The 72089-nt window shown below is 42.7% G+C and overlaps 1 protein-coding gene and 3 long non-coding RNA genes across 5 annotated transcripts; 1 reads left to right on the forward strand and 3 right to left on the reverse strand.

Moving 5' to 3' along the window:
* Window positions 1-17447: 17447 nt before the first annotated feature.
* Window positions 17448-19909, reverse strand: LOC119914921 (uncharacterized protein DDB_G0271670-like; the record flags this gene model as incomplete). Its single annotated transcript, XM_038734464.1, has 2 exons — window positions 17448-18386; window positions 19344-19909. Coding segments are annotated over 2 exons (1182 nt in total), but the record flags the coding sequence as incomplete, so codon positions are not given.
* Window positions 19910-21012: 1103 nt separating this feature from the next.
* Window positions 21013-33871, reverse strand: LOC119914018. The gene is made up of 2 exons (XR_005446702.1): window positions 33827-33871; window positions 21013-21191 (listed from the first exon to the last, which is right to left on the reverse strand). It is a non-coding gene; the product is annotated as an uncharacterized LOC119914018 (long non-coding RNA).
* Window positions 33872-33885: 14 nt separating this feature from the next.
* LOC119914019 lies at window positions 33886-51375 on the reverse strand. The gene is made up of 4 exons (XR_005446703.1): window positions 50853-51375; window positions 47721-47779; window positions 37107-37210; window positions 33886-33920 (listed from the first exon to the last, which is right to left on the reverse strand). It is a non-coding gene; the product is annotated as an uncharacterized LOC119914019 (long non-coding RNA).
* Window positions 51376-52113: 738 nt separating this feature from the next.
* Window positions 52114-56409, forward strand: LOC119914024. 2 transcript variants are annotated; one of them, XR_005446705.1, is made up of 9 exons: window positions 52114-52573; window positions 53533-53634; window positions 53797-53851; window positions 54244-54810; window positions 55075-55179; window positions 55268-55467; window positions 55562-55726; window positions 55886-56130; window positions 56240-56409. It is a non-coding gene; the product is annotated as an uncharacterized LOC119914024 (long non-coding RNA). The 2 variants fall into 2 exon arrangements; XR_005446704.1 differs by having other exon boundaries at window positions 54244-55179.
* Window positions 56410-72089: the final 15680 nt, after the last annotated feature.

Raw genomic sequence — 72089 nt, forward strand, 5'->3', positions numbered from 1 at the left:
GCTATTGTAACCAAACTCGATGCGTCTGTTCAGATGCTCGGCCCCAGCTTCGCTGAGCAGCCCTGGGATATTCTTCCACTAGGGGGCGCTACACTTGCAAAAAGTTTATACCTCGTAATTCGCTGGATGAATTTGTACGAAATTCGGTTTGTACAATCTCGGGTCCCTACTCAGCTGATGTATAAAATTTGGAAATGATTGCTCAAAGTGGGCGTGGCTTATTACAAGAAATGTAAATTTCTAGACATTTCTCATTCCAAACTTCAAAAAATCTAAGAAATCATCCGTACGTCCTTGAGAACTGAAATTTTTCAGCACATCCACTGAAGTGTGACTCACGTTTGCTTCACTGCAACCTGTGGTCAATTCAGAAGTCAGTCAATCTGTATTTTTCAGAATATGCTAATTCAATTAACATCTGTATCTCCACACGTCTTTCTTCAAACGCTACCAAACTCGACAGAATCATTCTCCAGATGGCCGATATCAAGTGTGTCAAAGGGTTTTCAGATCGGTCAAACGATGACTCTGCAGTGATATTCAGTATCTTGCTGTAACTTCTACAGTAAGAACAACATTTTCTTTTTAATCAAATGCCACCAAAAGAATTTTCTCACCAACATCTTGACAGTTGTAAGCGTTTGAAGTTTAAACTGACAAAACTATCCGGCTCTGGCACATGTGATGTCACCAGCATCTCAGTCACCAGTGGCTCAGTCAGAAAGTCACCTGCTCTGGAGATCTGCAAATCCCCGGGTGAGCCAGTCAGACGTGCTGACAACAGGAGTGTTCAGATCATAGTGAAGTGCAATTTATACTTCTGCATCAGCCCCCCAAAAATGTACCTGCGACGTGAGGCAACCATAAGCTCTGTGATTGGTCGACTGGAAGTGCCCGTGATTTGAAGTAACTTTTACTAGCGGCCAAACACGGTGAATCAATATATTTGACCTTCACAATCCGAGCAAAATTACTGGTTTCACTATCAGACTGTGATCCACTCGGTCGAGAACATTTGAAAAGGCTACACCAGCCACTAAACCGGATGCTGTAGCGCTACTGCCGACTAGCGTTTGGGGGTGTAATTGCAGAATGACGGAGACACCGTCGCACAAGTATAAATGCCCGGCTACGTGCGTAGCTCCGCATGTAGACACAACGCAGGAGTATAAATGGGCCATGAGTCTAAGGTCTCTATTTTATTTGGATCCCTAGCAGTTTGTTTTAATTTTTCTCTGTTAAAAATTGTTTTTTAATCTTGGAAACACAAAATGTCGCAGGTGGGTTGAACATTTCACCCAGTAGTCATGTACATATAATGACGCTCTCTGATCTCAAGGCGATGCTTTTTTATATCCAGTATGCGTTTCCCCACTATCTCAAAGTCTAAATTCTTTCATCACTTTAATCTCCGAAGTCGTCTGCATCTGTTCTCTCGTTTTTCACGACTGGCTTGGATCCCGATCATCGCAGCTCGCGGCTAAATGTTGTGCAGCATGTGGAGGCTGTAAAGTAATCACCTGTTTGATAAGGAACAATTAACAATATATTTATTGCAGCAATACATTTATTGTCTCCATAAATAATTGCACATACATTTGAATATTTCTATATTTCAGTGGCCCTGAAGTGCAAAACACATCTACAAATCTCCACAACATGACTGCATTGTTGAGACTGAAGTGGAAAGCGTAGGTACGTATCGGACTCTGATCCTGGTCCTGATTGGTTGCACATCTCAATTGCAAAGCATCTGTTTCTGTTAATCTATTGCAGTGTTGCAGATTTATTTTTAACGAATATGGACCGAAACAGTGAAATAATTCAGGATTATTTCAATGCAGGCCACACATACCAGGTCATACTTGATCTGCTCTCAACTTTACACAACATTAGGATGAGTATGCGCCAGAGACGGGGACTCGAGTTAGAGACTCGGAAGTCTGAAGTCGCACACACGGTGACTTCAGACTCGACCTGAGACTCGTCCTCAAAAGACTTCAGACTTGACTCAGACTCGAGGTGCGGCACTCGTGAACAATGTTTATTTATAGGAAGCGTCTGATGAGCGTGCCGTTATTCCTCCCTGCGTTACCTAGAACCTTCCTACGTAACACGTAGCATCAGCTGCGCGCGGCAGCACGTGAGAGAGGACAACAAACAGCTGCAGCTGCTGAGCCGTTCATCATAAACTTTGGCTTTAAAACGCCTCCCTTTCCTCTTCGCTGCTGAGGGACAAACTGCAGACGTTCATTATGCTTTGTAAATGACAGAGTCTGCAACCAATCAGGACCAGGATCAGAGTCCGATACGTACCTACCCTTTCTGTTTCAGTCTCACCGATGTCTGGCGACTGGCTGTCGTGTTTTGCACTTCAGGGCCACCGTAGCTATTGCGTGATACATTAAATTAACTGATTTTACTTACTGACTTTTTGACATTTTATTCATCCTCCACATGATCACACCATCCTTCCATATAACATTAGGTTAGGTTAACTTCTGCTTGGAACACAGCGCAGAGTTGCTTCATGAAAACATCACAAAGACATGGACAAGAACCTGAGAAGCATCGACACGTCGCACTTCACAAGAGGAAAATATCAACACAGAAGGAAAAGGTCACTGTTGACAACACAGTTCCATGGATTAAAGTGCAAGTGTGGTGGTTGCACATTGCTCCACTGAACTGAAGTTTGTGTTAAGGTGCTAGTATGTTGATGGAACGTGCGCTGTTGCACCAGGATCACAAGTAAAGTGATGAAGGGCTCACATTTTTATTGCACACAGCACTATTTTACATTGTTCAGCAGCTTCATTGAGGCTGGCTCAATGATCAGTTTAGGTAACGTGTACCTGCTGCTGGTCAACTACCCATTATTTAAAGGTCCGACCTGCCCATTGCAAATCTTTCTTTGTAAGAACTACAACTGACAGCAAACACAAACATCTTTGTAACTTGTAACTCATTTTTATCAGGACGCCTTCAGCACCAACATAAACATGGGCTGTTCTCACTGGGGTCCATTCTGTTCTGTTCTGGTTAGTGACTTGTTACAAATAACGTCATTTACAAAATAAATAAAATAAAAAAGTAACTGGCACCTTTTCACGTTCCTTTTTTAAAACTGTAGCCTACTTTTACTCTTCACTCCAGTATTTTCTGTGGGCCAGTAATCTACTTTTAATTTCGCTACATTTTCCATTCATACCTTCATAATTTCACCAGTGTGTGATCTGCATTAGGCTTCATTAACCGAACGAGCTGTCAGCCAGGCTGTGCAGAAGAACGCCAGGTCTCCTCTGTGGTACAGAGACGGGCGCTTATCGCAGAGATGAATGAGCTGGGCAGATCAAACATTTAGAAAATCAGGCAGATACCTTTTCAGTTTAAGGCTTTATTGTTCTACTGAAACAACTGAAACCCAGTGAGCCACACCATGGACCTGCTGGCCTGTTGGAAATCAGCCTGCGTCGCTCTTTAACAAACCGGCTGGCGCATAAAAGCATCTTTGGTCTCTGCAGAGAAAATGTAAACTTCACACTGTAAGATCCAAGTCTGATGATCACTAGACTGATTCTGATAAATTAACAGTATCGTGTTGTTGAAAAGAGCATCGCTTTCCTTTGATAGATATCAGCCTGTTTTTTTCAAAGCCTACTGTTTAATAGCGATGTGTGTCCTGTTTACTCTGGGGGGCGTCCGACAGCTGGATTTAGCTGTTGGAGTGGTGAGGGTCTGGTTTCAGAGAGGCCCAAACCACTGTGACGGGGGGGCTCTAAATGTTTGTAACCTTAAAACGCACTTGGATTTCCCTCTTTGCGGTTACATTTTACTACTTGCAGACTTATTGTACTTATAAGGGGACAAACTGTGTCAGCTCTACAGTTTCTTTGGCTCAGACCCAAAGAAATGCAGCAGGCTTCCAGGAATTGTCCACAGGAACAGAACAGCTGCCATCAGCCTCCTGTTTCCACTTTTTAAATCTCTTTAACTTTGTTGGTTCCAAAGAAACCAAACTCTCCCAGCAAACCTCCTGAAAACCAAAGAGCAGCAGCGTGCTGGTCATCAAACCTTCAGCCTGTAAGAAGTGAAATGCAGCCAGAGGGATCAGAGCAGTCCTGCTCAGACCGCTTCAGACCTCTGCTCGGTCTTACCTGGAGGAGCTGCGTGGGGCGCGAGGCAAACCGCTTTCTCTCAGTCCACTGATCAGAGACAAAAACCCGCAGCTGGACACACAATCCGGAGAGGACGGGTCATCTGCACGGACCAATGAACGATCGGCTGCTGGGGAGGTGGGCGGGGCTTAGCGGCGGCTCGTCCGGGTCAGTAAGTGTATGAACTGTTTCTGAGGTCCAGGACCGGAACCTGGATCCAGATTAGACCTGCCTGGTTTCACACTTTGCTGGGAGAGACGGTGTAGCCTTCAAAATAAAAGCTGGCGTCTGCGCCGCTCTGACTGCGTTTCAAAATAAAAGCCTTGGCAGTGAAACAGTAAAAATGGAAGAAGAGAAGAAAGAAAGAAAACCCCTCAGTTTAAATTCAATAGACAAGCTTGGTGATTCTGTGAGAACAAGATAAAAAGAATAAAACAGGTTAAAGAGTAGATTGAAAGTGCAGCAGCAGCACATTGGAAGATATGAAGCTCAGAGCAAGTTCAACCGGAAAGACTATGGGATGGATTTAAAACGCTCTACTACACTAGCAGGCCAGCTGATTTGGCCTAAATGATAATAATGAGCGCATGTTACCGTGACAACGGCCGCACACAAAGGCAGACTGGGTGAAATGACCAGATGACTTCAGTTCTGAATCCTTTTAAATCAATGATCAGGTTTCTATCAGGGAGACTGGAGCTGATTATTGGCTACATGTTGGAGAAATCAGCAATTTAGCGGTTGGTTTCCTACCATTATTATGGAAACCATGACAACCAGTGGAATAACATCTTCTTCCCTCCATGATATATGACTGTAATATAAAGGAAGCTGCGAGCCTGAAGCCACAGCTGAAAGTTCAGCAGAAGCTTCAGCAGAGTCCAAAAGCTGCTGCTGATCCAGTGAAGACACTCTGAGCAAACTGATTTCATGAAGCTCACAGGAAGCTGCAGCACTCAGGATGCTTTCATGTAACTAAAGCTCAACATAAAGGATCAACATGTTTCCACATGAAATATCTGAACTAGTCATTCAGAGCACGAAGACACAGGAAGAAAGCAGCGTAGAAATCCATCAGAGGACATCAGCTTTCAGGACTCTTCACAAACACAGCAGCAGCTTTCTGTCTGACTTCTCTTCTGGAACGTCCTCTGTGCACACTGACAACATGAGAAACTGCTTTCTATGGAGATTTCTATTCTACATGTCAGTGAGGAGTTTACTGTCAACATCAGAGTCAGCAGGAATCAGCAGCCTTGGACTGACTGAGAGGAGCATTAGAGGAACCTTCAGAAAAAGGCCTTTCTCCTAAAATGTACATTTGATTCAATTCAAATTCATTTCTCAACTCTAGGTATTTCTTTTACTTTATATTATTTTACCCTGAGCATGGCCGTCTCCAAGATACAAAAAACCCCAATAAAACTCTTAAAAATAGTAGCTTCATGCTGAAATGTAGAGGGGAAAAAACACATTCCACAGGCTGTCCAACAGGAAATTGTAAATGACCTAAACTTTTTATTTTGTTTCTTTAAAGACCGTTAAAATACTTTTATTACTTACCATCTTCAAGAAAATGGGTTCAATATTTTGGAATGTCCTGAACTGAGAGAGGTGATACAGTCTAGTGATTTTTAAAAGTTAGATCTCCATACATGTTGAAAGAACATGAATTTAACGAGGACGATTTTGAGAAGCACAAAGGCACATGAGTATCATCTGACATGTATTGAAAACCCTGAGCACAAAGTGACATATGGAGTGAAATGGAAATATGTCCTTTTTTTATTCTTTGCAAAGGGTCAGACAGACATACAGAGTGCAACCAGTCTGCAGAGTGTAAGACAAAGAGCCAGAGGAGAAGCAGGTGACTTTATACTGTAAGGGTATTACGCAGCTATCCAAGGGAGGAAGGGAGTCGGGACCAGCTGTCCTGAGATGAAGGCCTATCAAGGACAGTCTGATAAGAAAACTCTCTAACGAGCATCTTTCCCATGAAAACTTCACCCAGCTGTAACATGATAAAATAATAAAATACCACACAGTGAAACACAGGTCTGTTCTGATGAAGCATGCGGGGTGAAACAGTAAACACCCCTACTTGACTGTTGACATCCTGTTGTAACTAACCTTGGGATCAAAATAGACAGTGATTTTAAAATTTGACAAATAAATGCGGTTGTGAAATCTAGTTTTTATCATCTTCGCCTTTTAGCTAAAGTCAAGTCACAAATCTCTGAGCAAGAGTCTGTGGTGGGAATTGCGTGTTTAAATAAACAGCTCAGGGAAACACTCGTCTTTCTGTGAATTTTATTCAAGTCTTCTGCAGAAGGACTCACAGCAAAACACATACGCTGTGTACATGTATGCTAGAATGAGTGAGGAGAGCTCTCTGAGCCTGTTATTTAACCAGCTTTAGGGTCAATCTTATCATCCCACAGAGACACATTGTCCTTGAAGTCTGGATACCACAGAGAACAGAGATATTTGGACTGTTACGTTTACACAGATTCAGAGCCACATCACAGATGAGTCTCCCTGAGTCACATGCAATATGTTTGGAATTCCCATTACAAGTCCAAGTCAAGTCTCAAGTCTTTGAGCTAGAGTCCAAGTCAAGTCTCAAGTCTTTGAGCTAGAGTCCAAGTCAAGTCTCAAGTCTTTGAGCTAGAGTCCAAGTCAAGTCTCAAGTCTTTCAGCTAGAGTCCAAGTCAAGTCTCAAGTCTTTCAGCTAGAGTCCAAGTCAAGTCTTAAGTCTCTCGTGGATATTTCGAATGCTGTATCACCTGTTGCTTTCAATCCAGGTTGCTTATAAAACTGCAGAGCTATAAGGAATTCTGTAACGTAACCTGTTTTGCATTTATAGAGCACAACCATGTAATTTACAATGAAATTATTGATGGCTTATTAAATACTGTAAGTCAACACACTCCGCAGACTCTTAAACCCAGTGTAACGTTAACTAAATAAAACTTTGACGTTGCATAATCAACAATAAACCTGTAACCTGTTTTTAACTTATAGAGCACAACCATGTAGCCTAATGTGCAATGTGTCTACAATTAATGACAGCTTATAACTACTGGAAGTCAACAAACCTGTTGACTCTCAAACCCAGTGTAAAGTTAACTAAATAAAACTGTAAGGTTACCTGATCAACAATAAACCTGTAACCTGTTTTTAACTTACAGAGCACAACCTGTGCAATGCAATCACTGACAGCTTAAACTACTGTAAGTCAACACACCACCAGACTCTCAAACCAGTGTAACGTTATAACTAAATAAAACTGTAAGGTTACCTGATCAACAATAAACCTGTAACCTCTTTCTAGCCAACGGTAATAATTAACATGATGGCAGCCAGCGGGATGTAAATAATTACTTTTATCAACCACCACAAGTTTGGCAATCGCTAATTCATCTTTTCATAACGAACGAAAGTCGGAGTTAACCTCTCGTAGATCGTAAGCAAGAAGCAAGCTAACGGGGGGACCGGTGTTTGCCCTGTATTCGGCGTGCCGCTGCTGCGGGGTGGGTAGCCACTCTGCTTGGGTGTCGCGCGGTTGTTGGTATCGGTGCGCGGGTGGTGATTTTTACTCGCGCGCTGTGCGGATGTGGTGGCGCTCGGTGCTTGGCTGCCTCTCTGTGTGTCCTGTGTGTGGGTCCGGGTTGGGGGGAGGGGCGGGCGGCGGGCATGGCGGTGGAGGTTGGTGGGGGGGGATGCTTGTGGTGGGTTTCGGTCCGGTGGTGAACGTGCAGTGTGGGTCACGGTGTAGCCGTGGGTGGGGTCTGTGGTCTCTCTGGCTGCGGGGGGGATGGGGCTGGCAGCGCATTACTTGGCTGTTGTGTGCCGCTAGTTAGATTTTTAGCGGGGTAGTGTTGATTGGCTCATCTGTAGGTCATTATTGGCTTGCGTGCTTGTCGGGGGTTGGGGGCATCGGGTGCGGGCCTGGACTGGGCTGGTGTGCGGCTCTGTCCTGTGTGCATGCTGTGCATCCTGATAATTGCGTTTCGGTTCTCTGAGGGGTCTGGCGACTGGTTGTTGGAGGGGTGGGGGACCGGGAAGAAGGGGTTGACGGGGTGGGTTGGGGGTGCGGGCTGGTCCTTTTTGAGCTTGTTGGGGGGTGTCTCCTCTGGATTTTAGTGCCCGGACTGGATGCTTGGTGGTCGTGCCGGGATCCTGTGTATGGAGGGATTGTGCTTTGGGGTGTGTCGATGGTTGCTTCGCAGTCGCGTCGCGGCCCTCTGGATTGTGGTCGCGTTGAGTCCTAGGGGCTAGGTGGATCTGCTGACTCCCTAGGGCTGAGGGGCTGTTACTGCTCTTTGGTGACGGTGGGGGTTTGTGTGTGGGATGCTTCGCTGCTAGGGAGGGAAGGGCGCGGGGGTGGGGGTCTTCTGGCCTGACCTGGCCTGAGTGGCATTGCCTCCTGGGTGTGGGCCGACCTTTGGGTCTGGGCTGTTGGGCCGTTCTGTCCTTGGGCGGGGTCGTTGCTGCTCCGGACCTGCTCCCTTGTAGGGGGGGGGGTTGTGCCAGCTCCGATGGCCTGGTGGTGCTCGGAGTGCTCCTGATTGTGGGGGAGCAGTGAGGTGGGGGGGGTGGCAGTGGGGCTACCGGAGGGGCCCCAGCGAGGACGGGGGATTGTTGGACTTTGGGTTGGGGCTGCACTGACCTGCCTCAGGAGTGTGTGGGGGTCTGGGGCACGGGGCTTTGGAGCCTCTGGGTCTGGGGCGGGTCTGCGCGCTGGGGGGGCTGGGGTTGGGCGGGGTTGTCACTGACTCTGGGGTGCTGCCGGTGCTAGAGGGGGCTCTTGCTATAGGCCCTGGGCTGGGAGGGACCTGCTACAACTACCCTCCTGCTTAGGGGGGTGGGGGACGGGACTGAATAAATGATGGGGCCAGTCAGGAATCTGGTCTTCTAGCCTCCCTATGACCTCCTTCACCTTTCCCCCTTTGGTCATGTCTCACAACATACACCCTTGTGACCCTGGGGGGCGGGCAGCCTGCAGGGCGTTTGGGGGGTGGGGCTGCTTTATTGCGGCCTCGCACTTCTTCCTCCCTCACTGCCTGCCCCTCAATTTTAATTACACATTAGACACAGAGGGCTTGGGGGGTGGGAGGGGCACGATGGGAGGCTCCACTACCTGACAGTTGTGGGGTGCCTGTGTCACAACTACCCTCCAATTTTAGTTGCACCTTAGTTACCACACACCTTATCTTTACTGCACCATACAACACTTCACAATCCAAGACACAAAACAATACATTTACAGAGGCAGGCAGAGGGGTTGAAGGAGTGGGGGAGATTCTCATTGGCCTCGTGTCCTACCCCTGGAGCCCCGGGCGTCGGGGGTGCTGTGGGGTTGGTGAAGGCCTTGCCTGATCTGGGGTGGGCTGGGGGGGGTCGGGGTTCCCCTGGCGTGGGGGCCCGCCCTTGACCTAGGGTTCTGGGGACTCGGGCTTGTGGCCTTTGCTCATTTCAAAATAAAAAACTGTTAAAATTCAAAACCTGATACGGATAACTGAGCTTGAGTGTTTTGCTGTCTTCCTTTTGGAGAGAAAGGGAGGGGAAGGAGTTGTCCTGGCCAAGGAGTTCTTTCCCTCTACTGCTGGGCTGATGACTCGGGTGGAAACCAGAGGCTTTGTCCAAAGCCCTCAAATTGTCTTCAAAAGTCTTCAGTCTTTGTCGCAGTTGAAAAGGAGAAAATCTTCCGAGTCCGATGATTCTTCAGTTGTCTTGGCTGTTATGGTTATCCTCCGTGGCATGATCTGTTGAAACTTTGCTGAAGAAATCTCTGAAGCGTTCCCTAGTTGTTTGCTGTTCAAATCCCCATCTCTTGTCTTGGGCTCTTGGTCCGGTGCGGTGATGGTCTTGCTCCGAGTCCGATGGCTCTTGACATCCGCCGAGGAATAAACCCGATCTCTTTCTTGCTTCTCTTTATATATCCTACTCCGTGGCTGATTTCTTTGTCATATCAGCCACCACCCTTATCCTGTCTACGTGACTACTGGCACATAGATTGTTCATTTGTTTCAGAGATCTCCTTGTTTGGTCCACTTATTTCCCCTGCTGACCCTTCTCTCTCAATGACTCACAGTCATGAGGCTGTCACACTCAGTCCAGTATTTCAACATGTCTTAACATATTCCTTCAATCACATCTATCATTACATGCACATTTCCAATCAATACTATCAAATCATGACATTTCATACCATAGTTATTCATTTTTCATTTCTTTAGTAATTCCTTTATAATACGTCTAATACATCATTCTACTGATTGCTATACTTATCACACTTAACACATCACATTCATTTGGAAAGTACCTGATTCTCCTCTTGGTTATTTTGTTTCTTATAGTCTCTTGTGTTATTCAGTCAGAAAGTACCTCGCAGTCCCATGGCCTTTAATGGGCCTTTTAGAGTGCTGTTAGTGCGCAGGGATCTCAATCTACTTGACAACAGGAAAACAGAACGGTGGAAGAAACAAAATGAAAAATAACCAGGACACTCACCGTCAGCCGGGCTGCCACCACAACACGCTGTTGTTGGGGAATTTCTGGGAATTCCAGAGTTAAAACAAATGCCATGTTTATTGTGAAAGGACTCACAAAATACTTCAAACTCTATATTGATGTTAAAATGTATCTCTACAATAACTAAGGTTAGGTACCGTTTCACATTTTACGATACCAGTACAAAAACCAGTACCCTTAAAGTGATACTGATACCAATTGAGTACTTCATTTGATACCTTGCATTAAATACCCCCTGCTGAAGCGATAGTAGTTTAGTAGTAGTTTATCATTATTTTTATTGTTATTATGGACAAGAAGGTCATCTATTTTATTTTTCTTGTTTCAATTCAATTAAATTTTATTTATATAGCACCAAATCACAACCACAGATGCAACAGCTGATGGCGTTCCACCATCGTGGTATCACAGATGAGAATAGCCGGGACTGGGATTGCTTTGTTTGATGGGGATGGCAAAGCCAGGCGGCGTTCGTTGGAGGAGCATAGTGGCCGAGAAGGAACGTAACTATGTTTTATGGAATTTAGTAGATGGGTGCAGACCCAGTAGTCACTCTGTATGCAAGCATTAGTGACTTGAATCTGATTCTGGAGGCCACGGGGAGCCAGTGGAGGTCACTGAGTAATCGAGTGACATGAGTCCTTTTGGGCTGATCAAAAACCAGACGTGCTGCTGCGTTCTGAACCAGCTGGGTGGCGTACTGAGTGAGGTAGGGCCTGATTTTCCTTATGTTGTATAGAGCAAAGTGGCATGACCGAGAGACAGCAGCAACATGGTCTGAAAAGGACAGCTGGTTATCAATCATGACACCCAAGTTTCTCACCACCCTGGTTTGAGTGATGGTTGAGGAGTCAATTTGTAGATTGATGTTATGGTGGATAGATTGCTTGGCTGGAATGACCAAGAGTTCAGTCTTAGAGAGGTTTAGTTGAAGGTGGCAAGCCTTCATCCATGCAGATATGTCCCGAGAGACAGTCCGTGATCTGTGCCGAGACGGTGGGATCGTCTGGCGGGAAGGATAGGTAGAGTTGCAAATCGTCCGCGTAGCAGTGATAAAAGAAATCTGTGAGAGCGAATGATGTGGGAGGAGGATAACTGTCCTTGCCACCACACATTGTAGGAACGCCCTGAGAGGTAGGATTCGAACCACAGGAGTGTTTTACTCGAGATGCCCATTGCTGAGAGAGTGGTTGACTGTGTCAAAGGCAGCTGATAGGTCAAGCAGGATAAGAATCGAGTATTGGGCTGCAGTTTTAGCTGACCTTAGGGCTTCTGTTACACACAGAAGAGCCGTTTCAGTAGAGTGGCCACTGATATGGATCTAGGAGGTCATTCCGTGAGAGGAATTCTGAGACCTGTTTGATTACTGCCCGTTTAATAGTTTAGATAAAAATGGTAGAAGAGACACTGAGTTCTCAACTTGAGTTGGGTCAAGTGAGGGCTCTTTGAGCAAGGGTGTAACCCGAGCCCTTTTGAAAGTGGTAGAGCAGAGGAAAAGATGTAGTAGGACTGCTACAATGGTTGAGTTTGAGTGTTTTAGAGAATTGGCTAGTTATAGCCTCCACTTTACCTGTGAAGAAGGCAGCAAAGGTATCAGAAGACAATGTTTGTGGGTGGTGGAGGTGGAGGAGGATTTGGTAGCGCTTTAAAAGTGGAAAATAACTTCCTTGAGTCAGTGGCACTGCTTATTCTGTCATTATAGAACGCAGTTTTGGTAGCACTGACGCTTGTTGAGAAGGAGGATAGGAGCAATTGGTAGCCCTTAAGGTCGGCGGGGTTTTTGGTTTTTCGCCATTTTCTTTCAGCGGCTCTGAGATTAGTACGGAGCCTATGGATGGTATCAGTTAGCCACGGGTGGGGCTGGTTTGGGCGAGCAGGCTTGGTGGATAGAGGACACAGGCTATCCAGGCAAGAGCTTAGTGTGGAGCACAGAGATTGTGTGGCATCATTGACCTCAAGTGAGGAAATGTGTTGAGGGAAGGTAGAGCAGAAGCTACCACTGAGGCAAAGTGAGCGGGAGACAGGTTACGGAGGTAGCGGCGGTGTGAGACCAACGGTGCTGGAACAATGGGCTGTTCCTGTAGGCAAACCGTGAACTGAATGAAATAGTGGTCTGACACATGTAGAGGTGTGACTGTTAGGCACTCGGTGGCACAGTTTCGGACAAGAACGAGGTCAAGCACCTTGCCAGCTTTGTGGGTCGGGGGGCTGAGAATCCGTGTTAGACCAAAGGACTGAATCAGAGACAGGAAGTTTGCTGAGTTCGAAAAGTGAATGTTCATGTCACCGAGGACAAGTAGGGGACAGTCATACTCTGGTATTGAAGACAGCAGTGTGTCTAGCTCCTCCACAAAGTTACCCTTTTGTCCTGGTGGACGGGTGTATGACAATCACAGAGACCTTTATCGGAGCGGACACAAAGACAGCATGGTATTTAAAGAAGGTAAAGAAGGCATATTGATTCGGGGGAAGCAGCTGTGTGAATTTCCATTTGTTGGAAATTAAGAACCCAGTCTTTCACCCTCACCCCCCTCCCAGACGGTCGGGGTGTGAGGGTGAAAGACTAATTGGTGGACAGCGCAGCGGGGGTAGCAGAGTTTTCTGGTTTGATCCAAGTCTCAGTGAGCGCCAGTAGCCCAAGAGATAATGTGTTAGCATAAGCAGTGATGAAGTCAGCTTTGTTGACTGCCGACTGGCAGTTCCATGACCCAACAGAGAAGTAAACAGATGTGGGTGGTGTTGTTTTAAAGGCTTGAGGAGTGCCTGATTTCTGTGCCTGATGGCATGATACCTCTTGCGTGCACCGGAGACAATAGGAATAATATAGTAGCACATGGCCCGAGTGTAGTTGTAGCCGGCAGCTTTAGGTGAGTAGGTGTGCCTTGGGAAAGGAAAAGCTACTCTCAGTGGACTCGCACAGGTAGACTCGCTGGTCTTCACCCAAGGAGCAGACGCCTACGCTGACGCTTCAGTGGTAGGTTTCACTGAAGTAGTTTAAGTCTAATTGCACATAGGTGTTGGGCATTAAGACTGATTGCACCCAGCTGAGATTGCCCTCCGGATTAACAAGACAAAAGTTTGGTTTCAGTGGGTGGGACACACACCCAGTTGTTTGATCTTGCTCAGCCAGCCTTCAGATTCTAGTGGATTGCTCAGTAAAAGTACAAAGAAATAGCACCTCAAGAGTAGGAAGGATAGAGTAAAGTATTACCTCACTGCTGCAAACTCTTATTTGCCCCACAAATCAGTTAGTTTAATCAATCAGTGTCAAATCTAAGGGTGAACTCTCCATCCAGTGGCCTGGCTCCAATAGTAACACACACACATTCCTGTGATTAAAGTGAAACTTTATTAGCTAACCAAAGTGAATACAAAGTCAGTGTAAATATAGGAATATCAAGGAAAATAAACAACAATAACAAAAAACAACCAGAATGCACTCAACGGGATATAGCACAGAAGTGGGCCTAGGCTAACATTTTGAATTGAGTTTCCTATTGTGGAAAGAATACGATTCTAATTGAATAAGGGAACGAATGGATGCAAGTTATATGGTGATAACGGTGTTAAAGGCTCAAAGGCCATTGGTTTCAGGACTAAAGGCTTAAGGACACCAACTTGATCACAGATGTACAGGTAATTTGCCTTACTGCTTTGTTGGTTTTCCCAGCCGGTATGGTGGTATGGACGGCACACAACTAGCTTGGTTCTAGACGTTCACAGCTTGCTTGGTACGCCGTACGGCCAGGACAGAGTCTTTGGAAAGCGGGTTTGTCCCGGGGGTCCGTGCTCCTCGGCTGGTAGCTGGAACTCTGCAGTGGATTGCTGGGCTGTTGGTTGTCCTTTCTTGGTTAATTACTGTGGCGTAACCTACTCACGTGGTTGACCTCCGAACTTCGTTTGTCGGGAGTAGTGGAAGTTAATTTGAACTGAAATGAAAGCTTAAGAAACTTACTTGTTCCTGAATTAAAAATTGCGTGACTTAAACAGTCTGATAACTTTAAACAAACAAAACAAAAGGTAAATTCACAGTGGGTTGGTAGGAAGGCTTTGTCCCTCCTAGTTTCTGTGTTCTAATTTAATCTCTTTCCACAATATCAACTCTTTTCTTAAATATCATCAACAGTTATACAGTTTCTGAGCATTTGATAAAAGGAAAGGAAAAGCTATTGTGTTAATCGTCATAACAATTTAGAATTGTTACAGTTCATAGTGATCATAGCTGAAGAAAGAAAGCCTTAACTAAATACTTCCAGGATAATATTGATTGTTACACATTCTTACTTAAAAATATATATAAGAAGGTATTTGAAACATGTCATCAGTTAAACCATAAAACACAGACAGTGATATATACACAGGATAATAAGGAAAAATGTAGAGAACACTTTAAATGGACCTTCTTTATGATTCCTTTAACTCTTCAATATAGTTTCTAAAGAACAACATGGTAATAAACTACTCAAAATTGAAGAGGCGAGGGCCACTAATTAACTTAAAGAGTATCAAACTAAACAGAACAAGACAAGTTTATAAGGCAAAGACATTATAACATTCTTTGTTCACAAGGTTTGAATTTTGGGCTGTTCTCTTTTCTTTGGCATCTGGCATTCTTATCAGTTCGCACATCAGCGCAAATAAAGGAGGCCGTCTTTGTTGTGTGTGACTGTGTGTGATGTGTGTGTGTTAGGTCTTAGTTTATGGTCTCTGTCCATTTTAGAGGTACTGACAGCCTGGTTCAGGGTGAGGTTACATCTCTGGACAAGGTTAAATTGTCATTTCAACAGGCATGAGTAGAGTCAGTTATCTTCACTTCCCCGGAGATGGTGGTTTTATGGTTGAAACTTCCCAACCAGCACTCAGAGTTGAAATAAGGCTTTTTGATGTGGCAGGCCTTTCACCCCCCTCCTCTTCTGGGGGTCTGGGGGGCCTGCAGTCAGGGCACCTGCTTGATGGGTGATAACTCACAGCACTTTTCATAAAGAGCAGGTCTAGACCGTACTCTATGATGCTATTTACAGAAGCCCAACAGTTCCCACCAAGAGCAGCACTAGGCGACAGAGGCAAGGAAAAACTTCCATTTAAGAGGCAGAAACCTCGAGCAGAACCATGGCTCAGGGTGGGCGGCCATCTGCCTCGACCTTGGTGGGGGGGAATTACAGAATTTCTGGATTCTAGAATTCTCCAGAATCAGGTCCAAGTCCCTGCATGTCCCATCCAATGCTGCATACAGAGCTCCTACTGGGTCTGCACCATCTACCTAAACTCCATAATCCAAGCCTACGTTCCTTCTGGGCCACTGCGCTCCTCCAATGAACGCCGCCTGGCTCTGCCATCCCTTCACACAAAGCGACCTCAGTCCCTGTTCTCATCTGTGACACCACGATGGTGGAACGAGCATGCCATCAGAGCAGGGGCGTCCCTCTCTGACTTCAAGAAACTCCTGAAAACTCTGCAGAGAACATTTCCTGATAACACCTCTCACCTGTAAAGGCTCGTGCAGACTACACGACTTTCAGTGTCGCCTACAATTCTCTTGTATTGATTGCACTTTTTAGTAGGCATTTACCCCACTGATGCCATACGTGCCATTAGCTAGTACTAGTATGTATTGTCAGTTTTAGATCTCGTCCTGTATACGTAGATCCTTTGTTGACGCTTGTATGTTGTTCCTCAAATGTAAGTTGCTTTGGATAACAGTGTTTGCTAAATGAGTAAATGTAGAGATTGACCTCAGCCTGCAGATTCAGTAAGACATCATTCTTTGAAGATTTTGTAGAGGAGTCTGGATGTTTTTTTGCTTCACGCTGCAGCTCGTAGTCCTCCTCTTCACTGTCCTGTAAACTGGGAGAGTGCCTTCTTCATCTGATCAAACTTATGAACGGCATTCTGACACTGATCAGCTGACTTGAGGATGGAGGTTCTGAACTTTCTGTCCCCTTCAGGGGTCGCAGTGAGTCTGAAGAACTTCAAAAAGAGCATCAGCAGTGCACCTTTCCTCTCCATCACTGTAACAGCTACAGCCAAAGCTCTCACACTCCCTCGTTTCAGTTCATTCACTCGTCTGAGGATCCTCTGAAACTCCTCCATGTCTGACAGAGTGTTCTCAGCCTGAACTGCAGCTGATTCTTCCTCCAACCGTTCACACGTTGTCTTTATTTCTTCCAGCTCGTTCTTCAGCGGTTCAACAATCTCCAGGAATTCTTTCCCCAGCTTTTCTACTTCCTCTGCACTTCCATTCTCTTTCATTGTTTTTAATATGTTTGCACCAACAACATTAAATCCTCCTGCTGCTGCTGCTACTGCTGCTGCTGCTGCTGCTGCTGCTGCTGCTGCTCTAGCAGGTCCTGCTGCTGCTGCTGCTGCTGCTGCTGCTATTCCTGCCACAGCAACAGCTGCTGCTGCAGCTGCTACTACTGCTGCTACAGCTCCTCTTGCTGCTGCAGCGGCTGCTGCTACTACTGCTACTAATGCTGCTGCTGCTGTTCCTGCTGTTGCTCCTGCTACTGTTGCTGCTGCTGCAGCGGCTGCTGCTACTACTGCTACTAATGCTGCTGCTGCTGTTCCTGCTGTTGCTCCTGCTACTGCTGCTGCTGCTACTACTGCTGCTGCTGCCGCTACTACTGTTGCTGCTGCTGCAGCGGCTGCTGCTACTACTGCTACTAATGCTGCTGCTGCTGTTCCTGCTGTTGCTCCTGCTACTGCTGCTGCTGCTACTACTGCTGCTGCTGCCGCTACTACTGTTTGCTGCTGCTGCTGCTGCTCCTGCTACTGCAATAGCTCCTGCTTCTGCTCCTCTTGCCACTGCAGCGGCTGCTGCTACTCCTACTGTTGTTGTTTCATCTGTTACTGTTACCAGTGCTTGTAATGCTGCTGCTACTTCGGCTGCTACTGCTCCTGCTGCTACTGCTACAGCTGCTAGTGCTCCAGGTTTTACTGTCCCTACTGCCCCTGCAATTACTGCCACTGCTGCTCCTACTGCTCCTATTATTACTGCTCCTGGTGCTTCTACTCCTACTATTACAAATACTGTTCCTGCTAATGCTGCTCTTACTGCTGCTCCTCTTATTCTTGCCTCATCTGTTACTGTTACCAGTGCTTCTAATGCTGTTGTTACTCCTGCTGCTACTGCTCCTGCTGCTACTGCTCCTGCTGCTACTGCTCCAGGTTCTACTGCTCCTGCTGCTCCTGCTCCTACTGCTACTGCTGCTCCTAATGCTCCAACTATTAGTGCCTCTGATGCTTCTACTACTGCTACTAAAACCACTCCTGCTCCTACTGCTCCTACGGCTCCTACTGCTGCTGCTCCTGCTACCACTGCTCCTGCTGCTGCTGCTCCTGCTGCTACTGCTTTTGCTGCTCCTACTGCTGCTTCTACTGCTCGTACCGATACTGTCACACGTGTTGTTACTACTGCTACTACTACTGCTGCTACTGCTACTAGAACTGGTCCTGCTGCTGATGTTGCTGCTGCTCCTGCTACTACTACTACTACTACTGCTGGTACTAAAACTGGTCCTACTGCGGTCGTTGCTGCTGCTCCTGCTACTACTACTGCTGCTGCTGCTCTTCTTACAAATGCTGCTGTGCTTGCTGCTACTGCTGCTGGTGGTACTAATGCTGCTTTTCCTACTGCTGCTGGTACTACTGCTGCTTCTGTTACTGCTGGTGGTGGTACTACTGCTGCTACTGCTGCTGGTACCACTGCTGCTTCTGCTACTGCTGCTGGTGGTACTACTGCTGCTGGTACTACTGCTGCTGCTCTTCTTACAAATGCTGCCGTATTTGCTGCTGCTGCTCTTACAAATGCTGCTGTGCTTGCTGCTGCTCTTCTTACAAATGCTGCTGTGCTTGCTGCTGCTGCTCTTACAAATGCTGCTGTGTTTCCTCCTGCTGCTGCTGCTCTTTCAAATGCTGCTGTGCTTGCTGCTGCTGCTGCTGCTGCTGCTACTCTTCTTACAAATGCTGCCGTGCTTGCTGCTGCTTCTGCTGCTGCTCTTCTTACAAATGCTGCCGTGCTTGCTGCTGCAGCTGCTCCTCTTCTTACAAATGCTGCCGTGCTTGCTGCTGCAGCTGCTCCTCTTCTTACAAATGCTGCCGTGCTTGCTGCTGCTTCTGCTGCTGCTCTTCTTACAAATGCTGCCGTGCTTGCTGCTGCAGCTGCTCCTCTTCTTACAAATGCTGCCGTGCTTGCTGCTGCAGCTGCTCCTCTTCTTACAAATGCTGCCGTGCTTGCTGCTGCTTCTGCTGCTCCTCTTCTTACAAATGCTGCCGTGCTTGCTGCTGCTTCTGCTGCTGCTCTTCTTACAAATGCTGCCGTGCTTGCTGCTGCTGCTCTTACAAATGCAGCCGTGCTTGCTGCTGCTTCTGCTGCTGCTCTTCTTACAAATGCTGCCGTGCTTGCTGCTGCTGCTCTTACAAATGCAGCCGTGCTTGCTGCTGCTTCTGCTGCTGCTCTTCTTACAAATGCTGCCGTGCTTGCTGCTGCTTCTGCTGCTGCTCTTCTTACAAATGCTGCTGTGCTTGCTCCTGCTGCTGCTGCTCTTTCAAATGCTGCTGTGCTTGCTGCTGCTGCTGCTACTCTTCTTACAAATGCTGCTGTGCTTGCTGCTACTGCTGCTGGTACTACTGCTGCTGGTACTACTGCTTCAGCTGCTCTTCTTACAAATGCTGCCGTGCTTGCGGCTGCTCGTACTACTGCTGCTTCTGCTACTGCTGCTCTTCTTACAAATGCTGCTGTGCTTGCTGCTGCTGCTGCTCTTCTTACAAATGCTGCCGTGCTCGCTGCTTCTGCTCTTCTTACAAATGCTGCCGTGCTTGCTGCTGCTCTTCTTACAAATGCTGCCGTGCTTGCTGCTGCTGCTGCTGCTACTCTTCTTACAAATGCTGCTGTGCTTCCTCCTGCTGCTGCTACTCTTCTTACAAATGCTGCTGTGCTTGCTGCTGCTGCTGCTCTTCTTACAAATGCTGCCGTGCTTGATGCAGCTTCTGCTGCTGCTCTTCTTACAAATGCTGCTGTGCTCGCTGCTTCTGCTCTTCTTACAAATGCTGCCGTGCTTGCTACTGCTCTTCTTACAAATGCTGCCGTGCTTGCTGCTGCTGCTGCTGCTACTCTTCTTACAAATGCTGCTGTGCTTCCTCCTGCTGCTGCTACTCTTCTTACAAATGCTGCTGTGCTTGCTGCTACTGCTGCTGGTACTACTGCTGCTGGTACTACTGCTTCAGCTGCTCTTCTTACAAATGCTGCTGTGCTTGCGGCTGCTCGTTCTACTGCTGCTTCTGCTACTGCTGCTCTTCTTAAAAATGCTGCTGTGCTTGCTGCTGCTCTTCTTACAAATGCTGCCATGCTTGATGCAGCTTCTGCTGCTGCTCTTCTTACAAATGCTGCCGTGTTTGCTGCTGCTGCTCTTACAAATGCTTCTGTGCTTGCTGCTGCTGCTGCTGCTGCTCTTCTTACAAATGCTGCTGTGCTTGCTCCTGGTACTACTGCTGCTTCTGCTACTGCTGCTTTTGCTACTGCTGCTGGTACTACTGCTGCTTCTGCTGCTGGTACTACCGCTGCTTCTGCTGCTCTTCTTACAAATGCTGCTGTGCTTGCTGCTGCTGCTGCTACTCTTCTTACAAATGCTGCTGTGCTTGCTGCTGCTGTTGCTGCTGTGCTTGCTGCTGCTGCTCCTCTTATTACTGCTGCTTCTGCTGCTGCTGCTACTCTTACAAATGCTGCTGCTACTGCTCTTACAAATGCTGCTGCTACTGCTGCTGCTGCTGCTCCTACTGCTGCTTCTACTGCTGGAACTGATACTGCCACAGGTGTTATTACTACTGCTACTACTACTGCTGCTGCTTCTAGTAGAACTGGTCCTGCTACTGCTGTTGCTGCTGCTCCTGCTATTGCTGCTGTTACTGCTACTGGTACAGCTGCTGCTGCTGCTGCAACTGGTGCTGCTCTTCTTACAAATGCTGCTGTGCTTGCTGCTACTGCTGCTGGTACTGCTGCTGCTCCTGCTACTACTGCTGCTGCCACTGACTTTTGTCTTTTGCCTTCTCTTACTGCAGCTGCTGCTACTTGAGCTACTACTGCTCCTAACACTAATGCCCCAGCTGCTACTGCTCCTGCTACTAATAAGCTCACCCCTAAAGTAAACAAAACCACAAAGATCATGAATCCAAGTCCTCCATTAACAGCCCCTGTTGATCTGACTGCATCTGTTTCCTGCTGCATCTGTTTTACTTCAGCAGGGATCTTCTGAAACCTTCCTACAATCTCTCTCATCCTGTGTTCAGCGTTGTTAAATTCTCTGACGAATGAAGCTGCATGTTTGATGAGTTTGCTCTTTAATACAGACAGATGAGGAGGCAGGTCTCTGCTCCCACTTCTTGGACTTTCAGCCATTCTCAGTAAGAGTTCCTCTGCAGTCTGTTGAACAGCTGGATTCTAAATCAAACTTCAGTCTGAAGGTTTTCCTCTCTGCTGCTGCTCAGCTGACCAGAAAGGCTCTGTGGAGACAGAGAGAGACATGTGATACCCACACAGGTGTTTCCACCAAGCGGCTTCTGGTCTCCGGGCTGAAGCCAAACCGGGAGAGCAATAAACTGCAATTCATCGAGTGGCCACTTGAGGCTGGCTCCCAAAGGGAGTCAATCTCCATTGACCACCATGTTTAAAATGCCCTTTACAGCATTAATAAACATAAACACAAGCCTGGTACAAAAGATGGTTTTAGTGCATATCGCTAATTTTGCCCTTTATGACAACTGTGAAGGGGGTGAAGTTTTTTATAACTCACCTGTTTAAATTATATTAATTGTCTGTTGGCCTCACTCAGCTACAATACACAACAAGCAGCCCCAAGCTGTGCTACCGATGCTAAGTTAATGGGAGTGTGTTTTGACCACAGTTTTTAAAGAGTCAAAGAGAAGTCAACAAAAAGAGAGAAGACAAAATGTATTAGAGAAGTGTTAGACATCAGGGTGATAATACTTTGAAGAAAAGGCATCTGTGTGAAGTAAAGGCTCAGCTTTCAGTTAGCTGACGTAATGTTAACTGTAAACCTTACAAACGGGCAACGTTAGATTTGGCTTTGTACTGTAACGGCATCACTGTTCAGTTAGATACTAGTCAGATACGATTAGGATAAGTGGCTGCACCTGAACAGGAGGGACACAAAGGGTTGAAAGGCAGAGAGCCGGGGGGAGCAGCTGCAGCGTCCTGCCTGACTGCTAAGGAGAGCCATGCACCTCCAAGTAAAGCTACAGTTTAAAAACGATATACTATTCTGTTATTGGGTTCATCAGTGGGAATAAATGATTCGAAGTACATATTTAACAATGTTTAGAGTCATCAATAATTATTACACTTAGGAAAAGTAGCATTCCTTGAGATTCACTAACTGCGTTTATTACAGCACAGCACAGCAACGTGTCTGAAAAAGAGTTTAAGAGGTCAATGCATAATTTGGCAGAACAGATGTTGTACGGTACCTGCAGAGATTTACATCCATCTTTTTGTCAGCATATACAGTATGAGTGTCATCTCCCGCGAGGTGCAATCAATTTTTATTTATTTATATATTTATTTAACAGGGACAGTGCACATTACAGTAATCAACGCCATAGTTAGACTTGATGTCTAAATTACAATATCTAAAGATTGTAAATGTACTGGAGTTAGCTAAATAGCTCATTTTCATCCGTAGTCCCTGAGCAGGTTATAACCAATTAATGCCCAACATCATCAATACTTCAGTACATTGCTTCAACAAGTACTGCAAAAAAAAAAATTAAAAATTATACTGCATAACTACATTACAAAAGTGATAAATGTATAAAATACAAACAATTTAGTTATAATTATTATCGGTATAATGCCTAGACAAGTACTGCAAGAAATATGAAATACAAGATAATACATAAATACATGACAAAAGTGACAGAAGTACAGTATGTAAAAAGATTAAGATTATGTAACTTCTTGAAAATACATATATCTCTATATCTCTATCTATCTATCTATATATATATGTCATAAGTTTATATTTAAAAGTTAAAAAGTTGTTGCATTCTCTCAATTCAACAGGTGAACTATTCCTGTAACAGGTAGCTCTAACTCAGAATGCTGTCTGTCCAAACTTACTACATCTGTACTGTACAATACAGTCCCCTCTCTCTTTAGTGCGGTAGGGGCTAGCCCATGTAACACCTTAAAAACAAGGCAAGGATCTGCAAATTTTTAAAACTATCTAAACTGAATAGATTGTATTTGTTTAATTATATGACAGTGATGATAGCTATTGACCTTTCAAGATTTTTGTCTGTTTGTACAGTGACCCAATTTCAGAGTTGTAGTGTTTGTTTTGGACCAGCTTGTAAAGCAATATGTTGTATATGTAAAATAGAGAGGTTGGCTACCTCTGTTGTTAAATATGGTCTGATATGTCTAAAATTAGCCAAATTGAATTTAATCATGTTGGTGATTTTTTAACTGCTTTTTAACTGTCATCTTTGAATCTATTATGATTCCCAGGTATTTATAATTAGACACCAGTGTGATGTAGCAAAAACATCGGGTTGTGGGGACTTGCACACACATGCACACAGTTTTGTTTACATTCAAGTGTAAACATGAATTATTTAGCCAGTTAGAAACCTGTGCCATGGCTGCAGTTATTTTCTTTGCAGCTTGTTGTTTGTTTTTTGCATGCACATATAGTCTGTGTCGTCAGCATACATTTGTATGTTGACAGAGGGACAGGCTAAGGGTAGGTCATTAATATACAAGCTTAACAAAATTGGGCCCAGCATTGACTCTTGGGGAACACCAATATTACAATTTAGGTATGTAGACTGAGTATAACCAATACGTACACTTTGCTTCCTGTTTGTTAAGTATGAGTTCATCCATTTAATTGCATCTTTGGAAAAATTAAAAATGGATAGTTTGTGAGGAGTACCTCGTGGTTTACTGTGTCAAAAGCCTTCTTTTGATTCAAAAAACTGCTCCTATTTCACCACGTTCATCTAATTTTGATTTTATATTTTCAATAAAATAACAGTTGCTTTTTCGATAGAGTGATTGGAACAGAATCCAAATTGCATTGGATGCAAAGGAAAGTGATATGTGCTCAGATGAGTAGTCAGCTGCTTTGCCACAGTGGTTCCGTCACCTGCCTTAAAAATGGGTGTCATAACAGTCAGATTCCAGGTGCTTGGAAAAATTCCATTCTTATTTGATAAGTTGATCAAAGAGCAATTGGACAAAATAGATATCCTTGTTTGATGTAAGAAATGTGGTGCGGTGCTGCAGTGGTTAGCACGACCTTCTTGCCTCACAGCAAGAAGGTTGTGGGTTCGAACCTTGGCCTTTCTGTGTGGAGTTTGCATGCTCTCCCCGTGTCTGCGTGCGTTCTCTCCGGGTGCTCTGGCTTCCTCCCACCATCCAAAGACATGCAGGCTAGGATAATCGGTAATCTCCAACATTGTCCTTAGGTGTGAATGTGAGTGTGAGTGGTTGTTTGTATATGTGTGGCCTTGTGATGGACTGGCGACCTGTCCACGATGGATAGATGGATGGATGGATGATATCCAATCCATAAGCATCCTTTGCTTTTGAGTCTTTTAAGGAGGTTATAATGTTTTTAACCTCTGATTCAGTTATTTATGTTATTCTAAAAAAAATGGTTTGGCATCATTGATGGGGATACAAGCTGTAGTTCTAGGAGAGAAGCTCTCAGCCAACTCCTCAATTGAATTCATAAAAAAAATATTGAAAGTACCTTCTATCAAGTCATGATCATGTGTTTAAATTCCATTAACCATAACTTCAGGTTTCTTTATTCTCTGGTCTTTATTACGTCCAGTCAGTCTATTGAGATTTTTCCAGACGAGTTTTCCATTTCCCCTGGTTTCATTAAAGGAGAACTCCGGGCAATTTTTAATTTAATCTTGATAGTTATACCTTTGTGAGTACTGTCTATAGAAAAAAAAAACGAAAACGAAAGAAACACTAAGAAAAAAACTTATATTCCTTACTACCTTATTTCGAAGTGATGTAAAGATCACTACTATTACCTGGTTTAAGTGCTCTTTTCAGTGCCAGGTCTCATTCTTTCATTTGTTGTCAAAACGTTTCATTAAGCCATGGTAAAGTTTTTTTTGTCTAGGTTAGTGTTGCACCTTCCTTGTGAAGGAGGACATTACTTTTTTATAGTTGTTAAATTATCACACACAAAAACAAACAGTAGCTCATCCAACAACTTAAATATGAAAAATTTCATTGTTGTAATAAAGCAAACAAATTAGTAGTAGTAGTTATTCCATCCATACTCAATACAACAGGTACTATAACCCACAATCCGCAGAACATAAACAATTTCTTTTATAACTTTTATAACAATCTGTATTCCTCAAAGCACGAACCTAACCAATCAGAAATAGACAACTTCTTAGATAATCTGGACCTACCTACACTGACTAGAGAACAAGCCAACCTTCTAGACACACCACTTACTCCTGAAGAACTCTATACAGCCTTAAATAAAATGCCAAACAATAAATCACCTGGACCAGAAGGATTCCTGGACGAATTCTATAAACACTTCTGAGATATTCTATCACCACTATTTTTTAGAGTAACTACAGAAATCAAAGATACTTCGACGATACCCTAACACATGAATTAGCTCTGCAATTTGGCTTTCGAAAATATCATTCCACTGAATGCACAATGTCTTGTTGGCTGACGTATTGCGGTAAGCGTGTCGACTCATTTCCGTTTCCGGTGCTTGTGTGTTGGTACCGTGTTGTGCTGCTCTCGCTAAATAACAGTTACATTTGTTTGATTACAGCGGCCAACTGTTCGCTAAACACTTATTCTTTACAGTAATTTTGCCTAAGCACTCACAGTTCTTTCCATCTTTTAGTGACTGCTGTTCAATCTCATAGTTGTTCTAAAGTTTTGGTAGCTGACGCTACAGTACTTAGCTTAGCCGTTAGCGACTTTAGCTTAGCAGCTAGCGATGGCTTCTCCTTCTCCCTCTCTCTCTCCTACTTTCTCCTGCTCGGTGTGTCAGATGTTTAGTTACTCCTCTGCCTCCTTTAGCGGTAATGGTACATGTAATAAGTGTAGTTTATTTATAGACATGGAGGCGAGGCTCAGTGATTTAGAAGTCCGGCTCCGCACCTTGGTAGATCAGTCTTTAGCTACTGTAGCTAGCCAGTCCCCGGTAGTCGGTGCGGAACGGCCTGAGTTAGCCTCTGGTAGCCGTCCCCCGGCATCCCCTGTGCAGCCAGGAAAGGGGGGGGCTGGGTGACTGTCCGAAGGAGGAATAGTCGTAAGCATTCAAAGTCCACGGGGCATCATCAACCTGTTCACGTTTCTAACAGATTTTCCCCACTCAGCGACACACCCGCTGAGAAACCAACTCTGATCATTGGCAGCTCCATTTTGAGAAACGTGAATTTAGCGAAGCCAGCGGCCATAGTTAAGTGCATCCCTGGGGCCAGAGCGGGCGACATTGAGTCTTATTTGAAACTGCTGGCTAAGGATAAACGTAAATACAGTAAGATTGTTATTCACGTCGGCGGTAATGACTCCCGGTTACGCCAATCGGAGGTCACTAAGATTAATGTTGAGTCGGTGTGTACGTATGCAAAAACAATGTCGGACACCGTAGTTTTCTCTGGACCAAATCTGACCAGTGATGACATGTATAGCCGCATGTCGTCATTCCGCCGCTAGTTGTCGAGGTGGTGTCCAGCAAACGATGTGGGCTTTGTTGATCATTGGCAGACTTTCTGGGGAAGACCTGGTCTGATCCGGAGAGACGGCATCCATCCCACAGCTCTCATTTCTAGAAATCTGGTGGTTTATTAGTGGACCAAATCCATGACAACCCAGAGTTGAGACCAGGAGGCAGAGTCGCAGTCTAACACACTTCTCTGCTCCTCCATTTCAGGAGTTACTTAGTGAAAATCCTATAGTGACGGTGTCTGCCCCCCGACCATGAAATTATTTAAAAAGGTAAACAGAAGACGGCATAAAAACTCATAAAAATTAAAACCACAAGAGCAATAGTGAACTAATAGGAGATTAAATGTGGACTCTTAAACATCAGATCTCTCTCTTCTAAAGGTGTACTAGTAAATGAACTAATATCAGATTATGATATTGATTTATTTGGTCTTACTGAAACCTGGCTGGGTGATGGAGAATATGTTAGCCTAAATGAATCCACCCCTCCCAGTCATATTAATACTCACATTCCTCGAGGCACAGGCCGAGGAGGTGGAGTTGCAGCTATCTTCGACTCTAGCCTATTAATCAGCTCTAAACCTAAACTAAACTATAACTCATTTGAAAGTCTTGTTCTTAGTCTTTCGCACCCAAGTTGGAAATCACTGCAACCAATTCTTTTTGTTATAGTGTACCGAGCACCTGGCCCGTACTCTGAATTCTTATCTGAATTTGCAGAGTTTTTGTCAACTTTAGTCCTTAAAACGGACAAAGTTATTATTGTAGGAGATTTTAATATTCATGTGGACGTTGAGAATGACAGCTTCAGTACTGCGTTTATCTCTTGTTAGATTCCATCGGCTTCTCTCAGAGTGTTCATGAACCGACTCACTGTTTTAACCACACCCTCGACCTTGTTTTGGTGTATGGTATTGAAATTGAACATTTAGTGGTGTTCCCACAGAATCCCTCTTTATCCGACCACTGTTTGATAACTTTTGAGTTTGTATTGCTGAACTACTCGCCATTGGGCAAAAATGTCTATACAAGATGTCTGTCTGATAGAGCTGTAGCTAAATTTAAGGATGCGATTCCATCAGTATTAAATTCATTATCAAGTCACAAAGTAACGGAGGACTCCTATGCTAATTTCAGTCCCTCCCAAATCGATCATCTTGTTGATAGTGCTGCAGGCTCGCTGCGAATGACACTCGACTCTGTAGCCCCTCTAAAAAAGAAAATACTAAAACAAAGACGGTTAGCTCCATGGTATAATACTGAAACTCGCAAATTAAAGCAAATATCACGGAAACTTGAGAGGAATTGGCGTTCCACCAAAGTGGAAAATTCTCGTTTAATTTGGCAAGATAGTCTTAAAACTTATAGGAAGGCCCTCCGTAATGCCAGAGCAGCGTACTACTCGTCATTAATAGAGGAAAATAGGAACAACCCCAGGTTTCTTTTCAGCACTGTAGCCAGGCTGACAGAGAGTCACAGCTCTATTGAGCCAAGTATTCCCATAGCTCTCAGTAGTTACGATTTCATGAGCTTCTTTAATGATAAAATTCTAGCTATTAGAGACAAAATTCACCAAGACCTGCCCTCAATTGGCACCGACTTATCTCTTAACTCAGGAACCTTAGAAACAGCTGTAGAACCAGATACATGTTTAGACTGTTTTGCTTCCCTCAATCTTTACCAACTAACTTCAATAATTTCTTCATCTAAACCATCAACCTGCCTCTTAGACCCCATCCCGACTAGGCTGCTTAAAGATGTTTTACCCTTAGTCAGCACCTCTATACTAGATATGATCAATCTATCTTTATCAACAGGCTATGTACCACAGTACTTTAAAGTAGCTGTAATTAAACCTCTTCTGAAAAAGCCCAAACTTGATCCGGATGTTTTAGCCAACTATAGACCTATATCTAACCTTCCATTTCTCTCTAAGGTTCTGGAGAAAGCAGTTGCTAAACAGCTGTGTGACTTTCTACAGAGCAATAGTTTATTTGAGGATTTTCAGGATTTAGAGCTCATCATAGCACAGAGACAGCACTGGTGAAAATTACTAATGACCTCCTTATTGCATCAGACAAAGGACTTGTCTCTGTACTGGTTTTATTAGATCTTAGTGCTGCATTTGATACCATTGACCATCAGATCCTATTGCAGAGACTGGAAATTTCATTGGCATTAAAGGAACCGCTCTAAGCTGGTTTAAGTCCTATTTATCAGATCGATTTCAGTTTGTACATGTTAACGATGAGTCCTCCATGCACGCCAAAGTTACTCATGGAGTTCCTCAAGGATCTGTCCTTGGACCAATCCTCTTCACTTTATATATGCTTCCTTTAGGCAATATTATCAGGAAACATTCCATAAGCTTTCATTGTTATGCAGATGATACTCAGTTATATCTATCGATCAAGCCAGATGAAACTCATCAGTTAGCTAAACTTCAAATGTGCCTTCAGGATGTTAAAACCTGGATGACCTGTAATTTTCTCATGTTAAACTCAGATAAAACTGAAGTTATTGCTCTGGGGCCTAAGCACCTCCGTGACGCATTATCTAAAGATATAGTTTCCCTGGATGGCATCGCCTTGGCCTCCAGCACCACTGTGAGGAATCTTGGAGTTATCTTTGATCAGGACATGTCGTTTAAGTCTCACATTAAGCAAATTTCAAGGACCGCCTTTTTTCACCTACATAATATTGCGAAAATCAGGAACATCCTGTCTAAAAATGATGCAGAAAAACTAGTCCATGCATTTGTTACTTCTAGGCTGGATTACTGCAATTCCTTATTATCAGGCTGCTCGAAAAAGTCCATTAAGACTCTTCAGCTGATCCAGAATGCTGCAGCACGTGTTCTGACAGGAACCAGGAAAAGAGATCACATTTCTCCTGTTTTAGCTTCTTTGCATTGGCTTCCAGTAAAATCCAGAATAGAATTTAAAATCATTCTTCTTACCTACAAAGCTCTTAATGGTCAGGCACCATCTTATCTTAAAGAGCTCATAGTACCTTACTACCCCACCAGAGCACTGCGCTCCCAGAATGCAGGGTTACTTGTGGTTCCTAGAGTCTCCAAAAGTAGACTAGGAGCCAGAGCGTTCAGCTATCAAGCTCCTCTCCTGTGGAACCAGGTTCCAGTTTGGGTTCAGGAGGCAGACACCATCTCCACATTTAAGAGTAGGCTTAAGACTTTCCTCTTTGATAAAGCTTATAGTTAGGGCTGGCTCAGGTAGTCCTGAACCATCCCTTAGTTATGCTGCTATAGGCCTAGACTGCCGGGGGATTTCCCATGATGCACTGAGCTCCTCTCTCCTCTACTTTCTCTCCCTCTGTATGCAACCTTATCCCATTATTGCATGTTACTAACACAACTTCTCCCCTTTCTGGTAGTCTTGTGCTTTCTCGTCTCTCTCCTCTCTCCTCCTATCACTTCCTGCAGGTTTTCTGGCTCTGGAGCTGTGGAGTCTGGATCTGTGGTTGCGGGTCACCTGCTGCCCCCGTGTTCCTGCTCGACACCCTCTACTGCAACGACTATTGTTGCTAGTCTTATTGTTATTATTGTTATTATAATCATTAACATTACGATGGTTACCATTAACACTATTATAAATATCTGTACCATTTTTCATTTAGTCTATAGCAACATTACCTTCACTGTGTGTACCTCTGTGTGTATATTGTGTAGGCTGCCTCCCTCCCCTCTCTCTCTCCTTACATCTCTCTCTCTCTCTCTCTCTCTCTCTCTCTCTCTCTCACCCCAACCGGTCGAGGCAGATGGCCGCCCACCCTGAGCCATGGTTCTGCTCGAGGTTTCTGCCTCTTAAAAGGAAGTTTTTCCTTGCCTCTGTCGCCTAGTGCTTGCTCTTGGTGGGAACTGTTGGGCTTCTGTAAATATCATCACAGAGTTCGGTCTAGACCTGCTCTTTTATGAAAAGCGCTGTGAGATAACTGTTGTTGTGATTTGGCGCTATATAAATAAAATTGAATTGAATTTAATGAATACTGCCGTCATAACACTTTTATTGAAACCTAACAAAGATCCAACTCACCCCTCTAGCTACCGCCCTCTCTCGCTTATTAATACTGATCTAAAATTAAAATTATTACAAAATCCCTAGCAACAAGAATAGAGACAGTTAAGCAAAAACTAATGCACCCAGATCAGACAGGCTTCATCAAATACAGAAATGCTTCAGATAACCTCCGTAGACTATTTAACTTAATCGATATATCACAGCAAAGACAAGACAAAACCATAAACGTATCATTAGATGCCGAAAAAGCTTTTGACAAAGTAAACTGGACTTTTCTATTTAGCACCCTATGCAACTTTGGTTTTGGAGAGTTGTTCATCCATTGGATAAGAACACTGTACACGTCACCTAGAGCTTCAGTGATTACAAACCAGATCACCTCACCTAGCTTCACACTTCATCAGGGAACCAGACAAGGATGCCCACTCTCACAATCCCTATTTGCCATTTTCATTGAACCACTCGCAGCAGCAATACAACAAAACAATAAAATTGATGGAATCCAGGATGCCAGCTCACAACATAAAATTAGTCTTTATGCAGATGATTTATTATTGTATCTAAAAAATCCATCTGTGTCACTACAGGACACATTTAACATTATTAATAAAATAATAATATTAATAATAATAAACTGGAAGAAATAAACTATACTACCGCTATCTATAGATGCGTGGGATTCTGCAGCTCAAGACTCCTCCTTCCCTCTCTAAACTGGCAACATAAAATATTTAGGCATTAATATTTGAGATGTCAGACCTCTTCCACCTCAACTACACCCCTCTGTTACAAAAATAGAAGATGACTTTAAACGATGGACCAAACTTCCACTCACTCTCATTGGACGAATCGCATCGGTTAAAATGAAAACATTACCTCAGATTAATTACCTGTTCTCAGTGCTTCCCATCACCCCCACCGACAAATGGTTCAAAAGACTAGACTCACTAACTACTGGAAAAACAAAAAACCAAGAATCTCACTTTCAACATTACAAAACAGGAAATCACAAGGAGGCTTGGAAGCACTACATTTTCTTTACTACTTTCTGGCAAATCAATTACAATATTTATTCAAATGGACCCAAAAGCTTAGCAAGTTAAATAACACATGGCTAGAACTAGAACAAAATCAATGTACACCCACATCAATTGCAGACCTTGCCATCTTACCACCATCAATCAAAAAACTGAAGTACTGTACAAATATCACAATCTCATCAACTCTCACAGCCTGGTGGAAAACTAATTAAATTACCAGATCGCTGATAACACCTTGCGAATATACCCCAATTTGGCATAATCTGGATTTAAAACTGTATAACACCCCTGTGTATTTTCCATCATGGCAACGCAGCAGAATCACCTAGTTGAAAATAACTTATATTATTCAATGCACGTTGGGAGAGACAAATTCCTCAACTATCAACAATTAAAATCCTTCATTGAATCCAGAATTAACATTACCAATAACACATTACAACCGCCCAAATTAAGTGATGAGATATTAAAAATCACAGATACAAAAAATATTGTCTCCAAACTCTACAAGCTCATATTCTGTACAGATGCCTCCATAACACTTCCAATTTCAGAATGGGATAACGATTTAGTAGTCTCTCTCAACCCTGAGGTCTGGACACAAATCTGCAATACTATTTTCTCCATGACCACCAACACAAACTTGCAACTCATTGCATACAATACAAAAATATCAACAGAATACACCTCACTCAATACAAAATGTTTAAAATGGGACTGGTCGATACCGATATCTGTTCTCAATGCACCTTAGGTATAACAGACAATTATCTCCATGCCACTTGGACCTGCCAACCAGTTCACTCTTTTGGACAACAGTAACTAACAAACTTTCCCAGATCTTGGGGTGCAGAATCCCATTTTTCCCCATCATTATGCCTTCTGGGAGATATTACACAAAATTACCCTACCTTCTGGGAGATATTACACAAATTACCCTACCAAATAAATATAAAAACCCACTACTCGTTTCTCTAGCTGTTGCTAAGAAAGTAATCTTTCAAAACTGGAAATCCAAGAATTCTTGTCACATCACTCATTGGATTAATTTACTTACAGAATATATTTCACTAGAAAAAATAACAGCTCACAAAACAAGAAAAATATCAGCTTTTAGTGAAACCTGGGATACATTCGTAACTTTCTTTAACTCAAATCTACCCCAAGATTAAAGCCACGTGCATATCCACAGACCTCAGCTATAACATATATTTCCAAAAAACGATACAACACTTGATATCTAACTAGTAGGCTATATTCTCAGACACAAAATTTCCTCCAATCTACCATTCTGTTTTTCTGTCTTGGTTCATTATTTTCTCTTCCTTTTTCTCTCTCTTATTTTACACTCTATCACTCAATTACATAACTATTATCATACTATCATACCACCAATAGACTGACTAAATCCCTTTTCTGTATTTTTTTTCCTTTTTCCCTTTTTTTGTGTTGTTGTTGTTATTTATTATTACAGGGGTATATGTTATACATACAGGGGATGGCATCCATAACAATAGCAGCCAGAATGGATTAACAAGCAGGGGCAAGGACAAAACTAAAAAGAAAGAAAACTGACACCCTATTAAAATATTACATTATTATAAATTACATTTATATATATATATATATATATATATATATATATATATATATATAAGTATTTTGTATAGCTGCTCATAAAACAAGCTGTTAGATGATGGTGGTCGATACAGACAGACAACAGTAAAAGACATTTCTGGAGACAATGAAATATTCAATCTAATACAATCCATTCAATGAGACTGCACCTAATTGTCTCTTTAACATAGATTAATAATACCCCCTTACCTGTCTCTGACCCTCCTGAACACGTTCTCAGGAACATTAAAAATACCCAGAAGTATTGTTGTTGTTGGTATTGTTACATGTTGTGAAGTGTAATGTCAGTTTCTTGTTTGTATTATATGCACGTGATGCAGAGCTTAAACATACTGTGCCAAAAACATGGCTAAGATCTATGTAATCTAATGAGAGAATTTATTTAGCCATGTTTCCTAAATACAGAGAAAATCCAGATTAGAGTCAATAAATGTTGCAGCTGATTACTCTTTGAGACGATACTACGAATGTTAAATGTCCCCCTAATAATCCCTTAGGTTTGGAGCGTGGATCCCAGAGAATTTTAGAGTGATTGAGAATTTGGAAGAAGTTCATTCTGCGATGTTTCCTCACTGTTGGGTTTAAACCCTTTTGTCTTTGCCTGAAAACAGTCTGTTTAACGGGGCTCATAGTTCCCAGTGAAGGTGACACAGCCAGTTTGGGACTCACCGCTATCAGATATCCGCAGATACGAGTGTCCTCGTGCCACTGAAAGACGTTACACCTGCGTCACTGACACCGCTGGAATTGGAATTCTCTGCACCTGTGGTGGGAGACAAGTAGCTGGGCTGTAACTAGAGCGAAGCTCCTGAGTTTGGAAAAGGCAGTAAAATAGGAGTGAGAGCTGCTTCTGAGTTTGTTTGGTGGATTCGAATTCGCCCAAAAAATTCAAGTTCAATAAGAAATATAAAATAAGATCTTAACAATTAATCCAGTCCCAGCTTCCAGCATGGCTCTTCTGCCTTTTACTCCACAACACCTAAACAATACTGATGTGAACACTGGGTTCCTATCAACAGGTTCTATCATTATAATAACTGTTAATACACATTACTTAAAACAACTTTTCCATTTGTAACCTTTTGATATTGATGTTTTCATGAATGCAAGACAAGAGTTTTCAGTAGATTTTGTTGACCGCTGGACAGCGTGTTGGAGGAGCACCTTAAGACAGCTACCATTTTCAAAGGCACCTCAAAGACAAACTTTTGGACTGTGTGCTGTCAGTTCTTAAAGATTACATTCTGGAGGAAGTAAAAAATGCAGAATATCTCGCTATTCAGGCAGATGAAACAACTGACATCTCCACCCACTGCCAGTCGGTGCTTGTGCTGTGGTACATAAACAAGAAGCTGTTGGCTACAGAGGTAAGCTGTATAGTTCATAGACATCTCTGAAGTGTTACGCCAGGAATCCACTGCTATGGGACGTTACAGCTGCGCCACGGTTTTGAGTCCACTTATCTCAGAAGCGTTTTAGCGTTTTGTTGTTTTACGATCCGGAGTCTCCACAGGGTGGACTCAAAACAACTGACTGTAATGGCCGCGATTAGCTCTGGCAACCGTGGCGCAGCCATAATGCGCCGCAGTGGATTTGCAGTTATTTCCAGTGGTGGACAGTAACTTAAGTAGGCCTACTGTAATGAAGTCCAAATTAGAGGTAGCCTATTTGTACTTTACTTGAGTATTTTCTTGTCATGCCACTTTCTATGTATATGTACACTGTTTATGTTTTCATATATTAATATAATAATATTATAATGGCATTAAATCATTTCTGACTATTTCACAAAGCACTGGTATCCTGCAATTTTTGTTAAATTGTATTGGGACAGTTACTGAAATTGACTGGATATGGCACAGCCCCACCTAAAATATTTTTCACCAGCCGCCACTGGGCTGCGCCGTGGTTTTGAGCCGTCTTCAGCCCCGTGTCCTTGCAGGGTTGAATTTCCCACATGAAGCATTTCAGAATAAGAGCGTTTTGCCTGCCTGATTTTGCTGAATTGTTTATATTTAGTTGATTTGGTAAGTTGACCTTGACTTTTGTGCTTCTACCATGGTTAAGAAGGCTACATAGTTAAATTATTAAAAAACCTCATCTCGGGCTAGAAGCACAATAGACATGGTGAGTTGGGTGGAGGTGAGAGATAGGCAGGTAGTGCAGAGGGCAAAGTTCAAATACATTTCAGTGACCATTAACACAGCCCGTCTCCACCTGTGTCTGTGGACAGAGCTGACACAGTCTCTCTTTTCTGGGCAGCCAGATCTGCCTGTGTCGGCCAGTGTCTTTGGCCAAGCTGTAGTCACAGAGTCTGTTCATAGTTAATGTCCTCCTCAGTTTCTGATCGCTCACGGTGCTCAGATAGTCTACCACCGTGTACTCTCTGTGTTATTCTCTCTCTCCCTCTTCCCAAACCAGCAGATGGCCGCCCAACCCGAAGGCTCGTGCAAACTACACGACTGTCAGCGTCGGCCGATGGCCGTGCCGTTCACACACTACACAACTTGCCGTCTTGTGACAGGAGTCTTGAAGTCGTTGTGGCGTTCACACTACAGGAGCTGACAGCGGCTGTGTCACCCGACGCTGCTCTCCAAACCACGTTTTGTCAAAACACACGTGAAATGTGAAATGACGCGAACCTGCACAGGAAACAGCTGCTGTTTGATATTGTAAAGATAGAAATTATAAGGACAAAGAATCTGGGTGAAAGACTGGATCAGCAGGTAGCAGGGATCGTCTGAGCTGGAGGGGAGTAAAATGGGTTTTGCAGTGAAAAAGTAGCAGCCTGCTCTCATTGGCTGGATGTGAATGTCGAGTCGTCCGAGTCCTCCAGATATTTAACATGCTAGATATCTGGCAGACGTCAGCGATGTGTCAGATGTGCCGGGGAGCGACCGCAGTTTAACCGCTGATTTACCCCTGATCACAGCCTGACGGTCACAAGCGGCAAATCGGGCAAATAATCTGAACTAGGCTTGAGCCATGGTTCTGCTCGAGGTTTCTTCCCTCTGTCGCACAGTTTTTGCTCATGGTTGGAATCGTTGGGCTTCTGTAAATAACATCACAGAGTACGGTCTAGACCTGCTCTTATGAATAGCGCATTGAGATAACTGTTGTGATTTGCCGCTATATAAATAAAATTGAACAGAAGTTAAGCGTCTTGCTCAAGGAAACGTTGGTGGATGTGTCACACTTGTGGACATATGGTGTAAGTCAATCTAGGCACATATAACTGTATGTGATTGACAGGTGAAAGGATCCACCCACAGCAAACAGAGGATCAGGAAGTGTCAGCAGGGCGGCGTTCAGTCCTGATGAAACATAGCAAAATGGAAAGGGTGCTGTTAACACCTGTTGTAGTATGCAGACTCCGCCTTTTAATATGGCAGGGTTTCTATACATGTCGCTGCTGGTTGGTTTACACCTCTGACACACACACCAAACGAGAGAAAACATACACAAAAACCTGTTTCACAACATTTCAACCCAGAAACCACAGCAAAACGGTGCCCTGATCTCACTGCTAGATTTACAATTAAGTCTGCTGTGTGTGAAATGATCCGGTCGTCCTTAGCTGTTTGCAGAAGCTGTGTGGCAGAGCAGCAGTGAGCATGCTCAGTGTGTCCTTTCAGCTTTCACTTTCTCTGAAATCATGTTTTCACAGAAACAGCTGACTGTAACTGAAATTCCTCAAGAAAGATAAAAAACAACACATGATAAACTCAGCAGCAGTCTGTGAGCACTGTTCTGAACAAGAGGTCAGAGGTCAAACTATGATACCATCAAAGTCACACTGACTGCAAGGTTAAAACAAAGCAAAATAATCAAAAGCAGTGACCTGAGGAGCAGCACTGATCGACAGACTGTTGATGAATCTGCATATAAATCTGGATCCAACAGTAAAACATCCCACATTTAAAGAACGAGACACTGCTGTGCTTCTTACCTGCTCCACCTGCTTCAATAACACCACAGCTTTGACTGGTTTCTGTGTGACGCAGTAACAGGCCGGGGGGGCAGAGGGTGTGGCTGTCTCGGCCTCACAGTTCTCTCCAGGTACAAAGGGACAATGACAAGGCAAGTTTATTTGTATAGCACATTTCAACACCAAAATGCTTCACATAAAACATACAAGCAACAGGGAAATATTAAAAAATTATATATAGTAGAGATATCTAGAAAAAAAAAAACAGGCAGATCTCTTAGCTTATTTTATTTTATTTTAATCCTTTGATTCCCCATCTCCCACTCTATTCTATTTTTTTTTTTTACATTTAGGGACTCTAACCCACTTTACATCAGTGGTCAGCAATAGGCAGAACCGACCCCCCAGCAATAATATCAGGCCCGTGGCCAGATTGCTTTGATAGCAGAAAAAATACATAAAAATAAACTGATAGCGGCTGGTGCTAAAACCGAACTCATGACAGCTACAGTTACTTACAGAATCTCTTCCTCTTAAGTGATCCGGCCTCCAAAATAAAAGCGAGAGAACGTTTTTGCAGCAAGCTTCATGTTGAGTTTACTGAGAGCTTTTAATTTGTAAAGTTCTGATGGACATTCAGAAGAGTCTCTGGGCTGCTTGACACACCTCTGATTTCAAAAAATCAAAATAAGCGTCCGTAGGTTTATTAATACAGATCAAACGTCTGGACGCGCACACAGTGCAGCACATGCTTTATTGTGAGAATGTGCAAAAGCGTCCTTATAATCAATTTATTTAACAAGGGAGAAAAAAATCTGAGTCAGCAGGTGAGGCTGGGAAACATCACATCCAGCTCCCGGACTATCAGCACTGGCGCCCCCCAGGGGTGTGTGCTCTCCCCACTGCTCTTCTCCCTCTACACCAACGACTGCACCTCAGGAGACCCATCTGTCAAACTCCTGAAGTTCACTGAAGACACAACGGTCATCTGCCTCATCCGGGACGGTGACGAGTCGGCCTACAGACGGGAGGTTGATCAGCTGGCTCTCTGGTGCGGCCAGAACAACCTGGAGCTTAACACGCTCAAAACTGTGGAGATGACCGTGGACTTCAGGAGGAGCCCCCCCACTCTGCCCCCATCACCATACTAAACTGTGTCTGCTGTGGAATCCTTCAGGTTTCTGGGATCCACTATATCCCAGGACCTGAAGTGGGAGCCCAACACTGACACAATCATCAAGAAGGCCCAGCAGAGGATGGACTTCCTGCGCCAGCTCAGGAAGCTCAACCTGCCTAAGGAGCTGCTGAGGAAACATCACTGCAGATCCATCTCACCCCGGACACAACCTGTTCCAGCTCCTCCCCTCTGGTAGGCGCTACAGAGCACTGTACGCCAAAACCAACAGACTTAGGAACAGTTTCTTCCCACAAGCCATCACTCTGATGAACAGCTGATTTCTGACTCACAGTGTCAGGAACAATTCCTGTGCAATAACCCAGTAACTCTGTCTCTAATCAGCACCTGTTTACTGGTTACCAGCAGTGTTGGGCAAGTTTCTCAGAAATTGTAATATATTACTAGTTACTTATTACTCCTTAAAAAAGTAATATTATTACTTTACTTATTACTGGGTGATAAAAGTAAGTATGTTACTATGTTACTTTCCAGTATTTCCCACAGAATGACAGTGCGGTGGGGGAGGTATTCTAACTTTGGACAGGTTTGTGCAGCGGTGTTCACAATAGAAAGGGAGAGAGAGAGAGAGAGAGAGAGAGGGAGAGAGAGGAGGTGCTGCATGAATACACGCTCCTCAATCAAACGTCCGAGCATCAGTGACAGCAGCTGCCAGAGTTTCATTCTGTAAGTGTCAGGTGGCTGTGTTGCTTCAGCAGATGCTTCAATAAATCAGATGTAGAATTGTTCCCAGTTTTTGCTGATTGCACACAGTTTACAACAGACGACAATGTTCTTTGCATCTTAGACTGTCACACAATAATGGCAGCAGCTACTTCCAGCTGTGGAAAGAACGCCTCTCTCCCTCGTTCTCCTCTCTATCTTTCGTTTTTGGCTATCAGCTGACATGAACGGCAAAGTCCGGTACCGCTGAGCTGCTGCACAGTCAAGGATGGTGCTTTCAGTAACGAGTAATGCAGCGTTACTTACTTTAGTAACTAGTAATTATATTACTGTTCTAGAAAAATAATTAGTTACACAGTTACTGTGAAAAGTAATATTATTACAGTAACGCATCACTAGTAACGAATGATAAATAAGAAATAGTATTATGAATGAGAAAATAAGTGGTAACCAGTGTTGGGGAGTAAAGCTTTATCATCCTCTATTTCAGAGCTGTTCATATTGTTCACACTGTTATATTTTCATATTGTATATACTGTTTACCGAATCCACCTACCTCAAGTACAAACTCCTGCACAATAATACTTATTTATTCCAGCATCCTTTGCACTGTGCTCCATCGCACTTTGTAAATGTCTACATGTACGCATGTATGTGTACCTGTATATCACATCCACCTCCGACATGTAAATAATAATAATAATAATTTTACTCCTGTATCCTTTGGACTCTGATCACTGCACTATTTGTCAATATGTCTATATTCTTTTTTGTTCAATAAAAACTGATTCTGATTAACACTTAGGGACTCTAACCCTAAGGGGACTCTTAAGATTTATTGCCAAGAAGCATAGTTACAACAAAGAATTAATGTACCAAACACAAATTTCATTACTTTTTGTGCATAGTTTATTCTTAATTTTGCTAATTTTCCATTTTTCCCTTTATTACGACTCATCTGTTATCTGCTCTGCATTTGTTCCATTAACAAACATGAGCTGTTATCCAAGCTGTGTTAAGCAGGAAAAGCTTTAACTGGTGCACTGAGCTGGACAGATGCAAACATTTAGAAATTCAGGCAAATTTCCTTTCAATGTAACGTTTGGTTGATAGTATTATACTAGTAATTCCAAATATAGCCAACTGTATGTTTTAATAGTCTACATACAGTTCTTTCTAAATTGGATGTTAATAAACTCTTTTTTATTTTTGGTCAAAATTAATGTTTTTGTGGCCATTAATTGGGTTAAAATAACATTTTGTTGGTATAACAAGTGATAAAATAGAAAAGTCTCTTACTGACATCAAATTATATTGTAATAATATTTTGAAAAATGAAACCAAAACTACAACCTCTAAATGTTGTTTTTGTTATTGTTATTTACTTTACTACTTTTTATGTGTCCAATTTTTATATCTTTATACTGTAAAGTAATACAGCAACTTTTATAATAAAAAAAGTCTGGAACAGTAACCGAAAGAACGAGATTGCAGGTAGAAGCGGCTGAAGTGAGTGAAGGCGTTGACGTTGTATTGACTGGCTGAAGCCACCCTAAAATAAAGCTCTCCTGCAAAGAGAAACAAGAATGTTGATAAATGGGTCAATGACTTGACGCCTACATTTTGTGTCCAACTGGATTTTTTTCACAAAAAAAAAAGGTTAAAAGCATAAACCTATAAATACATACCGTATCAATACAGGACCTCTCCCATATATGTACTCACCTTTAACTTTAAAAAAAACATAAGCTGTTTTTATTTTTTCTGATAATTGAAGTGTCGTCCGGCCATGAATGCTGTTTTGAAAACTTCTTTGAAATTACTTTCAATCTATTCAAAATTGTGTTTTGCCTTATTTGGCATGATTTCCAAAGTGTTTTGTCGTCCTTTTCAAAATCGCAAAGTATCTGTATTTATATTTCCATAATAATACACAAGCAAACTTTGTCCGATGAGATCCATTTTATGAAATATCATGCAGCGCGACCATCAACAAACAACCACTTTGGGACTCTTATGTTGAAATCCATTAGAAGACAGGAAGTTGAATAATATACCAATTTGCCAAGGACCCACTGAAACAGCAAGTAGGTTTGTAACTCTCTCTCAAATCAGGAAAAATGTAAAATTGTCATCATGTGGTATGACCTCAGAAAAACAATTAATATAAAGTTATTTCTACCAATATTTGTTTTGATTATAAATTTCATGGAGTCCTTTTGTAAGAAGCTAGCCTGTTTTGTTTAGGTGGCCTATTCTCTGCCTGTAAATTTTGACTAAATTAGAAAAAATCATGGGGTGCGACCGCTGAAAAGTTTCCATGATTGGAAATTTAGTTTTTTACCTTTTATTTTCAATTTATGACTTTTACATATAAAGTACTTTTATTGTAGTATGATTTGGAACAGATTTTTCTGCAGTTTGACACACTTTTTCTTACACTTCAGAAAAACAACGGATTATTTTAGTCTTTGTACAATATCATGAGAAAAATGCCCCCCAAAAATATTTAGAACTTGTAAATTCACTTTGGTAACTATGCAACATTAGTAATATTTAATGAATTATAACTGTTTTACCAGATGGTAAAAGTAAAGAAAAACTGCTCGCCATGGACAGCATGTTCATTTTGACCCTACAGCAAGAGCGGAGTCGCTAAAAGAAGCCCATGTTTACGTTTTTAACAACCCCAGGAATTTCACACAGTAGAACCGCGTTCGATTTCTACAGGTCAGTAGTGGTCTACAGGTCAGTAGTGGTCTACAGGTCAGTAGTGGTCTACAGGTCAGTAGTGCTTTTCAGGTCAGTAGTGGTCTACAGGTCAGTAGTGGTCTACAGGTGAGTAGTGGTCTACAGGTGAGTAGTGCTTTTCAGGTCAGTAGTGTTCTACAGGTCAGTAGTGCTTTTCAGGTCAGTAGTGCTTTTCAGGTCAGTAGTGCTTTTCAGGTCAGTAGTGCTTTTCAGGTCAGTAGTGGTCTACAGGTCAGTAGTGCTTTTCAGGTCAGTAGTGCTTTTCAGGTCAGTTGTGGTCTACAGGTCAGTAGTGCTTTTCAGGTCAGTAGTGGTCTACAGGTCAGTAGTGCTTTTCAGGTCAGTAGTGGTCTACAGGTCAGTAGTGGTCTACAGGTGAGTAGTGGTCTACAGGTGAGTAGTGCTTTTCAGGTCAGTAGTGTTCTACAGGTCAGTAGTGCTTTTCAGGTCAGTAGTGCTTTTCAGGTCAGTAGTGCTTTTCAGGTCAGTTGTGGTCTACAGGTCAGTAGTGCTTTTCAGGTCAGTAGTGGTCTACAGGTGAGTAGTGGTCTACAGGTGAGTAGTGCTTTTCAGGTCAGTAGTGTTCTACAGGTCAGTAGTGCTTTTCAGGTCAGTAGTGCTTTTCAGGTCAGTAGTGCTTTTCAGGTCAGTAGTGGTCTACAGGTCAGTAGTGCTTTTCAGGTCAGTAGTGCTTTTCAGGTCAGTTGTGGTCTACAGGTCAGTAGTGCTTTTCAGGTCAGTAGTGGTCTACAGGTCAGTAGTGCTCTACAGGTCAGTAGTGCTCTACAGGTCAGTAGTGGTCTACAGGTCAGTAGTGCTTTTCAGGTCAGTAGTGGTCTACAGGTCAGTAGTGCTCTACAGGTCAGTAGTGCTTTTCAGGTCAGTAGTGGTCTACAGGTCAGTAGTGGTCTACAGGTGAGTAGTGGTCTACAGGTGAGTAGTGCTTTTCAGGTCAGTAGTGTTCTACAGGTCAGTAGTGGTCTACAGGTCAGTAGTGCTTTTCAGGTCAGTAGTGGTCTACAGGTCAGTAGTGCTTTTCAGGTCAGTAGTGCTTTTCAGGTCAGTAGTGGTCTACAGGTCAGTAGTGGTCTACAGGTCAGTAGTGCTTTTCAGGTCAGTAGTGTTCTACAGGTCAGTAGTGGTCTACAGGTCAGTAGTGGTCTACAGGTCAGTAGTGCTTTTCAGGTCAGTAGTGGTCTACAGGTCAGTAGTGTTCTACAGGTCAGTAGTGCTCTACAGGTCAGTAGTGCTTTTCAGGTCAGTAGTGCTTTTCAGGTCAGTTGTGGTCTACAGGTCAGTAGTGGTCTACAGGTCAGTAGTGCTTTTCAGGTCAGTAGTGGTCTACAGGTCAGTAGTGCTCTACAGGTCAGTAGTGATCTTAAGGTCAGTAGTGGTCTACAGGTCAGTAGTGCTTTTCAGGTCAGTAGTGGTCTACAGGTCAGTAGTGATCTACAGGTCAGTAGTGCTTTTCAGGTCAGTAGTGGTCTGCATGTGGTGAGTAGTGCTTTCAGTAGTGGTCTTCAGGTCAGTAGTGCTCTACAGGTCAGTAGTGCTCTACAGGTCAGTAGTGGTCTTCAGGTCAGTAGTGGTCTACAGGTCAGTACTGCTTTTCAGGTTAGTAGTGATCTTCAGGTCAGTAGTGGTCTGCATGTCAGTAGTGGTCTACAGGTCAGTAGTGGTCTGCATGTCAGTAGTGCTCTACAGGTCAGTAGTGCTCTACAGGTCAGTAGTGCTCTTCAGGTCAGTAGTGCTCTTCAGGTCAGTAGTGGTCTGCATGTCAGTAGTGGTCTACAGGTCAGTAGTGGTCTGCATGTCAGTAGTGGTCTACAGGTCAGTAGTGCTCTACAGGTCAGTAGTGGTCTACAGGTCAGTAGTGGTCTGCATGTCAGTAGTGTTCTACAGGTCAGTAGTGCTCTACAGGTCAGTAGTGGTCTACAGGTCAGTAGTGGTCTGCATGTCAGTAGTGTTCTACAGGTCAGTAGTGCTCTACAGGTCAGTAGTGCTTTTGAGGTCAGTAGTGGTCTACAGGTCAGTAGTGGTCTACAGGTCAGTAGTGCTTTTCAGGTCAGTAGTGGTCTACAGGTCAGTAGTGCTCTACAGGTCAGTAGGTCAGTAGTGGTCTGCATGTGATGAGTAGTGCTTTCAGTAGTGGTCTTCAGGTCAGTAGTGCTTTTCAGGTCAGTACTGATCTTCAGGTCAGTAGTGATCTTCAGGTCAGTAGTGCTCTACAGGTCAGTAGTGGTCTGCATGTCAGTAGTGATCTTCAGGTCAGTAGTGCTCTACAGGTCAGTAGTGGTCTGCATGTCAGTAGTGGTCTACAGGTCAGTAGTGGTCTGCATGTCAGTAGTGGTCTACAGGTCAGTAGTGGTCTACAGGTCAGTAGTGGTCTGCATGTCAGTAGTGGTCTGCATGTCAGTAGTGGTCTGCAGGTCAGTAGTGCTCTACAGGTCAGTAGTGCTCTACAGGTCAGTAGTGGTCTGCATGTCAGTAGTGCTCTACAGGTCAGTAGTGGTCTGCATGTCAGTAGTGATCTACAGGTCAGTAGTGCTCTACAGGTCAGTAGTGCTCTACAGGTCAGTAGTGCTTTTCAGGTCAGTAGTGGTCTACAGGTCAGTAGTGGTCTGCATGTCAGTAGTGGTCTGCATGTCAGTAGTGCTCTACAGGTCAGTAGTGCTCTACAGGTCAGTAGTGGTCTGCATGTCAGTAGTGATCTACAGGTCAGTAGTGGTCTACAGGTCAGTAGTGGTCTGCATGTCAGTAGTGGTCTGCATGTCAGTAGTGCTTCTCAGGTCAGTAGTGGTCTATAGGTCAGTAGTGGTCTATAGGTCAGTAGTGCTCTACAGGTCAGTAGTGCTCTTCAGGTCAGTAGTGCTATACAGGTCAGTAGTGGTCTGCATGTCAGTAGTGGTCTGCATGTCAGTAGTGATCTACAGGTCAGTAGTGGTCTACAGGTCAGTAGTGCTTTTCAGGTCAGTAGTGGTCTACAGGTGAGTAGTGGTCTACAGGTGAGTAGTGCTTTTCAGGTCAGTAGTGGTCTACAGGTAGGTAGTGGTCTGCATGTCAGTAGTGGTCTGCATGTCAGTAGTGCTTCTCAGGTCAGTAGTGGTCTATAGGTCAGTAGTGGTCTGCATGTCAGTAGTGGTCTGCATGTCAGTAGTGATCTTCAGGTCAGTAGTGGTCTACAGGTCAGTAGTGCTCTACAGGTCAGTAGTGGTCTGCATGTCAGTAGTGGTCTAAAGGTCAGTAGTGGTCTACAGGTCAGTAGTGGTCTGCATGTCAGTAGTGGTCTACAGGTCAGTAGTGGTCTACAGGTCAGTAGTGCTCTTCAGGTCAGTAGTGCTCTACAGGTCAGTAGTGCTCTACAGGTCAGTAGTGCTCTTCAGGTCAGTAGTGGTCTGCATGTCAGTAGGTCAGTAGTGGTTTGCATGTGGTGAGTAGTGCTTTCAGTAGTGGTCTTCAGGTCAGTAGTGGTCTTCAGGTCAGTAGTGGTCTACAGGTCAGTAGTGCTTTTCAGGTTAGTAGTGATCTTCAGGTCAGTAGTGATCTTCAGGTCAGTAGTGGTCTACAGGTCAGTAGTGGTCTACAGGTCAGTAGTGCTTTTCAGGTCAGTAGTGTTCTACAGGTCAGTAGTGTTCTACAGGTCAGTAGTGCTTTTCAGGTCAGTAGTGGTCTACAGGTCAGTAGTGGTCTGCATGTCAGTAGTGGTCTACAGGTCAGTAGTGGTCTGCATGTCAGTAGTGGTCTAAAGGTCAGTAGTGATCTACAGGTCAGTAGTGTTCTACAGGTCAGTAGTGGTCTACAGGTGAGTAGTGCTTTTCAGGTCAGTAGTGTTCTACAGGTCAGTAGTGCTTTTCAGGTCAGTAGTGGTCTACAGGTCAGTAGTGATCTACAGGTCAGTAGTGGTCTACAGGTCAGTAGTGCTTTTCAGGTCAGTAGTGATCTACAGGTCAGTAGTGGTCTACAGGTCAGTAGTGCTTTTCAGGTCAGTAGTGGTCTGCATGTCAGTAGGTCAGTAGTGGTCTGCATGTGGTGAGTAGTGCTTTCAGTAGTGGTCTTCAGGTCAGTAGTGCTCTACAGGTCAGTAGTGGTCTTCAGGTCAGTAGTGGTCTACAGGTCAGTAGTGCTTTTCAGGTTAGTAGTGGTCTACAGGTCAGTAGTGGTCTACAGGTGAGTAGTGCTTTTCAGGTCAGTAGTGTTCTACAGGTCAGTAGTGGTCTACAGGTCAGTAGTGGTCTACAGGTGAGTAGTGCTTTTCAGGTCAGTAGTGTTCTACAGGTCAGTAGTGTTCTACAGGTCAGTAGTGCTTTTCAGGTCAGTAGTGGTCTACAGGTCAGTAGTGGTCTGCATGTCAGTAGTGGTCTACAGGTCAGTAGTGGTCTGCATGTCAGTAGTGGTCTAAAGGTCAGTAGTGATCTACAGGTCAGTAGTGCTCTACAGATCAGTAGTGGTCTACAGGTCAGTAGTGGTCTGCATGTCAGTAGTGATCTACAGGTCAGTAGTGGTCTACAGGTCAGTAGTGGTCTACAGGTCAGTAGTGGTCTGCATGTCAGTAGTGCTCTACAGGTCAGTAGTGGTCTATAGGTCAGTAGTGGTCTACAGGTCAGTAGTGGTCTGCATGTCAGTAGTGGTCTGCATGTCAGTAGTGATCTACAGGTCAGTAGTGATCTACAGGTCAGTAGTGCTTCTCAGGTCAGTAGTGGTCTATAGGTCAGTAGTGGTCTACAGGTCAGTAGTGGTCTGCATGTCAGTAGTGGTCTGCATGTCAGTAGTGATCTACAGGTCAGTAGTGATCTACAGGTCAGTAGTGCTCTACAGGTCAGTAGTGGTCTGCATGTCAGCAGTGGTCTGCATGTCAGCAGTGGTCTAAAGGTCAGTAGTGGTCTACAGGTCAGTAGTGGTCTGCATGTCAGTAGTGGTCTACAGGTCAGTAGTGGTCTGCATGTCAGTAGTGGTCTAAAGGTCAGTAGTGGTCTACAGGTCAGTAGTGGTCTACAGGTCAGTAGTGCTCTACAGGTCAGTAGTGGTCTACAGGTCAGTAGTGCTCTACAGGTCAGTAGTGGTCTGCATGTCAGTAGTGGTCTACAGGTCAGTGTAACGTCCTTAAGGATCCAACTACTTGAGACACATTTGTTCCGCCATATCGTTGCAAGCATTATTACTATGATTATTGTAGACTTTTTGTTTAGAGGGGGGCCATAAGGGGTCCAAGGTCTGTGTTACAGGGGCACTGTAATGGAAAGTGACAGAATTTCTGTAGCCGCTGAAAGAGTCTGGCTGTTTTCCAACTCGGCCAGAGGCCCAGTGTCATTTGCATTAGTAGAATTAGTAGAATTATTATTATTAATAGAAACCTTCTGATCAAAGGTAATTTGCCTGATTTTGTCTGCAGCTCCTGAACATCTGTCAGACGCACCGTTAACACTCAGCTGTGCAGAGACCTTTGGAGGGGCAGGTGCTCACTGTATAAAAAAGGCACGTATACAGAAACGTATCGTCAAGTATTCGTTGCTGATACACGTCTAGATGCGGATGCTTCTGTATCAATACAGCAGCAAATGCTGTGACACAGAAAAATAAACACAGAACAGAAAAGACCATTTAAAGTTTAAAACGTAGAGACTATTTTCTTTGCACCTGTTTAATAACTCTGGGATTAGAAACTGAAGTGTCTGAAGTTGCCCAACATTAAAGCTGATGATACACGGAGCAACTTTTAGAGCAACGGTGCTGGGCAATATTGCCCTCAGTGGTAATGAGTAAAGATTACTACTGTAATCCCTCCCCTCACTGCTCCGCCACCCATCCCGCCCTGCCGCTGTCTGTTCAAAACATAGTCGGACTTGCCATCAAAAAGTTGCCTCATGTATCATCAGTTTAAGGCTTTGCTGCTGCTGCTGCTGGAGGTAATCTGAGACTAGAGATACTGAAACACACTCAGGAGATATATCAGCTGATTAAACCTTCGTTATGTGGCCGTGACAGGATGTAAAGATGCTGACTGATGTGGTTGAATCACTGTGACTGACCTGCTGCAGCTGCTGCCAATAAGAGGGAGACGCTCACAGAGACGGCTGCACAGCGAGAGCTGCAGGGACAGAACAGAAGATACCAGGTTCAGAAAAGAGAGGGAAACTCTACTGGGGGAGAGGATGAGGGAGGCCATGGCAGGGGGAGAGTGAGACAGAGCAGCGGGTGTGTTTACAGTATGCATCACTGCCATCAGGATTTCATCTATTAGATTGTAACTGAAATCTATTTGGATTTAGTTTAACTATATGTCTGAGATGTGTGTGTTTATTCCAAGAAGGTCCAACTGCAGACCGCTTCTGATGCAGGCTCCTCTGTCAGGACAGGAAACGCATGTACAAAATACAAAATTAAATTGTGGATTAGACAGGAAACACATTCAAAAATTATAGGGGGAGGGATTTTGTTGTTGATTTATATTCAATTAATTAATCAACATTGTGAGTGAAAACCAGCAGGCTAATTCCTTAAATATAGCATATTGATTTGAGCCTATTCTGTCTACTGTCTCACTCACCCATACCTCTCTCGCTCTCTCTTCCTCATGAACACCGCAGCACAAACCTGTCCAACACAACGCTGTCAGTGTCGGAGACCCAGCTCAAAAACGTTATTAGCCAGCATGCAAGGAGCCCAGCTAATAAGGAGAGCTAAGTTTTTCAAGGCTAGCTGTGGGAAACACTGCACACACTTCTCCTTCATAATGTCCCTTTGAAGAGTAATATATACTATGGCATTTGGAAAACGTGTTTATTTTAGCCTGTTTATCTTATTAATGTAAATAATAATTTCAATGAAAATACATATATGATTAAAAATAATGGTTGTTGGTAAATGAATTAGTGACCCCCACAGATGCAGATGAACCCTGCTGGACTATGTGGACTATCAACTGTAAAATCTGTAAGATACAACATGTATACCTTTATCGATCATTTTGTAAATATCTCATTTTAAAAAATGAATGGAGACAACAGCCTACTGTAATAATACTTTTACTGTATTGACTGTACACACACAGATTACACAGTTAGAAAAGGAGCTGGCAGCAGTGCCTGATTTGCATTATGCAAAACATTAAAATAAAGTCTGAATGCATGAGTCTCAGCATGTTGTATCAAAATATCTACCACTATAAATATTTGTACATCTAAATCATGCAAATTAGGATCTGCTTACAGTGGCTGTGTTAAGCCCCCGAAGATCTATGGGCGGAGTTAGTTTCTTTTTGTGGATAACAAACTGTTTATATAACCGTGTGTGTTAAATCTCTCCCTGCTCCTAAACAGCTGATTCAAACTATCAACTCGTTGAAGTCGTTGGGGGAAACTTTCTCCAGGAGGGGGTTGGGAAACACTGTCGTAGTAACGCTACATAAACTTCAATTCAACTAAGATGAATTCATACAGCCAGCAAAGTCTTTGCACGCCGTTTAAGTGTGAAAAAGCTACACCGAACGGTCTAAACAATTTAGATCTTTATTCTATCTTCTTTTGGACAAATAACTAACCTGTGCATCATAGTGTGTAATATTTCTTAGGTTCTATCGACAGAAATGCAATATAAGATCCATAACTATGTTTTCAGTGGTGTGTAAAGACCTCACATAATGAAGAGTTATGTTTTTATTACCCTAAAATGAGCCATTTATACCTCCATAACCGTGGCAGCCCCTTCTATGGAGGTAATAATAATAATAATAAACAGTCTCTGAGTAGTCTTCTGGTTTATTAGAAGAGAAGTGACTTGGACAAATGGACGAGCACACTGTTATTTAGCACGAAAGCCGACAGCCTGTGGATCTTTATACCATGAAGCCAGAGGGAGTCGAGACAGATACAGACAGCTGACGGCAGAAATCACCGATGTGGATTTTCCAGATGGAAGGCTGTAATGTTGGACAGATGTTTTCAAAGCGGTGCTGAAGTTGCCTGTTTTGTGCTGGACAGGTAATTAACTTAAGTTTGTCAGACTTTAGCGATGCAAATGAAAGCTGTTGTTTGAGAGCTTTAGCTTGAAGCTGGCCATGATCACCGAGAGAGGTGAGGTGTTCCCCTGTCAATATGTAGTTGCATTAACTTCATGTCGCCTTCTTATTCTCCAGCCTGTGGGTCGGCGGTTTATAATGGACTGTGGTGCAGAAACAGTGAGCTCACATTGTCCTGGTATCTGTCAGCGGTCATACTTGATGCACTAGATGTGATGGTGTTTGAGATGTTCTTCATTTACTTTGGTGTGTTAGTCCAGATGAGCCAACCCTCCCAAGATGTAAAATTCTGTATTACAGGAGTATGAGACATCATGCAGCACTTCATTTCTTCATGTGGCTGTTTATTAATGAACAGGTAACAATAATGTTTTGAAGAAAAACGTGTTTTTACTGGATAATTAAGTAATCTATCTAAAGAAACCTGATTTATTGACTGGCAAACTCTGCTATCTCACAGATGACATCTTTGTCCTGTCTCAGGCACCGTACCTATTCCGCTCGCTTAGAGAGGGGGGGGGGGATTCTTCTAATTCGCAACCCTCACCATTAGATGTCACTAGAACTTGAAAATATTTGAAAGAACCCATTACCCTGTTTCTAGTATCTGATTTCTAATCTCTCTCTCTTTTAATTCTCCACCTTATTTTCGTGTTTCCTCACAAACTGCACTGATCTGCTCACCTTGCTTTTCCCTTCAGACACACCTTCACCTGTCTGTCTCTCTGCCTGTAACTCTGTTCTGACTTTACTTGTCAGCAGTTTCATAACCCCGCCCCCCCCCCCTCCGCCTATGTGACAGAAATAAATTGTGTCAGCTCTAAAGTTTCTGGGTGTTATATAAATAAATGCACCTTTAATTGTCCACAGTAACACAACAGCTCCTGTTTCCACTTTCTGCAGGCTGGCTGGTAAAAAGCTGGGAAGCATTTTAAACCTCTGGGCTACGTGAGGAGCAGGTTGATGAAGCAGCAGCTGTTCTCCTGATGTCTGGTTGACTTTACTGTGAAAACCAAACAGCAGCTGCTTCTTTCACATCAGCAGCGTGCTGGTCATCAAACCTTCAGCCTGTAAGAAGTGAAATGCAGCCAGAGGGATCAGAGCAGTCCTGCTCAGACCGCTTCAGACCTCTGCTCGGTCTTACCTGGAGGAGCTGCGTGGGGCGCGAGGCAAACCGCTTTCTCTCAGTCCACTGATCAGAGACAAAAACCCGCAGCTGGACACACAATCCGGAGAGGACGGGTCATCTGCACGGACCAATGAACGATCGGCTGCTGGGGAGGTGGGCGGGGCTTAGCGGCGGCTCGTCCGGGTCAGTAAGTGTCTGAACTGTTTCTGAGGTCCAGGACCAGAAGGAGGGGCCGACTCAAGATGGAGGCACGTGTAGTCGTATTTTGAGACGCTAACGAAAATGTCACTCCAAAGTAAGTAGATGGATATCTTTGAAGAAGACCTTTCTCGTTAATAATTCGCCGTTGTCTACACTTAAAAGTTCTAAATTTAGAACTTCAAGAAGCGCTGCTAAAGTTGATTGAGTTGACATCCAACGATGGAAAACTCAAGCAAAGAGGAGCTTCTTATGCTGGAAGATATGTATGGAACATCCAAAGTGACAGAACTGAATGAAAGAATAAATAAATAAATAAATGGGGAAATAAATGCAAGAAAGAATGAATGAGCAAAAGAATAAATAAATAAATGGGGAAATATATCAAAGAAAGAATGAATGAATAAAACAATACATAAATAAATGGGGCAATAAATGCAAGAAAGAATGAATGAATAAAACAATAAATAAATAAATGCGGAAATATATCAAAGAAAGAATGAATGAATAAAAGAATAAATACATACATTTGCTTTTGCCTTTCCCCAAGGAGACCTATTGTCATTGCTTTTTCCTTCCTCTTCCTTAACTGTCAATCAACGTCTTGTGGCCCGCCCACTAAGTCAGGTCGAGCAGCCGATGACTGATACTATCTTCAGTGTGGATATGCTGTCCCTGGAAGAGTGTTATGATTGGTAGAAAGTTTAGAAGGAGTTATGCTGCATTCAAGACCGGTCGGAACTGGGATATTTCCCAGTTGAAACTTCCGACTTCCCACATCAAAGCGTTCCAGGTGCATGGTGATACATGACACCGAAAGTGAACGAAAACCATGGCTAACTGTGACAACGTGTACACACAGTTGCACCCTCAGCAGTGTTTTAGGTGTTAATTAAAAGGATGGCAGTTTAACTGCAACAACTTAATATAACATAAATAGCCTATAGTTACTAGTTAAGGGTTCAGTGTATAATATATCTGAGGATCTATTGACAGAAATGCAATATAACATCCATAACTATGTTTTTCAGTGGTGTATAAAGACCTTGCATGTGCATGTGTTGCATATGTTTTTATTACCTTAGAATGAGCTATTTATATCTACATACACGAGACATCCCCTGCTGTAGAGGTCGACATATTGTGTTATCATGTTTCTACTCTAGCCTACAGCGAACAAACAGCGCTTTCATCACTACCTTGAAAGAGAAGCAACAGAAGAAGCAGCAGCAGAAGAAGTAGGAGCAAGAGCAAGAAGAAGTTGTACGTTTCTAACTACTATGTAGTAGTAGAAGCTCTCCTTTATTAGTAGTGGAATTTTGGACAAATGAAGGACCACAGCTATTATTTAGCACAAGAGCCAACGGAGGGTGAATCTGCTTCGAAGAAGTGAAAGCGTGATGAAGCCAGACGCGGGAGCAACCCAGGCAGAAATCACGGTTAAACATCGATGTGGCTTTTCCCAGATGGAAGAAGGGTCTAATGACGGAAAAATGTTTTCAAAGCGACACCGAAGATGCCAGTTTTCTGATGGACAGGTAAGGTAACGTTATTCCAACTTTAACAATGCAAATGAAAACTGTTGTTTGATAATGCTAGCATTAGCCAGAAGCTAGCCATAGACACCGTGAGAAGTGACTTTTCCCTTGTCAGTTGTGTAAAATATGTAGTTGGATAGTTTCATGTGGTTCTTCTCCCTCGCTGTGTTATGGCTTTGCTATGTGGGGATAAATGTGCCGGTTACGTTCGTGAGACAATCAGCTGATTAGTATTATTGACCGCAAAAGTTAGCCTACAGTTAACAGCTCATATTAGCCAGCTAAACTTTTACTACCCTGAAATATGTAACATTAGTTGGATTGTTATTTCGAAGGTTGTTCTCCAGCGCTTCGGCTTCGTTTAGTGAACAGAAATGTGTCTTTTGTGTTTGTGAGACAATCAGCTGATGATTACAATTAGCTATAAAACCGTAATATTGCATGGAGCATGGTGGCTCAGATTAGCAAGCTAAATGTTTACTGCCCTGGGGGAAAACATTTATTTTTACTGCTAACAGCATTACGATAACAACACTGTGTGCTTATCAAGTGACTAATTATGCTTATTGTCAGAATTTACATTAGAAACAACGTATTTGTTTGTATTGCTTCTACGGTGCATACAAAGGTTACCACAAGCTCAAATTATGGCACTCAGTACTTATTTGTGTTATATTATATTGTAGAGCACCCTTGATCCTCACCTGACTATGGCTTTGTAAACTTACCCATGATGTGGTTTATAATGGACTGTGGTACAGAAACAGGGACATTTTTACACACTCTTGTCTTACGTTTTCCATGTTGTCTGTCGGTGATCATACTAGTTTTTGGGATGTTCAATTTATTAGACAAGATGAGCAAACCCTACAAAGATGTAACACATTGGGGATTACAGTACAGTAATGTATTACAGTCATGTAGCACTTCATTTATTGAGGCTGCTGCTGTTTCTCCAGCTACGAGACAGGTCCTGCAACATCGACTCCCTTGAAGAGAAAACCTTTGCAAGTCCCAGCTCCAGCATTGTCTAGCATTGGTGCTTCTAGTGGAACAGACCGGTAAGTCATGCATAACAATATATAAATTTTGTCCTAATAGCTTTGATTAGAAACATGAACTTTATGATTAGTGTGTAATAGTGTGTTATTTTATTTTTGGTCTATATTTACTGTTGAATGCGCATATGTGGAATTTACACAACTTGCTCTGGTTATTCTTAGATGAGCATCTTGATGTCATTCCAGAAGCCACAGAAATTCAGGACCTTGAACAAAGGTAACATGTACACATCATAACTTTTAGACCTGTATTGCTTTTCTCCAAATGTTCAAAATATATATTTGTAATATGTTTTTTGCAGCTTACATGACATGAGCATTGTTGAGAAGGACTTGGAGGAAAATGTTTTCACTGACCCAATGAACAGTAGTACTTCCTAATTACATGTACTACTGTTCAGTGATATTATTTGAGAACTTGTTTTTATCTGAAAGTTGTCATTATGTAAAGAATTGATTTGGCAGATAAAGCTTCATCTTACTCCCTTGAAAGAGATGATGGACAGAATGGTTTCAGCTCTGATGAAGAGGATCTTCCACCGATTTCTATACAGTGTGTTATTTGTCAGTCTCAGTTTGCAATTGTTTTGTGGTGTTTGTTTACTACAGATTTTTGTGCCTCAGTAGAATGAGTGGAGCACTGAAGAAAGCACACTATCGATGGACTTCCTTGCCTGCACATTAAGACCCTCCTGATGAGCCTTCTCCCTGAGATCATGACCCTGTTTTCCCAGAACCACAGAAGGTCCTTTGTGAAGATGACATCATAGGTGTAAGAGCCTCCATAGTGTACAAGAACTGCTTAAGACAACTGGCTACATTTCTGATCCTGCCTGTGGATAAATGCACTGGCCTTCTGAGGACTGGTGGTGGTTCTCCTCTGTGACTTTTAGATCTGTCCTAATAGACACAGCTTGTGGAGGTGGATTTCCCAGCCTGTCATGAAGTTTGGGATGCAAGCTGGAGATTTTCTCTTGTCCACCAACATTTTGTTGTCTGGCAACAACTACGCAAAGGTTGCCCTCTTGTTCAAATTCATGAACATGGGGATGGTGAACAGGAAGACTTTCTTCTCCATTCAGGACATTTACTGCGTCAATACAATAAAGGACTTCTGGGAAGAGAGAAGGACAGAGGTTCTTTGTGGCCTTCAAGGGAAAGATGTTGTTGTCCTAGGTGTGTACTTGATACTGTATTATGGAACATAGCTATTTAATACACTAAGCAATGACAGTATGGAAACAACTAATAACTGTTTTTCTGTTGAATTATATTTTAAAAAATTTCAGCGGATGGCAGAAATGACTCTCCTGGTCACTGTGCACAACATGTGTGTGTTGAACATTTACACTTTTACACACATTTACACTTTCACCTCTACACACAGACTATAGTTGAATGCCTGTATTTTACAGTAATATTTATTTTTCTCTTTTCAAGGCAGCAAAGATAAAAGGAGAGTCGATCCTCTTCAACTGGCTGAAGGACATAGTCAACCATTTTCGGTGGTGTTGCAAGACTGCCGACACACGTCAGCAGTTTCTTGTAAGCACACAATTTTATTATATCTTTGGGTAATTTCATTAATTGCTATATTAAGGACATATTTATAGTGCATTTTTATGTTTTACAGGCATTATGGGTTGGCATCCTTCACCATGTCTGCAACATTCACACCTGGACTATGGGAAGTTGCAAACACGGGCACCTTGAATCGGATCAACTGCGGGGAAAGATGTGGATCCAGAGAGACTCCCAGTGCCACAAAGCTTTAGTGGATCTAGTTCTCAATAAGAGGTGGCAGAAAGATGTTCACAAATATCTGCGATTCAGGTAGTGTGGCTATACTTTTTCACACTGATGTGTATTGTAATATTTATGCTTACTGCTCATGTACACAGAAGTATGTATTTGTTTGTTCTATCAGATCGACTGCAGACCTAGAGTCATTCCAGAATCATATCCTGATGTATGCCAGCAAGCGCTTTGCTTTCAGCCCCCCAGTTTATGAGGCACGAGTTCTGCTTGCTGCTTTGGACTACAATTTCCACCTGAACAGACCAACAATGAAAACGTTGGACGGCAAAGAGATGTACGTTTTACACTTTAAAACTTAAAACGTATAATATTCCCATTCATAGTACAATATTCAGCCCATGTTTTATATGCAACTGATTGTCTTTACACTCAAGGTTTTCTCTTGTTCTACTTACAAACTGATATTAAATGGTTGTAATTTGTGTAATTTCAGTTTCAAAAGATTGTAGAAGAAGAACGCTAGAAGATACAGCGTATATGCCTTGAAATCTGAAAAAACCTACGGATACATTTCCTAGTTGCAAAGAAGGATTGTGAAGAACAGACTCATAAGTGGAGTGGGGATGCCTAGAAGGAGGAGCCTTCTCCCAGATGACCCCAGACAGCTTGGTTTGGTGCCCCCCGTACCTGCACCAGCCACATCAGACTTGCTGCAGAGACAAGTCAGAAGAGGTCTTGGTAAGTTACACAAATTTGTTGCCTATGTTGTACCATATTACATGTCACTGAATGATATTTACATTACAATATAGTCTGTGACTCTGTTTGATGGCACTGTCTTCAACAGGACCGTTATTCCAACCAGCATCTGATGTGGGAGGATCCCCACAGGAGATCTGCTTGCATGTGTCCTGGTACTTGTCAGGCAGGGAAAGAACTTCAGTTCACTGACAAAGTCATAGCTTTTACTCTTCAAAAAGAGAAATTTATTAACATTAAATTCTGTTCCTACCCTCCTCCAGTGGTTATTTCATGTGTTTCATCTTATTCTGCTAAGTCCACTGTGACCAGCGCATATTATTTTTTGTAGGTTTTTAGTTTACAGTTTGAACAGTAATGATAAGTAAGGCTACAGCTGTCCCCTATTATGTAAATATAAATAACTAAAATTGGTATTGAAAAGGTTACGGCAAAGTTTGAAATTCTAAACACATGTTCAAATGTATATAATGAAAATAAAAAGACCATGTGCTTCTATTTCTTACCTTTTTATTTTTTCGATACCATAGAACTGCAGTTGAACAACTATAACACTATATAACTATACAACATACATCAAAGTTAAATAAAGAGGGGAGAAATATGAATAAATATATATAGAAATGTAATAAAAAATCAAATGTTAACTATGTACATTTGTTTGATGCCTTGATGATGCTGAGGCAGCTTTGTGAGTATTTGTGTGAAACTGTATGACCATGCCTGAGGGCCTGGAAGGAAATTCACAGTCCAGGAATAAAACCCGTGTAGTGTTCTTGAGGATCAGGGAACTTGTCTCTAATCCTCCAAACACAACAACTAGGTTTCCCTGGCCTAAAGCTCCATGTTGCCAATAGATGAAGTGTCTATAGGCACCATAGCGTTGTCATCCCCAGGCTCCCTGATGTTGCCTAACGCCGTGACGTCCTCCCGGTAATGAAGCCTTCTTCGAGGCAGTTCTGGGAGAAGTGCGGCAGCAGGCTCACACAGTTCGCTTGCTCCTGGTCCGTAGGCATTTCCCTACAGTTACCACAAGTACACCGAGGTACTCCTGGCACTCTGGCAGAAGGTGGGGCACCATGTCTGCGCTGATGCATCATCAAGGCATCAAAGACCAGCCTGGCTGCCTCTCCAGCAGAAGGGTGGAGAGCTCTGTGTTCTTCAACGGTCATCTGAAGAAAGAGGACACAGGGAAAAATACTCAATATGCAATATTCTCTGCTTCAATACTCTGGTTACTCTGTCTCGATGTTGTTTTTAAGATTGTATCCATTCCAAATGAAATATACTGGTACTCATTATGAATATTAATATTTAATGCACTACTACTATTTATCATTACACTTCTGTTGATGCTGTAAATTACTTTACATGTCCACATTACCTTTATTTAGATTTAGATTTTATAATTTTTATATTTAATTGACATGCAAGCTTAGCAATTGTGACCAAGAATTTCCCCTCGGGTATCAATAAAGAATTTGTGATTCTGATAAAATAAGGCTTTATAAGGCAACATGGTACTGCATATTAGGGTTTGCAGGCTGGCCAATGTTTGCTCAACTTGTATAATACGGCTTCATATAATCATTGTTGCCCAGTAAATGACATGTTACTACTATCTAACGTTACAGTACCAGGGGTACATGTGCACAGAGCTGCTATGTAAATAACATTATCACTGTGTGCTGGGGTTTTTCATAAAGTGCAAACAGGTCAGAATATAATAACGTTACAACAACCTTATAAATACAAACCTTGGTAACAGCTCTCGGGTTCCTTTGGAGGGCTTCCACTCTTTCTTCGTCCTCTATTGAGCCATCACTCCAGGTAGGTCCTCTGCCTCTCCGCCCTCTTCCTCTCCCTCTCTCTCTTACAGTTATCTCTGGTAAATGGACTTCTACATTTAGATCACATTGACATGTGCTGGTTCTGTCTAACATTAGCTTCTTCTTCCTTCTTTTTCTTCTTCCTTGTGCTTTTATTGTCAGTTGGCAAACAACGAATTGGTGCGTTACCGCCACCAATTGGTATGGAGTGTGGATCAGACCTTTATACATCTCTGATCATGGAGAGAAATACTTTTGTGAGGGATTAGTTGGACTTAGTGGGCGGGCCACAACAGTTGATTGACAGTTAAGGAAGAGGAAGGAAAAAGCAATGACAATAGGTCTCTAAGGGAAAGGCAAAAGCAAATGTATGTATTCATTCTTTTATTCATTCATTCTTTCTTTGATATATTTCTACATTTATTTATTTATTCTTTTATTCATTCATTCTTCCTTTGATATATTTCTGCATTTATTTATTTATTATTTTATTCATTCATTCTTTCTTTGATATATTTCTGCATTTATTTATTTATTCTTTTATTCATTCATTCTTTCTTTGATATATTTCTGCATTTATTTATTTATTCTTTTATTCATTCATTCTTTCTTTGATATATTTCCGCATTTATTTATTTATTCTTTCATTCATTCATTCTTTCTTGCATTTATTTCCCCATTTATTTATTTATTCTTTCATTAAGTTCTGTCACTTTGGATGTTCCATAGTTATGGACGTGGCAGTTAATAATGAAAAACGTAACATAAGAGAGATTCACTCCTATGCTTGTCAAGCCGAAAATGATGAAGAATGCACTTCTTCTCAGAACACGCCAGTGAAATGACCAACTAAAAAGACTAAAGGTAACCAAAAAGAAAACAGACACTCCTGCAAGGCGTTAACGTTAAACGAGGAACCAACGCTCTCCGAGCTACAAAACACCATAATTACAGCCGTCTTTGGGAAGATAAATGAAAGAGCTGTCCGCTACAATACAGTTCAGATAGACGGTCTTAAAAAGTCGCTGGACTTTTGCCATAAGGAAGTTGTGGATTTGAAAAACCAGAACATGGCTCTCAGAGACAAATGTGAGCAACTCCAGGAAAAAGTCACAGAGATGGAACTTAAAGTCAGTGAGAAAGAAAAAGAAAACATCCGATCACGAGTCAAGACATCTGTCGGGCCGAGCTACAAGTCTCCGAGTCCGAGAAGGTAGCAGGTCGATGGAGGAGCAGTAATCATCAGGTTCCTGTTGTGGAGAGGATCTAAGAACAACAAGTACCTGAAGAACAACCGGCTCCACTTCATGGCCAGCTGTGGAGGCAGCAGGAAAGACAGGAGAAGAGACTTATATAAGAAATAAAAGGAAATTAAAATGGACTGAAAGAAAACCACTCAAAGATACTAAGCAAAGTGGATAAATATATTACTGGGTAAGATGAAACATGCTGTTTAAGTCATAGTCTTTAATCTCAAGGAGTGCAGTAATTATCAAGGCAACAAAATAATCACCTCTGCAGTGATGCTTTAATTAACCAAAGGGTTTAAGAGTTTAACGAAAGAATTGTTCCTTTTTGTTCATGTTCAACAACGTCCATTTCTATTTTATCTGTAAATGCCAGGGGTATTAGAAACCAGTTAGAGAGAAAATGTTTGTTCTTATATTGCCAAAACAAAGGTGCTGATTTTTATTTCATCCAAGAAACTCACGCTGAGAAACAGATGTATCGTTTTGGAGTCAGTGGGAAAGATGTGTGGTTTTCCTCTGGTAGGAACAGGTCAGCAGGGGTCGCTGCACTACAGGGAAAGTTTAATGGTCATATTATCAGCCAGTTAACAGATGTTAATGGTAGATGGATAATTCTCCTAGTAGATACAGACCGATCTCAATTTATTTTTATAAATATTTATGCCTCCAATAACAAACAAGACAGCACAATTATATTTTCAGCAATAGAGAATAAAATTAATCAGCTGTTATTACAGATCCCCTCAGCCAAAGTTTTATGGGGAGGAGACTTTAATACAGTGATGGATGAAAACATGGATAGATGGCCTCCTAAAGATAAAGTAATGAGTGAATTAGGAAACATATGTGGATGTAGGATGGATCTTATTGATATCTGGAGAAATAGACACTTGAACCAAAGATTATATACTTGCAGTAATAAGGATAGATCTCAACAATCACGCGTAGACTTCTGGTTGATCTCCTCAGATGTAGAAGACAAGGTGGACTTAGTGAGAATAGAACCCTCTGTTTTTACAGATTATAAGGCTATTATGATTATAGTAAATATGAGGTAACTTTAATAAGGACTATTGGAAATTAAATAAAACACTATTAGAAAATAAGGAATTTAAAAATGAAGCCCCAAAAAAAAAGCATTACGGGTATTGATGACACAAGTCACATCAGTCTGTGACCAGAAAATTTGTTTAACGGAGCTACAAAAATGTATTGACTCTTAAAGAAAATAAATCTCCTGGTAATGACGAGTTGATAAGTGAATTTTATAAAGTCTTTATTAAGATTTTAGCCCCATTTTAGTGTCTGTATTTGAAGAAGCCAGAGAAAAAGGAGCTACCACTTACTCTGCGTCAGAGTCTTATTAAATCGATCCCCAAACCAACAAAAGAATAATTGAATATTGAGAATTGGAGGCCAATTAGTCTGTTAAATAATGATGCCAAGATATTTAATTTGATCTTTGCAAAAGGATTAAAATCTGGAATGGATAATATTATTGATGAAGAACAATCTGGATTCATACCTGGTAGAAATATATGCAACAACATGCAGTTAATTCTAGATATGATTGATTATAATGAATATATAGTGGACAATAATTTATTTTATTTGTTGACTTTTATAAAGCATTTGACACAATAAGCCAGTTTATGTTTAAAGTCATTGAATGCTTTGGATTTGGAAACAAATTTCTAAATGCTGCCAAAAGACTTTCTAGAAGGTGCAACAGCTCAGTTAAGTTAAAACACGAAGATTTGATATTGGTGATAAGACGAGGTCGTCCCCTCAACCCCTTTCTGTTCCTTCAGGTAACACAAATTATGGCCGTACACATTAAAAAAGGGCAGTTTCAAGGTACAGTGACCTTAAATAGAGAATTTAAATGATCTCAACTGGCAGATGATTTGACTATTTTTCTGTCAAATAAAGAGGAAGTGATCAAAGCAATTAGTTGTGTTGAGGATTTTTCTCTTGTTTCAGGCTTAAAAATGAACCTGAACAAATCTGTATTATTACCATTTAAAGAATGTGACCAATCAGAAGTAGACGGCCTGTGATACCTGTGAGGAACACCGTTGCATACCAAGGTGTAGTTATAGACAGGAATGAGAAACTCTGTAGAAATCAAAACTTCAGCCCTATAATTGAACAAATAAAGAGAAGGTTCAACATGTGGTTGATCTTTCATTGAACGGTAGAGTTCTACTTTCTAAAGCTGAGGGAACATCCAGATCTGTCTGTGTCTCCTTATCATTGGAAATGCCGGCTGTAATATACAAAAAACTAGATGCAATCCTATTTAATTTCATATGGAGGAATAAATATTATTTAAAGAAAGATATCTTATGTAACACAAAAAGAAAGGTTTGAAACTTTAAACAATTCTTTCAAAATTAAATGGCTAACTAAGTTAATTACAGAAAATGACTTCCCTAAAAATATATTTAACTTAATGAGTGGAATTGAATTTGTATTAAAATGTGACTATAAAATTGATAAATTACCTGTAAAATTATCAAATTTTCATAAACAAGCTCTGCTGGCCTGGAAGTTAATTTACAAGCATAATCTTCTCCAACAAATTACTACATTTTGAACAACAAGAATATTCACTATAAAAATAAATCACTGTATTCTGAAACATGGGCTGCCAAAGGTGTTGTATTAGTTAAACAGTTACTAACTTATGAGGAATTCCTCGCTGAATTCAGTTTAACGGTTACGCCAAAAGAATTTGCTGTGGTTTCTGATGCTGTGCTGCAACTTCTTAGAGGTTCGACTATTGAGGTCTCAAGGATCCAACCATTTAATAGTAGTTTATTCCTTGGAGAAATTGACATTACTACAAATAAATGTTGAAATAAATATATCAGGAACTGCATACAAGGAATAACTCCTCTGGACTTCACTTTATGGAGAAATTAATTGGCAGAAAATGTGACTTATTGTAGACAAATTCTGTTTTAACAACAAAGTAAAAGAGGTTTCCTTTAAGATATTACGGTTAAAAAGACGTATTAAGAGATTTAGATTGAATATTGCATATTCTTGCACTTTCTGTCAATTACATGAAGAAACAATTTGTCATTTATTGTATTAATCTCTACACTGTAGAATGTTTTGGCGGGATGTTGAACTTTATATGAAAAGGAAAACTGGACAAACATTTCAACTTCAGGAAAAAGACATTTTTATATGTTTTAAAAGAAACGAGAAGGAAAAAGACGTACATTTTTTTTTTGTACAGTTGGTAAGAATATTGGGGAAATTCTAACATCAACAAGAAAAAATGGACAGACTCCAAATCAAACTTTGGAACAAAGAACTGCATCAGTATAGCACCACAATTAAAACCATTAAGAACAAGAAGGCAATCAAAACTAACTGCGTGTTTGACAAATTTCTGTTGGACAGATGAGATATTACTTTGAATGAAGAAAGAAAACCCCTCAGTTTAAATTCAATAGACAAGCTTGGTGATTCTGTGAGAACAAGATAAAAAGAATAAAACAGGTTAAAGAGTAGATTGAAAGTGCAGCAGCAGCACATTGGAAGATATGAAGCTCAGAGCAAGTTCAACCGGAAAGACTATGGGATGGATTTAAAACGCTCTACTACACTAACAGGCCAGCTGATTTGGCCTAAATGATAATAATGAGCGCATGTTACCGTGACAACGGCCGCACACAAAGGCAGACTGGGTGAAATGACCAGATGACTTCAGTTCTGAATCCTTTTAAATCAATGATCAGGTTTCTATCAGGGAGACTGGAGCTGATTATTGGCTACATGTTGGAGAAATCAGCAATTTAGCGGTTGGTTTCCTACCATTATTATGGAAACCATGACAACCAGTGGAATAACATCTTCTTCCCTCCATGATATATGACTGTAATATAAAGGAAGCTGCGAGCCTGAAGCCACAGCTGCTCCCTCAGGTAAGGAGAGCAGCAACACGTCCCTACATGCTGCCATGGTGAGTCCACATGAGCTGGACCTGCAGGTCTCTGCAGGGCTCGGTTTGTGTTTCCTGCTTTAGTTCAGCAGAGTGTGCTCAGCAGGGCTGACTCACTACAGGAAGCATCACCACAGATCTGCTCAGGTCAGACGGTCCTCTCTGAACAGCTCAACATTTTCACGTGCCGCCACAGAAAGCCTTTCTAGAATCCAGGATCTGGAGCAGACGGCTTTAAATGCATCCACCTGGAGAGTTCCTTTTATTAGTCCACTTGGCAACTAGTGAGCAAAGAGTGAAAAGTGGGCTGTCACTTGGAGGAACGACATTAACTGCTGAATATTAAACTGAGGCTCTGAATGTCAAACTTTAAGCTCGTGCCGGTTCTGATCCCGCAGGCCTCGGCTCAGGGGAAAGGAGACCCGGGTCCAGAGAGGTCTGAGAAGGTCCCAGAGGACAGAGCTAACGTCCTCCAGGAGGAACCAGGTCCACAGGCAGACCACATGTGACGGGGAGATAAAGCTTTTCTCACTAAGAGCCTTTCTGTGCTGCTCTTTGTCTCTGTATGTAGAAATCCTTCTAAATGAGAGGAACCTGTCTCAGCTGGACCGCCGGCTGGACCTCAGACTGAAAGGAAACCAGGAAATCCAGGAAGCTCTGTGGACCCCCGTCCCTACATTTAACCTCAGAGATCAATAAAGTCAATCTGATCACATCTAATAAAACTCACTCATCATCTGACTCACAGAGATTATTTACTGAGATTAATGAGAGTTTACGTCATTAACCACCTATTAAATGTTGCAAACGAGAAAAAACACACCTTAAAACCTGTTTGACACCGTTTAGAGGAAACATGTTGTTCAACCTAGAAACTGTACCAAAGGGTTGCACACTGTGTCCAGACCTCACTGTGGTTCGCTGCTAGATTTACAACTTCTGTCTGTTTTAAGTTCATTAAGGTCAACACTTTAAGGACTTCTCTGTAGGTTGAAGAGATGTTTTCCTTCTGTGTGTAAAATGATGCGGTTGTTCTTACCTGTTTGAATGAAGAAGCTGCGTTAGGACACACTGAGCATGCTCAGTGTGTCCTTTCAGTCTGTTGTTTTTCTGAAATATAATGATCAGACCAACAGCTGACTGTAACTTAAAATCCTCGAACGATAAAAAGCAACACATAAAAAACGAGCCAGCCGACTGTGAGGACTGCTGAGAAACAAGACGTCAAAGGTCAAACTAGTTAAAAAACTATGATGCACTCAAAGTCAGACTGACTGGAAGAAAATAATGTGTAAGGTTAAAACAAAGCACTGAATTTAACTTTACTTTGGATTTAATACAAATAATCTACAGCAGTGACCTGAGGAGCAACGCTGATCGTCGGATTATTGATGAAGCTGGATCCACATTTAATGAACCAAACACTGCTGTGCATCTTACCTGCTCCACCTGCTCCACCTGCTCCACCTGCTCCGTGAGAGGTCGTCTGCTTCGGACTGGAACTTTACTGCTCTTGTTCCTGCTTCAACAGATTCAACAGGAAGATTCAATAAACACAATCACAGCTTTGACAGGTTTCAGTGTGGCCTAAGATATGATGAGACATCCCCTGTAGGGGAAATTCACGTTGACCCAGCAGCACAGAGGAACGTAAAGAACAGACAGATAGTCTTTATCCTCCCTCACGGGAAATTTGTCTTCACAGTCTGATGTGTTGGTTAATCCAGGGTTTGGAGTTCAGGTGTCGTCTCACAGTCTGTGTCGATGCAGAACAGGTTTACACCCCTGATTAACCCCTGCAAATCAACCACATGTTGCGAACAATGAGGTAGAAACAGCAGGTAGAGTGTGTACTGTGGGATCAATGTCACACACTTTTTAATGGACTAAATGAACTGGTCCAAGGACAGCACGTAAACATTATCTGCAGCGATCTTATAATCGTGTCCTGCACAGATTTCACAATCAGCATTTGGATTCATTAATAGTTTAGTTCATTAAAAAATCTAAATCAGTGCATGGATGTTACGGCAGCGTGTGTTAGAATACCAATAAAAATATACCCTTATGAGTACGTCGTCACCATGGACGTCACCCTAAAACACGCCTACTAAGTAGGTTGCCACTGTTCCCTGTTAGATGAGCGGGTACTCTGGAGTGCTGTGCTCTGCAAATGCTCATTGTTTGGATTCACATTTGGTCCCAATGTTTCAGCGAACATTAACACACTACAACATTACTGTGTTGTAGTGTGTGTGTGTTTTTGAGGGATTGTGTGTTGTTTGAGAGGAAAGCTTCATTTTTGGGGAACTGGGAGAGAAGTTGTTGATTTGTGTTTAGAGTTTTGAGAAAAAGAGGCAGAATTTCAACAAATGTGTTTAAGCAATCAAGAAAAACCGTAAGATTGTAAATGAACATTTCCAGCAGCATCAAATGTGGAGAAAGGATAGAAGTAAATAAAACATACTGCCCAGATATATTCTGGAAATCAAACAAAGAGTGTTGGAAAAGGAAAGAATGAAAGCACCATTTTAAACAGGTTCACCAAATAATATTTTATATTTTAGAAGTTAAATTCATTTGTACAAATAAATGTAAAAACACACAGAATGTACTTTACAAACTGGCAAATACATGGTTGTCAAAATCAAAAGGTCCTTCTGGGTTCATCCACTAGATGGCGACATTGTTCAATGATTGTTGGCGTTACGAGCACGTTGAACAAAGTGTTGGAAGTTTCACTATCACATGTAAAAATACTGCATTTAAAATTCGAGTTAAGTAAAATTACAGCTGTCCAGCTTACTAAAATTAACCTACTACTCTACAAAAATAAAGATTAGGCTAACTAACATATTCTGATTATTATTTTGTAGAACTCAGACAGTTCAATCCAATTTACATCCTATAATTCCAAATGTATTTATATGTGGCTCGTGGATTTCATCACTCAGTGTTGGACACTTTTATCCAGAACTGAAGCTTATAATGTTTACTTGTCACGTATTATAGAACAAAACCACAAGTTAAACATGTATAATAAATATATATCAGTCAATATATTAAGGAAGCTTAAATATAATTTCCAGATTTTCAGGGTGAAAAAGGAGCAAAACTTTTCATACAAATTTATATAAATAATATAATAATAATATAAATTTCTACGAGCATGTTTAGTTTATCAGGTTTCCAGCTGGAGCTAAACTCTGAATGTTCACAAAGAAGTGAAAAGTCTCTCTGGTGCTCGATGCTGAGATACATGAGTGGGGGAAATTAGATCATTAAACACCTGCATGTGTTTTTAATTATGTAAAAGGAAACTAAATTCAGGCAGCACGTGACATTTTAATATATATCAATCTAACAGAATCTTAGTCAGTGCTGCTCTCAGATCTGTTTCTCCTGCAGATCATATTTTCTCCTGTAACATCGTCCCTGCTGAGGCAACACAACATGATTTAGTCTTCCCTCCTCTTTGTCGTGCTCACAGCGAGAGAACGGAAAACTTGGCCAAACAGAAACTGACAAGAAGGTGTTAAAGTTACTGACTGCTGCACGTTTCTCTTTTCTAAATAAAACTCAAATTCTATGACTAATAGAGATTATTTATTGTGATTTGTGAGACTTTACATTTTATTGTGCCTCCTAAAGAACACCTGGATGCTGTTTTGATCATTTATATTGGACATGATTCATCAGGACAGGTTCCACTCAGAACAGGCCTCGCCATGGTCGACCAAAGAGGTTGAGTGCACGTGCTCAGCGTCATATCCAGAGGTCGTTTTTGGGAAATAGACGCTTGTAGTATATAGTGCTGCCAGACACATCAACAGATATATCCACTCAGTAAAGTGAGTTCTACTGATCGTGTTCCTGCAGGACAGGAAGTCAGCAGATCCACATTAAACACCGAGGAGGGAGTTCAGCTCAGCAGCCTTTACATTTAGAGGCTGAGCTCACAGATCAGGCTTTGCAGATGTTGGACATGAGTCTGGATGTTTTTCTTCACGCTGCAGCTTTACTGTCCTGGAAACGCTGACAGTTCATTCTTCATCTGATCAAACTGATCAGAGACTTTCTGACACTGATCAGCTGACTGGAGGATGGAGGCTGTTAACTTTCTGTCCTCTTCAGTGAACACAGTGACTGTAAAGCCTTTCACAAGGAGCACCAGCAGATCACTGATCAGTTCCCTCCCTGTTCCAGCTACAGCCAAAGCTCCCACACTCTCTCCATTCAGTTCATTCACTCGTCTGAGGATCCTCTGAAACTCCTCCATGTCTGACAGAGTGTTCTCAGCCTGAACTGCAGCTGATTCTTCCTCCAACCGTTCACACGTCCTCTTTATTTCTTCCAGCTCGTTCTTCAGCGGTTCAACAATCTCCAGGAATTCTCTCCCCAGCTTTTCTACTTCCTTTGCACTTTCGTTCTCTTCCATTATTTTTAGTAGGTTTGTACCAACAACAGCGGCTGTTCCTGCTGCTGCTGCTGCTCCCGCTAAAAAGCTAACCCCTCCAGTGAACGGAGCCGTAAGGACGAGTCCGAGTCCGAGTCCTCCAGTAAAAACTGCTGTTGTTCTGACTGCATCCGTTTCCTCCTGCATCTGCTCTACTTCAGCAGGAATCTTCTGAAACCTTCCTGCAATCTGTCTCATCCTGTGTTCACTGTTGTCAAATCCTCTGATGAATGAAGCTGCAGGTTTCTTAAGTCTGTCCATTAGTTCAGACAGTTGAGGAGGCCGGTCTTTGCTCCCACTTCTTGGTGTTGAGTCCATTTTCTCTGCAGTCTGTTGAACAAGCAGATAATAAATCAAAGTTCAGTCTAAAGGATTTCCTCTCTGCTGCTGCTCAGCTGTTCCGGGCTGCGTTTCCCCAACGCATTCTCATCTCAATGCGTCAAAACTCTTTCGCTTTCAGACAGCGTGACAAAGCGTAAGGATGTTACGCTAAAGGTAGCCTTCAGCATCCGTATGAAACGCCCACGTTTGCTACGTTGCAAGAACACAGCGGAGGCCGATGTGGGCAGCTGTAGGGTTAGCCGGTAAGTCAGAGACTTAAGTTTAGGTGCTTCTAGGTATTTCTGATGGTTATGGTAAGTGTAGGGGCCTTGGGAGGCTGTCAACACCGTTATCACGAACGTAGCTAGCTAGCACTTCTGGTCTGTACGGGACGCCCCAAAGCGCCTCATATAGACGCTTCCGGAATAGCGTCAAATACCTTTTGTCACGTTTTCTGAAAGTGTTGGTATTGGACGCCCTGAGAGGAGAACGGGCTGGTTTCCCACAAAACGACGGAAGGCAGCACTGAACTATGTTGGTACGATGCATCGTTAAACCAACCAACATCTGAAGTCCGACCGTTTCCCAAAACGGTTTCCAGGTGTGAGGAAACTCACACGTCATATTCTGCCTAAATATGTCAGCGGTGAGCGACCTATTAACTAATCATTAGTTTTAGCCTAGAGATAGGCAAGATTTTGAGTACTCTACCTGCCTCTGGCCAGCAGCAGTACGAACTCTGCCATGATGAACATGAGACAGAGAGCAGAGATGAGAGTCAGAGCCAGCACAGTCCAAAGCAGCAGTTTATGCTCAGATTGATGATGATATGACTTATTTATTCATTTATTTAGTCATATAAAGTCATTACTTTACTTTAGGAGTGTTGGAGGGATCTTTCTAGTTTTGAAAATGTATTTTAATGGCTCATTTATTATGTACTCTACTTACTCAAGAATGCAGGAATAAAGGTCTGTAAAGAGCCAGAGGGCCCGACACACGCTCTGTCTGGAGAGCGGACTGACCAGGGACAAACTCCTGGGCCACTTTGTGGCCTCCGTCCGTGACCATGCTTGACCTTAAAAACATGTGGCAGGAGGTGAGCATGCGTCTCTGCTACGTGTCCATAAACTGTTCCCACAGAGAGCGACATCAAATATAACGTCAGGATAACTAAATCCATTTTAGCTGTGGCTACATTAACTAGCAGCTGTTCCAGGGTTTTCATGGTTAGTTGGTTTTGTTCTAGTTATATTATAGTCCCTCTGTCTGACCCTCTCCCTCTCAGAGCTTGTCTCCATCTTCTGTCACTACAAACAGCCTCTTTCAGCCACACTGACAAGCACAATCTGTTTTCAGAAGTCATAAGAAATTAGCATTTAAGTGCTTTATTTAAAATAAAATCAGCAATCAGCGCCCCCCCAGGTTCAAAGTCGCTCCTAGGCTGTCAGAGACTGTTTACTGTAACCAGCTGCCTGATAACACTGACAAAACATTTCTACACCCATTTACATGCAGAACAAGTTTCACTATTTGATACTAGTATGTAGCCAATTCTTCATACTTGACTGCCTTTTAATTGAAGCTTTACCCTTTACACTGTGAGCTGCCTTTGCTGTGTGACGTCATTCAGCTGCAGGATAGTTTTTGAGCGGCTCTACCTTCAGACCTTATTTAGTCAGGACCGGCGTCTCACTGGGTTTATCCTGACAGCACTCACTCGTCCATTCACTGCTGACTGACAGTCATACTTTGCCATCCTGCATATGTTTGGTGATTATTTGACATTTCCAATAAATCATATCATTGGCACGCAGACCTGTTCTGTCTCACCTCCTTTTTGTCACAGGCTGAGGGCCGGCTTGTGACTGCAGCCTACAAGGCTTTGGACCCTGTTACCTGTTTGGCTGCACAAGCTGTCCGTTCAGTCTGCTGTCTTTCTGAAGTTTCATGATCAGACAAACGACAAACGAAAATCCTCGAGAAAGATAAAAAGCAACACAATAAACTAACCAGCCGTCTGTGACGACGTTAAAAGAAACAAGAGGTCAAACTACAAGTTAAAGACTATGATGCATTCAAAGTCAGACTGAGAGCCAGGTTATAGCAAAGCACTGGATTTAACTTTACTTTGAGCAAAACCAAACTAATAATCTACAGCACTGACCTGGAGAGCAGCAACAGTAGCGTCAGTGGGCCAACGAACCAAACACTGCAGCGCTTCTTACCTGCTCTGTGACAGACTGGAACTCCTCCTCTGCTCCAACACGTTCAACAGGATGATTCAATTAAACACAAGAACCACAGCTTTGACAGCTTTCACTGTGACCTCAGATAAAATAACAATGAAATTCATGTTGACGGGACAACGAGCCTCCTCACAGCTCATTGGTTCCTCTGCTGCTGCTCTGCTGCCTTTGTTTGCTCGTGGCAGGGTGGAGGATTTGTGCCCCATCGGAGGAGGTTTAAAGGCCAAACCCTGCGCAGTTTGACAGCAGAATTTCAGTTATCATCGGGGAAACCCGTTTGTCTGGAGTCGTGCCAGAGGGAGAGGGGGACACTGAGGCCCCGTCCACACTACTGCGTTCTCAAATTAAAACGGAGACCTTTTGCTACGTCTGTATCTTCTCCAGTTTGCAGAGCTCGGACACGGTCTCGGGTCAGCCAGGCCCCGGGAACAGCTGGCTGTTACTGATTAACTCATTATTACTGCAGCAGAGAAGTTGATGAAATAAGAGATGTAGCTGCTGAAATGTGCACTGTAAGAACAGTGAAGTGTTCAGAAATCACTCATCACCACAATCCACCCGCTGGAGGAGCCTAACCTTGATCTCTGAGCTGATTCTGGGCCTGGTTGTCAGGCACAAAGTCAGCGGGTGTAGAAACACTATGGGCTGTGCCACACTGTGGAAAACCGCAGACAGCCTAATCACACGGCCCACCTCAGTAATTATCTACAAACAACTTGGTTATGTGGTAAATTTCCAAACAGTTACAAGACAAAAGGTAAACAGAAAGAGTCTCAGCTACAATGAGCAAGAGGAGTGTCAAATAAGTTAAGATAACGCCTCTGAATAAAAGGAGGTTTTATGTTGTGACTCAGATAAAGAGATTGACTAAAGAGATTATAGCAGAAAAGAGGAGCTACGCTGAAAAGCCAGGAAACAGCTTCACAGCCAGCGACCCTGCGTCAGCGTGGAGAGGCCTGCGGACACTAACTACAGGAGACCGTCCCCCAACTCTGCTGGTACTCAGCAACTGGCAGACGAGCTGAATGGCTTTTACTATAGGTTTGAAAAACCCAGAGTCACACCCTCCCCCACTCCAACACCATCTTCAAACAGTCACCTTCCCCCTCTGACCTCTCACCTGCACTCAAGATCTGTGAAGAGGACGTGAGCCACCTCTTCCAGAGGCAGAAGATCAGGAAGGCTCCTGGCCCCGACTGTGTGTCTCCATCCTGCATAAAAATCTGTTCAGACCAGCTGGCCCCCATCTTCACTCAGATCTTCAACAGATCTCTGGAGCTGTGTGAAGTCCCCTCCTGCTTCAAACGCTCCACAATCATCCCGGTCCCCAAAAAACCCTCCATCTCTGGACTAAATGACTACAGGCCCGTCGCCCTGACATCTGTAGTCATGAAGTCCTTTGAAAGACTGGTGCTGGCCCACCTGAAGGACATTACAGGCCCCCTGCTGGACCCCCTGCAGTTTGCCTACAGGGCTAACAGGTCAGTGGATGATGCTGTCAACTTGGGTCTGCATCATATCCTGCAACACCTCGACTCTCCAGGGACATATGCAAGGATCCTGTTCGTGGTCTTCAGCTCGGCGTTCAACATCATCATCCCGGACATCCTCAGCACCAAACTCACCCAGCTCACTGTGCCAGCCTCCACCTGTCAGTGGATCACAGACTTCCTGACTGACAGGAGTCAGCAGGTGAGGCTGGGAAACATCACATCCAGCACCCGGACTATCAGCATTGGCGCCCCCCAGGGGTGTGTGCTCTCCCCACTGCTCTTCTCCCTCTACACAGTCAGCTGACTCTCTGGTGCAGTCAGAACAACCTGGAGCTTAACACGCTCAAACTGTGGAGATGACCGTGGACTTCAGGAGGAGCCC

This window comes from Micropterus salmoides, unplaced genomic scaffold (genome assembly GCF_014851395.1).
Source record: "Micropterus salmoides isolate LMB-PRFRI ecotype aquatic unplaced genomic scaffold, ASM1485139v1 Ms_hic_scaffold_20, whole genome shotgun sequence".
In the NCBI taxonomy this organism is placed as follows: domain Eukaryota; kingdom Metazoa; phylum Chordata; class Actinopteri; order Centrarchiformes; family Centrarchidae; genus Micropterus; species Micropterus salmoides.